A 56,739-nucleotide genomic window follows, 5' to 3' on the forward strand; every position below is an offset into this window, starting at 1 on the left:
TCTAGTCTTTGTAGTTTAGCCATGATCCAACGTTTCAAAATTGAACAGTGATTGTTCACCCAAAACCACCTTAGATGCGTTCACCTAATAAATCTTTAATTTTTTTCCCCCAAAAGTATCATAGCAACATATCGAATACACGCGAAATACGACAACTCGTGAGTATAAGTACCGTAGCGACAGTTTATGCCACGGCGATCCTTGCAATCTTGGTCTATCAGTTTCTGTGCATATATTACATTATACATCTGTTAACTTCTCTGATCTCCTGGACACATTACCTACTGGATACAGACTCCAGTCAGTCCCTTAAGAGATTATAAAGTTGGCTTGTGCTCGATTAAATTGAAACACATCATATTGCCAGGAACACAGATTATCAAACAACTAATTATTCCATGATAATTCATAAGATAGATCAATGACGAAAAACAACTAACTACTACCGTACGAGGTGTCACCAAAGAAAAAGCATAAATGTTCCCACCACTGTCACAATTCCATACTTCAGCTCCTTTAAAGCCAAACAGCCACACAAATCAACAGCAGGATGTATGCTACAGGTCCGTAGTATGCTTTATTGTAATCGTGTGTAATATGTAATTCGTTGATACGCAGAAGATAATGGATTCTTCGTTACAAAACACACACTACTTTCTTCGGAACACCACTGCCTTCTGAATATTTTATTTGTGAGTTTCAATTCAACCGATATTGCCAACGTTACGATAACCGAGGTAAATGCAGTACGAGGTAATGATGGTTGGAAGCCATTTTGTTAGTATATCCAATTTTTTTTCTACGGTTAAAAGAAAATACACCTAGTGACCTACTGAAGCAAAGGCTAGAGTGACTTGTTTCTAGATAGGATAAGAACTTATGAAAATTCATAAAATTTGGGAAACAAAGACTCATTTTGCTCCAAATTGTGTTATTTACTTCGTCCAAAGATTGTAACTGATGATTCGTAAATTGTAAAAGTCTTCATAAATATCAAGCAAAAACTAATATGAAATGGTCAGTTGTTCAGCAGCTCACTGTACAAATAATTCAACTCAAGGTTTCAAATTTTATAGATTTCCAAAAGATCCTATTAATTTAACGAAATGGTTAAACTGTGGTCGATTCAACTGGCTGCCGACGCCAGGTTCGTGTTTATGTGAGGTATGGGAAGGTTTGTAATAACTCGAAGGTACTGCCGTCGATGTGATGGATTGTTTTGGAAGTGTGCGGATTGTAGGTTAAGAGTCCTTCAGTATTAAGGAGTGCTTGAAACGAAGAGAGTTTCATAACTCAGGCTTTGCTACTTCTAATACGATAACTCGGCGCATCATACGTGTTTATTAGGAAATAAAGTGCAGTTTATTTCTACCTTTAATGAGGCCAAAATACCCAGCGATGACATGACGAGACAAGTATTGTTTGACATGCCTTATACCGTAACTACACTTTTAAAGACCTGTAACATGAAAGTCAGCTGGAGCATACAAGAGCGACTCCATACGTAATGGTACCTTAAAATCTCTTTGTTGATGCTATTTATTTTGCGTAGACTTTCATGTAGTTTAGTTATAACAAAGAGTAATTTTCCACGTAAGACCAGGAAAGGAAGTTCTTATTAAATTTATGACCTAGCTCTGCAAGATTGTTTGTGTACAAATCGCAAATTTGTGTTGTGATCCCTGTCGTGTTTTCATTTAACGAAATTATTTTAGGTTCACTTCGATGACAATCAGTTTGAAAACCATCGAGCAGATGGTTACAGGAGACTAAAACCTACTGCTGTGCCCACTTTGTTTACTCTGGAGAGGGGCCCCACATCATATGGCAGACTACAGAGGACAGATAATATTAATAATGTAAGTGCTTTTGGTATCGAAACCTTCAAAGTTATTAATACAACTAAGATTTGTTCCCATCATCTGTACAATGATGCGAAAAAGCATAACCACCTTATGTCACACTTGTATTAAATTTACAGGAGCCATTGTGCTATGAAGATAGCATAACCATCTTTGAGTCAGATGATGATCACGCAGAGATGGTCGAGGTAAAAATAGTATATATTTTTTTTTCTCTCTCTTAACTGGATGTTGATAACAGACCATGAAATGGTACCTTTGTTGCATACAGTGAAGACAGACCTACAATGGAGAATTTAATTGTTTGGTGTTACCATGTTACACTTTGAAATTGTGTGTTCTCCTATGAAATTGCTTAATCTGACTCCTTTCTTTTTATCTCACCAATTAGGAATACATGTTATTTTTCTTGTACAGTGTGTGCAGTATTATGAATGTTTTTGCAGTGGTAATGAAGATATTCGAATTAATGTCCCTGTAAATTTTGTGCTTCCCATTACAAAGTCTTCTCTAACATATGTATAACTGCATTAAAATTCAAAGAACTGAGGGATGTAGTTGTGAACATATTAATTGCAGTTAATGTATAGTTTGATACCACACCATCTTTTTTTAATTTACAGACTGAAGATCTGTGAGAGAGGTGCTCGTTGTGTGATATTATCTGTGTATAACTGTCTTATGTCCTACATAAGTGTCAACTATAGGTAAAAATTATGTACTGGACTCACCTTACATATTTCAATATAGCAAGGATATAAACATTCTTGCCTTTGATAATTCAAATTGTCAAATTTCAGTCTAACATAGACATTGGGCTGTGTTACCAATCAATCTAACACCACAGCCAAGCTTTAAAGGTCGGTCCAGTACTACACTTTAACCCAAACATGTCTAGCCAAATGGTTGTACTTTATTTTAATTAAGTGTTTTAGTCTCCTCACACAAAATAGTATCATTATCAGTTCTTTCTTTCTTCAAAGTCATCACTACATAATCTTTTCAAAAAGAAGATAGGAAAACACTTCGAAATTAAATTATAAATCAAAGTAACTTTAATAAAGAACTAGATATACATGAATTGTCACATAGTAACTTATCAACTGACCAAGTCTGGAGAAGCGCCCACAGTGTACACACAACAGCGCTAAAATTTTTGAAATTGGTGCCCACGGTTAAGAGTGTATCAGTAGCCAACAAAGTCTTAACTGACTGGTTCAAAGTTAGAAATATTCAGAATAGTACGTAAACACTTACCTGTATAACTGGGCGAGCACTAGAAGCAGGATACGTGATCCTTCGTCTGCAGGCGTAATCTCGATTTGCATACTGATAGCTGGCTGTCTCGCAACTGGACACGAGACTGAAACCCTTTAGTGTACACTACCAACTGCTAGCTACTAGTTCGTTACTAAAGGATCCTATGTGTGAGCGAGTATCATGTAACCTGCTTCTAGTGCATGTCTAGCTTAGACTCTCTCTGTTTTATGTTCTAAATATTTTCAAATTTCTGGTTGCTGTTTGTTATGTAGTTAACGGTAGCCTTCAGTTTCAACAATCAGAGTGCAGACATGTTTGCGTTGTGAGTGCCTTTGTGGGCCTGTTCAGTTGACAAGTTGATGTGTGACATATTCAAGTGCATATAGAAGTTAAATTTGTAACTTAGTTTTTAGTATGAGGAGGAAAAATTTTAGGAATGTTTGGGTGGCTGTGAAATTTTTGAGCAGTAAGAGGTTGCACAAGTTGGACAGGATTCATGATGGAAACATTAGACAAGAATTTGATATATTTGCAGTGAATAACAAAATAGAACAACATAAAAAATTGGAGGGAACATCTGGAAGAGATGAAAGCAACAAGGATTCCAAAGATGGCCTTAAAATACAAACCTAAAGGAAAGAGGGGTAGAGAATGGCCAATTAAAAGACAAAACGGAGGCTAGAACAGGTTGATAGGCCTAACCTGTGAAAGGCAGAGGGAGATGAAGTAGTTTACTATCCCCCATTTTTTTCTGTTTAATCATGATGTGAAGACTTTGTAAAAAGTCAGAACCGAGTGTGATCTGTGGCTGAAATACTCATTGCAGATAATAACCGTACTCAATTACCAATGTTGAATGCTTTAACATATTGCAACTTCTCTTAGTACAGTAAAAGATTTAAGTATGTATTGTTTGTGCTTTTAAGCCTTCTTTTTTTCTGAATTTAGCTGGCTGTAAGAGACCCAGTCAGTTTGTGTGTGTGCTTTTTTTTTAAAGCAATTGTGGTGATGATATCGGCACATAGGCTAATTGAATGATAAAGAAACAATTTTTCTTTGTTAACATATTATGTCCTTAGGAACTGTGAGTGTAATAAATATATTTGGTCTGCACTTTCCGTTGACACACTGACCTCTTAGTTGTCAGTCAGTCGAAATTAAAGTACTTGAGACAAACATGTCACATCACCCACCAATTTTTATATTCGGACAAAAATTCATCATTTGACTGACAGCACCACAGTTGTTAACCATTTCTTCTTGCACTTCTGTTCTGTTGTGGCAACAGCTGGTTATCAGGCAACAGTATACATTATTTGGCATATTTATTACTCTACACAGCACTCTGAAGTTTTAAGTGTGTGAAACATTTAACGATTCATTGCCTATATTGTTTTAACTCATTGGTAATATTACCAATAAAGGTAGGTGGAGCTTACTCCCTTCTCATTCTTTCTTTCCTCCACAGCTCCCTATTAGTGGATTTGAGCTTTATTCATTAGATCCTTGAAACACTCTAATTGGTCAGTTAGGTGTGCACACTGTATACATCTTCATTTATTCAGGCTCACAGATGAGTGTTTTTTAATTATTCCTTCTTAAGCTTCTGAAGAGACATTTCAAAAATGTGAAAGTTAAGGAAACTGACATCTCTCTTCACTGCGACTTTGTGTGAAATTTGTAGCCACACCATTTATAACACACAAAATAAGGGAAAGGCAACCACTCACCTATAGCAGATTGGTGCATGGAGCACAGTAACACACAACAAAAGATGGCATTCACACTAGCTTTTGAGCATTAGATCTTTTTCCAGCATTAGTAACACACACTCACACTCCCATTTCCATGGCAAGCCTGACATAGATGATCTGAATTTCTGAGTGCTAGTGCTTAATATAAATTGAAACTCAGGCTCATGTATTAAAGCTGATATGTAATTGTTTCTTTATATCTACAGCAGCAGAGGATGACATTTGTACAAGCTCGTATTGATGAAGTCAGAGACACATTTCGAGGACGCCAGACATCAACACGTGGGCGGAGACGTGGACGGCCGAGGAAACGTCCAAATGATGATCTTGACGAGTGGACTCCTGACAGACCACGTGCTGTGCGGGGCCGCAAACGTGGCAGACCACCTGCCGGAGGTGGAAGGGGAAGGCAGGCAGCGTCAGTGTCCCCAGTTCGAAAGGCTCCACGAGGCCGTGGTAGAGTGGCTAATGAAAGACAACGACCGGGTCCAAAACCCAAGGTAGGTTTCACTAGAACACAGCATTTAAAATGAGCAGTACTCTGTTTACAGAAATTTTATTGTACATTGAAGTCAGAGCTGCAGAATTCATTTCTTGAGACATAGTTGGATCTTAGAAATTGTCAGAAAAACTGTACATACCTCCAGAATGACTCTTTTTCTCTGCAATGGAGTGTGCAACAATTTAAATTTCCTTTAGATTAAAATGTATGCTGGACTGGAACTGGGACCTTTGCCTTATGCCTTTGCAGGTCAAGAGTCGTGCTTGGATAGATTACTCAGTAGAGCACTTGCACCTGAAAGGCAAGGTCCCAGGTTTTAGTTGTTGTCAGATACATAGTTTATATCTGCCAGGAAGTTTCAATATGTGCCTCATTTAAGACCTCTTGGATGACGGTTAATGAATATGTGAATAGACACTGCAAAGGCAATGTCAAGCTTGACAGGATATAAGGGAAAGGGATTGTTTAAGGTGACATACATTATAAGATTTACTATCTGTAACAGGCTGTAATGTTGAATGTAAAATAGTGTTCACTGTGATTTTTTTGTGACAGTTTCACTGTAGCCGCACAAAAAAAAAAGAAACTATTCTACTCCATATAAAGGCTCTCTCTTTTGGATGGAAATGCTCACTACATCCAAAGCATCCAGTTAGCTACCAATTGACTTCTATGTCGTTCTAAATGTCAAGCTCATTGGATTGCTCAGTCTTCAATGTCTGAAATAGTTTGGTGAATCGGGAGTTCCTGAGCTGTGATCCTGCAGTCTTATAAAAGCACAAGTGCTGGGCATACTTCAGTGACCACCATGTAGCATGCTGATGAAAAAAGTTAACTTCTCAAATGATGAGAGGGGTTACAACTGCTATAAAAGTCCCTCAACCAATAAGTCTGTAAATGCTGAGGAGTTAAACAGCTGTTAGGGTAAAAGTCATTAGCAAGCAAAACAGATCTGTGAACACAGGGTTGTCATAGCGAGATTGAATATTGTAACCCCAAATCCTCCAAAAACAAACAAAAAGTATACCTTTCCAAGAAAGCAGATAAAAATTCACTTGACGCTATCCTGAGAGGCAATCTCCAGTCCTTCCAAATTAACAATGTAGGTGCAGACCAAATGTGGCTTGAATTCAAAGAAATAGTATTGGCAGCAATTGAGAGATCTGTACCAAATAAATTGACAAGTGATGGAGCTGATCCTCCTTGTTACACAAAATGGTAAGAACACTGTTGCAGATACAATGAAAAAAATGCCAAATTTAAAAAGATGCAAAATCTCCAAGATTGGCAATCTTTTACAGAAGCTCGAAATTTAGTGTGGACTTCACTGCGAGATGCTTGTAATAGTTTCCACAGTGTAACAATCTCAAAACCTGGCAGAAAAATCCAGAGAGATTCTGGTCATATGTGAAGTATGCTAGCGGCAAGACACAATCAATGCCTCGACCGAAGATCTGTACCCAAAGACTGGAAAGCTGCACAGGTCACACCAATATTCAAGAAAGGTAATAGGAGTAATCCACTAAATTACAGGCCCATATCATTAACATCAATATGCAGCAGGATTTTGGAACATGTGCTACGTTCGAACATTACAAATTACCTTGAAGGAAACATCATGCTTGTGAAACACAACTAGCTTTTTACTCACACAGTGTTGAGTGTTATCGACAAGGGATTTCAAATTGATTCCGTATTTCTGGATTTCTGGAAGACTTTTGACACTGTACCACACAAGTGGCTTGTAGTGAAATTGTGAGCCTATAGAATATGGTCCCAGTTATGTAACTGGATTTGTGGTTTCCTGTCAGAGGGGTCACAGTTCATAGTAATTAATGGAAAGTCATAGGGTAAAACAAGAGACTTCTGGCTTTCCCCAAGGTTGTGTTATAGGCCCTTTGCTGTTCCTTATCTATACAAACAGATTTCGGAGACAATCTGAGCAGCCGTCTTAGATTGTTTGCAGATGATACTGTCATTTATCGACTAGTAAAGTCACCAGAAGATCAAAACAAATTGCAAAATGATTTAGGAAAGATATATGTATGGTTCGAAAATTGGCAATTGACCCTAAATAACGAAAAGTGTGAGGTCATCTGAGCGCTAAAAGGAATCCATTTAACTTCGGGTATATGATAAATCAGTCAAATCTAAAGGCTGTAAATTCGACTAAATATCAAGCAATTACAATTACAAACAACTTAAATTGGAAGGAACACATAGAAAATGTTGTGGGGAAAGCTAACCAAAGACTGTGTTTTATTGGCAGGACACTTTGGAAATGTAACAGATCTACTAAAAAGACTGCCTAAACTTTTTCTCTTACTCTGTACCCCGTGGTAGCTGTTTTTGATGTTTCTGGGTACCACTTTCATTCATTTATACCTGTATCCATTTATTTTACATAATTTTCTGGCTGAAGTAATTTTTGGTCCCCTTTTGGGTTTGACCTACAATTTTTTTTTATTGTGTACTGACTGGAGAATAATGCTACATTGTTGAAGATCGTTTGCGCACAGTAACTGTGTAAACTCGTGCACTTAAAAGCCGACATAGTAGCCAGTCTGACAAGGTGGCGGTTGTTGTTTATTTTTTCAATAGAGCACACCTTACCTCATAATGGCTGAAGGATCACACTTTCAATGCCTGAGCTGCTAGCTCCCCAGACTTGCCACAGAGTAGATGCCCTTCGTCTTAGGACATCAGGATTTCTGGCAATCACTATCATGCTGAATAATGTTTCCTGTGGTTAGCTGATGCCTATGAGGAGAAACCTTGATCCGAATAAGTGGCATCTCCATGGTCATTTGACATATGAAACACATCATTCTAAAGCAATACAATGGCTGTTCTGATCTGGCTATCTCAACAGATGTGTATCAGAATTTCAAAGCAGGTAACAATCCAACTGCCTTCCCTACCCTGGCTACCCTATGGGAAGACAGACAAGCCAGAAGACTGGTAATGAAACAGTTTATTCAATACCTCGAGCTGTGCTAGAAGAGATGGATGTAGATGGCAATACTTTTTCAGTAATGAAACCATTATTTGGAGAAGTAGATGAATTGTAAAAAAAAAAAAAGTGAAATGGGTCGTAATGATTAAAGCCTCCTGTGCTGCACAATCTCAAGTGCTGCAGACATGCCAAATACTGGGCGACATACCAGTGAGTATTACTCCACATAAAACTTTGAGTGAATATGGTACAGGGAGTTACTTTTTAGAAAGATCTTAAACTCCATACAGGAGAGGAGCTATGGGCTAATCTAAAATGGTGAGAAATAAATTTTGTCTGTCTGGTACAGAAAGGTTCAAAAGATAACGGAATAGTTACTGGTGCTTTCGTCTTAGGTTTTGAAGGTAGTGTCATCCCAGTAGAGGTTTTTGATGCTTATGTTTTGGACACACATCATCCCCGACACAGCAGACCCAAAATGTGTAAATTTCATTAGGTCACTACACAGAGGTTGACTTTACGAACAAATTTTTTGTGTAAACTATACGGAATACAATTCCTGACAATATTTCAACTGAACCCCTTTCAGTCACCTTTACGTGAGCCATAGGAGACAGACAAAGATGTCTTCTGTTCCGCAATAGATAGTGTACTGTGGGAATTCCTTGCATGCATCAAAATAAAGTTGACAGCCGCGCTACATTAACCAGTGGCAATGCCCTCACTGGTGTAATATGGAACGTGGAACTTGGCTGTCGTAAGCATAGCTGCTCGCCACAGCCATCTGTGCATTTGTAGTTTCCAGCAAATTGTGGATGTGACAGGATTCCACTCATTACCAGATGGTAGCCACTACCGTGGTTGCCAGATTCGGCGTCGTGCATATTTCCATGGATTCGTTGACAGTAGAGTCCAGAGAGATGTTGCTGTGGACATACTCCATTAAATAGCTGCTTGAGGTGCAAAGTTTGGCAACAGCAGACTTACTTGGCTGCAAAAGGCAAGTGTGGCATTGATGTTCAGTGCAGTGGGCTTCCACATTGGTACCACCACTCTACAAAACATTTAGATTTATTTTAAACACCAAGGGCAAAAGAACATACGTAAAATCAAAGATGAAAGAATGCTGGGAACTACATGTTTCTGCAGTGACAGTACATACCGCAGTTTCACAAGTGTGGTCCAAGTTACTGCAGATTTGTGGATTTCAAACCACTGATAGTATCCAGGGAATACTGAAATTAACACCAGTTCCTCTGACATTGCTGAACTTTTAGCAGTTTTTTTTTCTCAGTCTTCTGACTGGTTTGATGTGGCCTGCCAGGAATTCCTCGCCTGTGCCAGCCGCCTCATCTCAGAGTAGCACTTGCAATCTATCCCCCTAACTATTTGCTGGATTTATTCAAATCTCTGTGTTCCTCTACAGTTTTTGCCTGGTCCATCTCCCTCCAGTAGCATGAATGATGTCTTAACAGATCTACTATCATCCTGTTCCTTCTCCTTGTCAGTGTTTTCCACATAGTCCTTTCTCTCTGATTCTTTGCAGAACCTCCTCGTACTTTACTCTCAGTCCCCCTAATTTTCCTGGTTTTCCCACAGTCCATGTTTCACTACCATACAATGCTGTGCTCCAAACATACATTCTCAGAAATTTCTTCCTCAAATTAAGGCCTATGTTTGATACTAGTAGACTTCTTCTGGCCAGGAATGCCCTTTTTGGCCAGGCATGCCCTTTTTGTCAGTGCTAGTCTGTTTTTGATGTTCTCCTTGCTTCATCTGTCATTGGTTATTTTGCTGTCTAGGTAGCAGAATTCCTTAACTTCGTCTAATTCATGACCGTCAATCCTGATGTCACATTTCTTGTTGTTCTCTTTCTGCTACTTCTTAATTTTTCTGTACTCATTAGACTGTTCATTCCATTCAGCAGATACCGTAATTCTTCTTCACTTTCACTCAAGATAGCAATGTCATCAGCCAGTTGTATCCTAGATACCCATTCACCTTGAATTTTAATTCCTCTCCTGAACCTTTCTTTTATTTCCCTCGTTGCTTCTTTGATGTACAGATTCAACAGTAGGGGTGAAAGACTACATCCCCATCTTACACCCTTTTTAATCCAAGCACTTTGTTCCTGGTCATCCACTCTTATTATTATCTCATGGCTGTTGTACGTATTGTATATTACCTCTCTCTTCCTGTAGCTTACCCCTGTTTTTCTCAGAATTTCGAACATCTTGCACCATAATACATTTTTGAATGCTTTTTCCAGGTTGACAAATCCTATGGACATGTCTTGATTTTTCTTTAGTCGTGCTTCTGTTATCAACTTCAATGTCAGAATTGCCTCTCTGGTGCCTTTACCCTTCCTAAAGCCAAACTGATCATCTAACAATCCTCAATTTTCTTCTGTGTTCTTCTGTATATTATTCTTGTCAGCACCTTGGATGAATTAGCTGTCAAGCTGATTGTGTGATAATCCTCACACCTGTCAGCTCTTACAGTCTTCGGAATTATGTGGGAGATATTTGATGGTATGTCATCTGACTCGTACGTTCTAGACACCTGTGTGAATGGTCATTTTGTTTCCATTTCCCCCAATGACTTCAGAAATTCTGGTGGAATGTTATCCATCCCTTCTGCCTTATTTGTTCTTAAGTCCTCCGTAGCTCTCTTAAATTATCATTCTAATATTCAATCCCCTATCTTCTCTAAATGGTATCCTGTTTCTTCTGCCACGTCAGACAGATCTTCTCCCTCATAGAGGCCTTCAATTTACTGTTTCCATCTATCCGCTCTCTCCTCTGAATTTAACGGTGGCTTTCCCGTTGCACTCTTAAAGTTACCACCCTTGCTTGTAATTTCACAGAAGGTTGTTTCGACTTTCCTATATGCCGAGCCAGTCCTTCAGACAATCATTTCTTTTTCAATATCTTCACATTTTTCATACAGCCATTTCGTCTTAGCTTCCCTGCATTTCCTGTTTTTCATTCCTCAACAAATTGTATTTCTGTGTTCCTGAATTTCCCTGAACATTTTTGTTCTTCCTTTCATTGCTCAGCTGAAGTATTTCTTCTGTTACCCATGGTTTCTTCACAGTTACTTTCTTTGTACGTATGTTTTTCTTTCCAACTTCTGTGATTGCACTTTTCAGAGGTGTCCACTACTCTTCAACAGTGTTGCCTACTGAGCTATTCCTTATTGCTGTATCTATAGCCTTAGAGAACTTAGTGTATCTTGTCATTTCTTATTACTTCCATATCCCATTTCTTAGCATATTGATTCTTCCTGAATAATCTCTTAAACTTGTCTATTCTTCATCACTACTACAATGTGAGCTGAGTCTACATTTGCTCCTGGATACGCCTTACAATCCAGTATCTGATTTTGGAATTTCTGTGTGACCATGATGTAATCTAACTGAAATCTTCCCGTATCACTCAGCCTTTTCCAAGTATACCACCTCCTGTTGTGATTCTTGAAGAGAGTATTCGCTATTACTAGCTGAGATTTATTACAGAACTCATTTAGTCTTTCTTCTCTCTCATTCTGTGTCCCAAACCCATATTCTGCTGTAACCTTTTCTTCTACTCCTTCCCCTATAACTGCATTCCAGTCCCCCATGACTGTTAATTTTTTTTGTCTCCCTTCATGTACAGTGTGACCCTCTCAATATCCTCATAGATTTTCTCTATTTCTTCATCTTCAGCTTGTGACGTCAGCGTGTGTACCTAAACTATTATTGTCAGTGTTAGTTTGCTGTCGATTCTGATGAAAATGACCCTCTCTCTGAACTGTTCACAGTAACACAGTAACTACCCTCCTATTCATAATGAATCCTACTCCTGTTATACCATTTTCCGCTACTGTTGATATTTCCCTGTACCCATCTGACCAAAAATCCTTGTCTTCTGTCCATTTCACCTCACTGACCCCTACTGTATGTAGACTGAGCCTTTGCATTTCCCTTTTCAGATATTCTACCTTTCCTACCACGTTCAAGCTCCTGACATTCCACATCCTGACCCGTAGAACGTTATTCTTCCATTTGTTATTCAGTCTTTTTCTCATGGTCAACTCCCCCTTGGCAGGCCCCTTTTGGAGGTCAGAATGGGGGACTATTCCAGAATCTTTTGCTAGTGGAGAGATAATCATGACAATTTTTTACTTACAGGCCACATGTCCTGTGGATACACATTGTGTCTTTAATGCAGTAGTTTCCATTGCCTTCTGCATCCTCATGCCGTTTATCATTGCTGACTCTCCCGCATTTAGGGGCAGTTCCACACCCCAAGGACAAGAGTTCCCTGAACCTCTGTCCATTCCTCCGTCCTCTTTGACAGTGCTGTTGACAAAATGAGGGCGACTTCTTAGGCTGGAAGTCTTTGGCTGCCAGTGCTGATTATCAATCAAAATACAAGTGGGGGTGGGTGTCGAACCCAGAACTGAGGATGTTTTGATTACTATTCAAAGATGCTACCCCTAGACCACAGGTGTAATGTGCAGAAATGTCGACATCTTAGAATTATCATTGTACTTTTGCCCAGCGTCACCTTTTAATGGTATGTAACGCCATATCTTTCATCTCAATGGACATGGTGACCTACAAAGTGCCATTTACAGCATGGGAACTAAATACTGGTAAATCCCCAGGGCCAGATAGCACCCATAATCAAATGCTTAAATGTCTTGGTGCCAGTAGTAGAAACTGCCTCAAAATTTTTTAACAAGATGTGGCAAGACAGTGAATTTCCATCCCAATGGAGAGAGGATATCACAATAACTATACCAAAACCAGGACAAGACCTAAAAAATAGAAATAGCTGCAGACCGATCAACCAAACAATCACACCAGCATTGTATGTTGATGATATTTGTTTGTTTTTGCATGGGACTGAAATTTATTTTTAATAACACACATTAATAGTATCATCAATACATAGTCTGATGACTGCAAATGAGAACTCGGTAATTTACGTTAGTTTATTCATATATGAAGTAACTTGTGTGCATTGATTATTTCACATCATGTCAATTCTGCAAATCGGTGGACGATAATGCTGCTTTACTCTGTAAGTATTACAATAATGGGATCAAATTAGTTTGATCACATTTTTAGCTTCAAGTAATGCTACCAATATACATTGTCCCCCCTCTTGTCCCCTCAGTGCAGACCATTATCCATCAATTAAAGTTTGTTGACTTCACGAACCCTCTTAGATGTCAATTCCAATTTGGTGGAACAGTGCTGCTGCAAGTGGGTTTGGTACTGGATGCCTCAAAGGTAATTGCAGCATATGCTTCCATCATTGACATTTGTTACAGTGGATCGGTAGAGACCTGGCCAGTGATACCTATTTCAATCTTGAATCTTCTCAAATCCCAAGTGATCAGATGTTGAATTGTCTAGGAAATACTTCATGGCTGCTGGCTGCAGGTGAGCTAGATGACGAGCAACCATTCCTGACCATTGGATGATAGTTGCTCTTATTTAATGTTCCCTTTATTAATTGGAATCTTCCTTTGGTCAGTTCCTCATTCTTCAAGGCTTCTTTGGTTTTAAGCAATGCTGGATCTTCCCAGCTGGTCAGCAGCAGTTTCACTTAATGCAATGATTGAAATTTCGTTCACGCTGTTGTGTTCCGCCAAAGGATTCCTTGATAGGCAGTCAGTATCCTTTTCTTTGCATCTATTTTTGTATTCCATTGTGATGAAATACTGCTGAAGTCTCAGTGCCCATCTTGCCAGCTGAACCAATGAGTCCTAGAGGCTGTTCAACCAGCATAGGGAATGGTGAGCCATCACAGCTGTGAATGGTTTGCCAAACAAATGTGGATGAACTTATCAGCCCAAACAACTCGGACACTCTTTCAGTGCTCCTGTTGAACTTGGAGAGCACTCTGGAATTTGTGCTAGAACTACCTCTATCCCAAAACCATTAGCATCAGTGTGAAGTACTGTGCAGACATTCTTGTCCTCCAATCCTAGACTGGAGATGATGATAGTGTCTCCGTAAGGACAGTGAAAGACTACTTTCATTGCAACTCGTTCCAGAAAATTGGGCATTTCCCTGCAGTAGTTCTTGAAAGTGAATGGTCTTAGTACAGAAGTTCTTTACGAATTGCCAATTGTAGAAGCACATTATGAGAGAACTTCTCACATCACAAATGTGTTGAGCAGTCAGAAAATCTGTGATTGCTCTAATTTTCTCTGGATCAGGACAGACTCCAACACTATTCACTCGATGCCACAAGATTTTTATTTCTTGGGTGACAGAGGCGCTGTTTTGGACTCAGCTGGAGGACCTGCGTTCTGAAATACTTTAACTTGCTTGTCATTGAAAAAACAATAATGTCATCCAGACAGCAAAGAAAAGGCAGACTGTCCATCATACCTTCAAAACGGCTGGAATGTTACATATCCAAAATGGCATAACTTTAAACTTGGAGACTCAGGAGTAATGAAGGCTTTCTTTTTCTCAGTCTGCCTCATCTTTCCAGTAGCCTGCCTGTATGTTCATAGTTGATAAATACTCCTTCCAAGCAGTCCATGATCATCATTGCTCAGCAATGGACAAGACAGCTTTCTTAACGATTTTGTTCAGCCTTTGGCAGTTAATGCAAAAATGGCTTGTCGTGCTTTTTCTTCCGGAGGACTGACAGAGAGGACCATTGACACTCTGAAGTTTCAATCATGTCATCTTGCAACATATTCTCTACTTCCTCCTGGATTATCTGTCATTCAGCCAGCAACACACAATATAAGCACTGCCTAATTTGTGGATGATCCCCAGTGTTGACAAGGCATTTTATCGTGTGCCACTTAGTGTGTCGTTTCTTCACTTCAGATCTGGAAACATTGATGCAGAATGGCTGTTACTCGCTGACATTGTTCCTCAGTCAATCAGGTCCTATTGGCAGTTCTACTGTAGTTTCCTCCTCTACATTGTTTGTTGCGGTAGCAGAGCACAGTTCTTCATTGATGACACTATGCTGTCCTTTCTGGATGGGTACAGATGTCCCTCTGCACATAATTGTAGGGATGAGTGGTTGCTGCTAGTGACAATTAGTGATGAAAAGATTTCCATGACCATCCACAATGCTTATGATCCTAGCTGGTATGTAGATTTCTTTGTGAGCCAGAGTAGCTGTTTTTAACTTGACAGAAGATTCCCAGTTCAACTGTGCATCTTGACTGGCAACTGGAATTCGTCTTGACGACTACTACTACTACTACTACTACTACTACTACTACTTCGGTCAGCAAGTAGATTATGATTGACTGCAGTTGACTGATGTGAATAGGACTGTTGTGATGGTTGCCCTCTTGTGGCATTATAGTCGTCGAGCACTCATAATCTTTCTCTGTGGTAATGTGCAATGTACCCAGGGTGCCCACAATGGAAACAGATTGGCACGATTCCTCCATTTTACTTATTGTTGTTGATTATAACTGCGTTGGTTCTAAGCTGGGTTGGTGTTTGGTGGTGGCAGTGTATATCCTAGTTGACAGTCCATTCTTCATAGCGATTTTGATTGATTGTGGAAACTGGTGCAAAGGATCAATTCACTTCATCTTCAATATTCTCTATTACCTCCTGATGTGTTGGCTGCCACACACAGCTGTCTCTCTTCTCTTATTATCTGGGATGTGAAAAAGGCAAGCTCATGGTGGTCTTCCCCTTCTGCTGTAGGGATCACATTTGACAGTCAATCATACCTCTTTTGTGTGACTCTTTTCTGTTGGAGTTCAATTCGCTGTCACCACTCGATAACTTCCTCTGTCATTGTGATATCATTTACCAGAAGAGTTTGGTACATGTCTTCTCTGACTCCTTTCATCAATTCTGAGATTTTGTTGGGATCTTTCATGTTGGGATTCACAAACATGGCAAAACATTCTGTATGTATGATTGTGACACTTATCCATGACTTTGGGACCTGTTATTATTCAGTAGTTGTTCTGATAAGTGGACTTGCTGTTGATTGTCGCAAAATGTTTTCTTCAGTTCCGCTGGAATTTATCCCAGCTAATGTGCTTTTCTTCATTGTTCTTGATTCATTGCTGGGCTGTGCTATCCAAGTAAAAGTATGCATTTGCCAGACATATCATACCAACTGTGCTCTTCTGTATGGGGTTTGTTGACAGATATTGCCACCTGATTTGAAGCACTGAATGGGGTCTGTGCTCCAGCATAGGTCAGCCACATCACCTTATGCATGTGCCTAGTCACGACTGGTAGTGCAGCCCAGCTAGCAGTGTTTGCCGCAATGGAGGGGAGTGAGCAAGCTCACCCTGCACATCACAGATTTGATGTCCGGCTCTGGCACAGCTTGCTGCATTTTAGCAGGGTACAGCCCTGCTCTGCACTGGCACAGATTGTCATTCAGTTTTACTGGCACTGTTGCCGACAACTCTCGGCACATTGGAGACATGAAATAAAAATATATTGCACCTGAGTGTCTGCTACATATTCATCCACTTATACCTAAATTAGGGAACAAACTCTAAAGTGTTTTTGGGTCCCTATCGTACTACTTTCTTTAAACTCAGTCACTTTTGGCCTAGCATAGCTGCTTACTGAAATATGCTCTAAGAAGAGTATGTGGAATTTTAATATTGTTGTTACAGTGCTTCACTGCCACTTTCATCCTCCACTACTTCATTAGCTCCTCTGGCACAGTATTTCATGATGTTTTCTACATATTGCTTCTCATTCTTTTTTTCTTTTTCCTCTCTTGGCTGATGTGTCTCCTGCTCTTTTTTTCTGTTGCAATATTAAACCCATTAATGCATTGAGTTGATTCTGTAGTTCCAGTTAACAACTAGTAGTTCCTTCCTATTGTTGATCAATAAGCAACCCTGAGCAAGGTGTGCTACTATGTGTAAGGTTTTCTCCCACTCTTCTGGACTTTCTAAAGGTCCTGAATCTTTAGATTCGTCCCCTTGTTCCATTTTGTTGTCACCATGGTGCTTGTTGATCCCACTAAATACTTCTGTTGTTTCTGCCACCATGATAATTTATAATAGTGCAAGGTTAACAATCACCACTCAGCTCGAACAAGGATCATTTCATGCAATGTGGTCTAGAGGTTCCCACATGACCATTATGGATTTTGCTAAAATTTTGTGTGTACGTTTGCACATGTTCCCAGTAAACATTGGTATAGTTTCATGATCACTAATTCAGTACTTCCAGAGAGATAATCAACTGTTTGATCCCAAATCACAAATATCAACAGTGAACCCCTGAGTGTTCAGCAATTTTGAGACATACTATCTCCAGAAACAAAACTGGGTCTTCTGGTACAACTGTTTATGCTCTCTTAAATCAAATAATAATGATGATAATAATAAAAAATTAATCTGAGCAATTATCATATGAATAATTTGAAGCAATGTCAGTTGAAAAAACGTAGGCTTGAAAAAAGTTTGAAGTTTAGCTTTTTGTATATCCAGGAGTAATTGCAGGATAAAACTGGAACTTGACATGTAATAACGTACTTATACAAGGTCTTAGAACATAAAATTTCATCCTCATATGCTTTCCAGTAGTTTAAAAATTGAGGGCAAAGATGATGATTTTTCTGTTGAAGCCATTTTCATTAGAAAGACCATTTAATAAATCACCTAAATACTAGATTCGGTTTTGCAAAGTGAGTACATAAGGCTCTAAAAACAATAAGGTGAAGGTGCATTCAAATTAGGCCCATATTCCACTGGTGCTCAAATCTGACATCTTTTGTTATGAAGTACTTTGGGTTAGTTGGACTTTAACTCGTATGGTACTTTCTGGGAGAGGCAGTATCATAAGTGGGATAAAGTCCAAATAACTCAAAGAACTTCATAAGAGGAGTGTGTTTTTGTCATGACTCATCGTGACATACTTGTCTGTTTTTCTGCTCTAACTACAGAATCAGACTGGTTATGAACTACACAATTTAACTTTCCATTGCCAAGGCAATGGAAACCATGACAGTAAGATTGTTGCATAACAGCTGTAGCACACAACTTATAAGTAACCTTCAGGTTTTACACCATTGTCACATCGTGTAAATTTTGGTGATGTTCATAGCAATCTGCCTGACATCTTTTGGAATTGTTTTCATGTTACAGAGAATTATTAGTGTCTCAATTTATTATGTAATGCTGTTGATGTGCTAGTTTAATTCAGATTTAATGTATAGTGTACTTTGTGTTACGATTTATGTGGAACATTAGTGTACTGATGAAAAATTGTATTAATGTGTTGCTGTGGTCCGTAGTTGCTTAGCTACTGGTGTTTCTTTTTAAAGTGAGAAAACCAGCACCCCCATCATCATAGGGGCCATTCCCAATAGCTGTACAACAGCAGCCATGGGTGAGTTTCTTTACCACAGGTTCCCACACCTCATTCTGGGTTTCTTTACACAGAATCCCATGCTGATGATACATTTATGTATGTGTCGAGCCAAAGCTATAAGAGGTCTCTTTTAGGATCCTAAGCTTATGTTTACTTCAAGCTACTTGAATTTTCATAGGTTTCATTAATTTTCTGTAGAATGTCATGATACTGCCGGCTAGGTGAAGTGACTGATGGGATTGTCTGGGAAGAAATTTTAGTAAGGCAAGACTCAAAAAATTACTCTTTTTCAAATGTGATTACCTCAAATTTTTAGTTGCAAAAAGAGGAAACTATTATTTCTATTGGATTTCTTATTCCAGAACCAAATATAGTTTTTAGGTGGTTTAGAATGTGGTCTTTCAAATGAAAATGGTTTAAGAGTGTTCAGAAGATTCTATTTTGTAAAAGTGAGCCAAAAATAGCCATTTTTGGCATTTTTAGAAAAATCATAAACTTTGCCCTCAATTTGTGAGCAACTGGAAATCAGCCAGAGAATGAAATTTTGTATTAGAAGACTTCATATTGGTAAGTTATTATACGACAGGTTTCGTGTTTATCCCGCGATTATTTCTACAAATATAAAAGGTAAACTTCACATTTTTTCGATAGTTTTTCGGCTGACTATGGTACAATTTATCTATGTGAGAATTGCTCAGAAAATTTATTATTATTTATTCCCGTGGAGGCCTGGGAAAAGAATAGGCCTCAGCTATTATTATTATTATTATTATTTTGCTCAAGAGTGCAAGAAGTTGTAAGAGATGGCCTAGGTTTGTTTCTTTCAAGAAAATATGCAGAAATATTATGTCTCAAAGTTGCCAAAAATTCAGGGGTACACAGTTGATAACTGCACTATGAGGTCAAACAAATGATTATATCTCCAGAAGAATTGAATTAGTGATCATAAAACATTGCTAGTGCTTATTGGGGCATGTGCAAATGTTCACACAATATTTCAGCAAAATCCATGATGATGATGATGATGATGTGGGAACATTGTCCAAAATTAGACCACTCAGCATGGGATGGCCCATAAATATGTATATTAAAATTACATCACAATTAGCTCTAAATCTTAATGTACTATTTCAGACCCAAAAAACATCTGTTACCCCCAAAAATTCTACTGCAACAATGCTAGGCAAAACTGCAGCATTTGCTTCATGCAACATTTACTTTTCACTACATTGATCTGCTGGGGCTGCATGGTGTACTCTATGGCAATGTCAAAAACTGCACCACAGCATCCTTTTGATGGCTGTAGTTGGGAATTTATTTTTTGACTTCATAGTTAATGTTGCTACACTGGTTCCTACTCATTGTCAAATGATGTGAACAGGCCCACCTATTGCTGGCTCCTTTGTTGGCATATAACTTTAGGCTCTTCAACACTATTCACAACTTCAATATTAAGAGTTCAGTTTCTTCTTCCCTTTGTTCATGAAACATTGTCCTGATCACTCATCGTCACTTGTCAGGCATCGATGCGAGAGAGCAGGAGCTGAATTGTCACATGCTAGGTCACTCATTACTACTTGAAAGATTTGAACCATTAAACTTTTACTTAAATCAGAAGTTTTTAGTGCACTGGAATGTATATTACCGATGACAAATGATTAATCACTCTGGCTACTTCTCTCACTTCAGTCGTACTCTTACTCCACTTACCATTCTAACTACAGACCCACTCACCATGATTAAAGTAGCTCCAAAGTCAAAATGCTTTTTAATATAACGTTACACTGTTTTATTGAAGCAGGGGTTTTTCCAAAGTGTATTCCATGAGGATAAAACAAAGATCTACTCCCTTTGATAACTGGCGTAATTACAGAGGTGTGGTGGAATTTCCATTTCTATAATACTGATGCTTAAATTGCACCTTTCCATGTTGGGACCTTATTGTGTATTGTCTGAGGCCCAGAAAACTACATCAGTCAGTGACTAAATCTGGTACTGCAGCTGGTGATATCTTAAAAGGCAGACAAGAGAATTCCTTGTGCATTTTTAATAAAATTTGACTGACTGGAGACTTGCTGGGATTAGGAAGGGAGGAAATCTTGTTCTTCCTACTTGAAATCCTAGGAGGCCCATATATTGCCACCTAGTCATTATAATGTGGAACTCATCAGCTGTGTGTGTTCATTTTCTGACAAGTCTTCCCATTAAACAACTTGCTCCTGTGTGGGTTCGAGTGATGTATTCTTAAACTCAGTCACTATGCTGAAAGTGGCAATAAAACCATCTTTCCTCTGCAGCACCTCATTAAAGTATTCTCCAGTACTGAGAGCCCCTATGAACACTAAGAGGGTCTTTGAATATGTATTGAAAAGACATGTTAGACTCTAGACTAGGGGGATTATTCATTGCAATCGACAAAAATATTGTCTGTTGAGGTTGAAATGGAGTCTACTTTTGAAGTTATCTAGATGCAAGTAACTAGCTCAGGTGAGCTTGTGGAGATAACACAGATAATGTTGTGGTGAAAGCAAACCAAAGACTGTGATTTATTGGCTGAACTCTTAGAAAATGTAACAGCTAAAGAGACTGCTTGCACTACACTTGTCTGCCTTCTTCTGAAGTATTACTGTGCGGTGTAGGTTCCGCATCGGATCGAAGTGATGGAGGATATCAAAGTTCAGATGAGGGCAGCTCGTTTTGTATTATTGTGAAATGAGGGAAACAGAGTCATGGGTATGATACATGAACAGGGGTGGCAGTTATTAAAACAAGGACAGTTTTTCAATGTGGTGGGACCTTCTCATGAAATTTCAATCACCAGCTTTATCCTCAGTGTGTGAAAATATTTGGTTGCTGCCTGTGTACATAGGGAGAAATGACCATCATAATAAGATAAGAGAAATCCGAGCTCACACGGAAAGATTCAGGTGTTCGTTTTCTCGCACGCTGGTAGTGTGGAATGGTAGAGAAGCAGCGTAAAGGTGGTGCGATGAACCTTCTGCTGGGCACTTAATTGTGAATTGCAGAGTAACCTTACAAGAAGCAATCTTGCTGTTGATGCACAGGATTACTCATCAGTAAGTAGGAGGATGGGTAGGGTTGCGATTGGAAAGTTGCAGTCTCTGAAGTCATTAGTTTGGCTATACTTCTCGACCTACCAGACACTGATAGAGATGAAGTGATTTTAACTTGCCTCTAGATGGGACCCCATCCTATGGTGTCTTGGTTCCTTATTCAGCAAGAGAACCCACGTGTGCATAGTTCTTGGAGTTTAAGATATCCATACACCACATTTTAATTGAATATATTTTATATCACGAGTAGAGGGCAACAACCAGTCCACAGGAAAACTATCTTCTATTTTAGGCGGTAATGAAACCAGTGTCTCATAGACTTTGTAAATGCCTTTGATAATATAAACATGGAATAGATTTAAAAGTGGATAATCACCTGAAAGTTGATAGGACTCAAATCTCTTCCAATGCCACAACAGAAGTTTAAGAATCGGTTAAGAGAACCTAGTTCATTTTGCTGCACAGAATTTATTCAACAAAAATGATAGTAAATGCCTGCAACAAAATCTAACAGGACTGTTGATGTTCTCAATAGGCATAAACAGTTTATTAGGTATAGTTGGCAATACTATCAAATTATTCATTTCATTTCTGCAGGAAAGTATCATTGGTGTTTGAACGTAAGAAAACTTGGAACAGCTTGGACTTTGCAAGCTAGTCTAATTGTACAGTATCCAGATTTGTGGGCATTTCAGATGTGACAGCGACTCTGATAGTGGGCCACAAGGGAATATGAGGCCAGGCATGTCATCATCAGGGTTCTGGTAGACCACGTCTGACCACTGCAAGGAAGTATCACCATATTATGCACCTAACCTCTTGGCATCATCCATGAACAATTGTTGCACTCGCTGTAACATTCTGTGTTGTCTTGTACCATTGATTGGAGACTAGCAGCTGCTGGTTTAGACTGTTAAAGACTGGTTAACCTAACAACTAATTTTGGTAAACTATTAGAAAGGTTTGGTAATAGATGGCTTTGTTGGTATTGGGAATCTAGAAATCTCCTTTCCTGATTCCACCATGGATTCCAAAGATCCTGAACTAGAAACTGTCATATGATTAGAGATGCCTTTGTGCACAATCGACATTTGATCGCAGTATTTATTTTATGTACAAAGACCTATGATACAGCAAGATGACATCACATTTTATCAACATTGTGAGATGTGTTTATGAGGAAATTTGCAGTTCTCTGTATAAACTTTGACTTAGGTTGTTTAGAGTAAGGGTGGGCATGACCCTCAGTAGCTTAAATGTGCAGGAAAGTTATGTTTCTTAGGGAACACTCTTTTTTGCAATTGCAATAAACAAGCAGTTGACCCTATAGTCACACCAGCACGATATGTTTGAGATCTTTAAAACTTCCTGGAAGATTAAATCTGTGTGCTGGACTCAGGACCTTTAGTCTCACAGGCAAGTGCTTTACCACCTGAGCTACCCAAGCACAAATCATGACCTGTGCTCATAGCTTTACTTCCAGCAGTACCTCGTCTCTCCTCCTACTTTCCAAGCTCCACAGACGTTCGTGAGGACAGGTCATGAGTCACGCTTGGGTAGCTCAGTTGGTAAAGCACTTGGTCGCAAGAGGCGAAGGTCCTGAGTTTGAGTGTCGGTCCGGCACACAATTTTAATCTGCCAGAAAGTTTCATATCAGCACATACTCCAATGCAAGAATGAAAATTTCATTCTTGATTATCATTACTTATTTTATAGTGACATATCCTTATGCACAGCAGAACACCAACTTCAGGTAGCTATGTGGGAGACACAAAACACTGCTTTTCGTCAATTAGATCACGTGTTATGCACTTGGACATCCAACTGCTGGAACTACTGCACAGTATAGTATTTTTTAATTTCTTTTTGATAATAAATGTTTATACAGGGTGTCCTATTTATCTTGAACACACTAAATAACTGTTTGTCCAGATGCAAATTACAAAATGTTTCAAGCAAATGTTCATTAGCCATCTGGGGGACATCAATCAGCACGATTGCCTTCGTGGTAGCTTTGTAAAAAAACAAAGATACAAACAGCGGTATGACTTTTTTAAATGGTACCCTGTATTTTTTATTTGGTAATTCATTTCCTCTCCTAAAGACCTATTCAAAAATATGTCACAGTGTACCATTCACTGAAACACAAGCTAAAGAACATTTGCTTGAAACAGTTTGTAATTTGCATCTGGATAAACAGTTATTTAGGGTGGTCAAGATAAATGGGACACCTTGTATGTGATGACTCAAGATAACCAGCATGACAAAACATAGCAACACTTTCTGGGAAACAGATTGAACAGTTTTAGCAAAATATTACAAAGCATTAATTTTATTGTATTTGGACTATAGAAGTGTTGTTTACTGGTCAGTTGCATTGTCCAGCCTAGTTGTATTAGATCTCATCCACCACTGCGGAATACATTTGTCAACTGGAGTTAGCTGCACAAACTTTGTCACTAGCCTGAAGTTCCACTGATAACTTGTATGTATGACTGTTTTGCTGCCTCCCTTACCCTTGTGCGGTCCCTTGGCTCACTCGGTCATCCTAACAGCAGCAATGGTGTGTTCCCTGACATGTAGTAAAGATGGAAAAATCATATAGAAAATCCATTGATATCAGCATGCCTGTTGGACCCATGAATTTATTGTAAATAACATTACACCCCTTAATCGGGTGATTAGGGTAGAGAATTTAAGAAGGAAAATGGATGGGTTGAAGTTATAGTACCAGGGTGAACAGGACTTTACAATTAACTTGGTACAACACAAAATCAAATAGGGTTAATTCAAGAGTAGGCATAACAATTAAGAAGAAAGTAGGAATTTGGGTAAGCTATCCAGAATAGTACAGTGAATGCATTATCATAGACCAGACAGTCATGAAGCCAGTAGCTTCCATAATAGTAAAAGTTTATATGCCACCTAGCTTTGCAAATGACGAAGAAATTGGAAGCATGTATGACAAGATAAAGGAAGTTATTCGTGTAGATAAGGAAGATGACAATTTAACTGTGATAGGCGACTGGAATAGGAAAAGGAAGTAAATTTAAAAAGTAAGAGAACATGGACAGGCTGAGGGAAATGTAAGAGGAAGCTGTGTGATAGAATTCTGCACAGTGCTTAATTTAATCGTTGCTGATACTTGGTTTAATAACAGTGGCAGAAGTTCGTATGTGTGGAAGAGTCCTGTGGCACTGCAGGGTCAGATTGATCATATAGTGGTATGACATGTTTCAGAATAACCAAATTTTAAACTGTAAGGCATTTTCTTCCAGGGGCATATGTAGACTTTCGCGACAATAAAATATGAACTGCAGATCAAAAGTGAAGAAATTGCAGCAAAGTGGAAAATTAAGGAGTTACGAACTGCATAAATTGAAGAAACTAGGTGTTGATAGCTTCAGAGGGAGCCAAAGGCAATGTTGAACCGAAATAGGAAAAGCAGACAAAGAAACTGGATGACTTACTTTGAGAGATGAAATGGGGAAGAGCAGCATAGGTTCACAAAGGTAAAAAGGAAAGGGTCTAGTAGAATTCCCTAGAGAACACAGTAGATATTTAATTTGACAAAAGGCGAAAATATAAAAATGTACCACGTGAAGCAGATGAAATGGAATACAAACCTGTAAAAAAAAATTACAGAAAGTGCAAAATTGCTAAGTGGGAATTGCTAGAGAATAAATGTAAACCTGTAGAACCATGTTTAATTAGGGGAAAGATAGATGCTGCCCTTAGGAAAGTTAAAGAGGCATCCAGAGAAACAAGGATCAGCTCTATGAATATAGAGTTCAGATTGCAAGCCAGGACTAAGCAAAGAAGGGAAAAAAGGGGGGGGGGGGGGGCACTGCAGTCTCATGGCAGTTGCCAACTTTTAAAAGTGTAGCAGTATAGTGTGATATTATTAGTACACAAAAACAACTGGAATAACTATTGATGGGGAATGATTGAGTAGAGTGGAGAGTTTGAAGTACCTAGGAAGCTTGATACAGGAAGATGGAAAAAAGGGCAGAGAAATAAACGAGTGGGGGAGAAAAGCAGAAGCATTTCGGAAGAAGTGTCAGAAGCCTGATATAGAGCAACGACGTACCCCAAATCAGTAAAAAGGTTATATACCGGTCGTACTATGACCCTATCCTGACGTATGCATCCAAAACCTGGGTTATGAAAGGAAGAGAGAGAAGCAAAGTACAAGCTAGTGAGATGATATTTGTGAGGAACAGTATTGGAGTGACAAAGGTACAGGTTAAGTAACAAGAGGATCAGAGAGTTAATGAAGATGGAACCATTACAAGAGGAGATGGAGAAGTTAAGGCTGAGATTGTATGGGCATGTTAAGTGAATGGAGGAGAAGAGGATACTCAGGAGGATACACGAGATGAAACCGGAAGGAAAGAGACCAAGAGTAAGACTGAGAGACAGATGGCTGAAAGGAGTGGAGGAATGCATCTAGAAGAAAGGAGAAGACTGGATTGAGGTGAAGAGGGAGAGATGATGGCAAGACAGAAGACGATGGAGAGGCTTATGTTCCAAACAGACCCAGCCAGAGGCTGAAAACTGTCAAAGATAAAGGATGATGATGATGATGATGATGATGATGATGATGATGACCACCACATTTCTCCCCCATAACTCCTTGCCATTGTTGTAAACTGGTCATGCCAGAGATGATGCTTGGGGGGGGGGGGGGGGGGGGGTTGAGGTCTGAGTGCATGTGCCACTGAAGAGGCAAGAGCTGGAACTTCAGCACATGAGAATCTGTTGGCCAGATCATGACATTCATCTTGCAAATGGCTGGAAACATCAGCTGAAAGACCAGCCTTAGGGTTGCACACTATCAGCAGAGGCACAGCAGTAACTGGAGGGTTTAAGGCAGCCCACTGGCAGTGCGAGAGGGACCCAACTCCTGTGACTGGGGTGACTGGCACTGCTGCCGCTTCAGTGTTCATTTTCTCTCTGTGTGCACAGGCAGTTCAGGAGCCAAAGGGATGTTATTGTGCCTGCATCACAACTGGCAAATTACTTAGGTCAGTGACTCAGTTTTGGTACTTCTCGCAGTTAGTTTGCCAGACACGGTGTTTTTATATTAGAAGACACCACCAACAAATAACATTCCTGATATATAACTGCAGTTGTTGTTAAAATTGATTTTTTGTAAATTATTTTTACTTTTGCGAAAGTGCAAGGCTAAGGAGATTCTTGCAATTCCGTTAAGCGGGGATCGAAAAAATTTTTACTGAACTCAGTTTACTCAAATATGATTCAATATTGGAAATATTGATTACTTTTATTGTTTCAATGGAAGAACCACTAATCAAGAGAAATCTCCTACATTTACATTTATTTTTTATTTGTCAAAATTACAGAATATTAAGATATGTACTACAACCCTGGGCCGTTATCATTTAGGATGACGACACTGACCTCAGCACCAATGTTCCCCTATAAAATTTTAATAAAGAAGTTAATTTGACCACTTCATGAATTTAGGAGATGGTACTGATAAACATTGACAACTCTTTTAAGTAATATTTGATTATATTTAGGCTAAGTATTACATGAAACTTGCATGTTTTTGGGCCTTGTCACAAAATGGCTTCTTACACTATGAAGAAACAAAAGGGAAGAGCAAGCGATCTTCTGAAGAAAAAAAAAAAACTGAGATGGCAATTACATTTGCAGATTGTATTAATTTTTGCAGTGTCTTTATTTTCCTGAGATAATGTTCACGATTAGTTAAGATGTCAGCTTTGGTATATTTGCGAAGTTATTCAGTATCATTTTTATCACATTATGTGGTGTACCACCACAGTGTGAAGGGTCTTCCAGTGATTTGCTGTTGCATGGGTTATAACCCTACCACTACTATTGTAATTTAGTATGCTTTTACGTAAATAACAGAAACCCTTCGTCTATGTTGCCACGTATAAACCTCTTACTAAAATTTAGTTTAGTTTCCAAATAAAGTACCCTACAAGATCATAGTCCAGCTTATAGGAAAAGATAGTCAATAGAGTTACCCTTTTTACAGGTTTGGACCGTATGTTGTGTCTAATTGTTAAGTAAATTGGACTATTCAATTCTTTTCCTAAGATCTTACCCAGTGGTTAGATAGAAATGAAGTATGAATAATATTATAGTGAAGCTAGGACAACTCAGTTCAAAGTCCATTTAGCGGTTTAAAACATGTACTAATGGTCGCTAGCTTATCCGGGCAGTGAAACAGTGAGGTATTGGAAAAGCAGAAGTATGAATTTTGCCTATCTTGCTACTGTTTAATTTGGTTCTTCAAATAAATTTTAGTCCATTTAAACAATGTTGGACGACACCCTTATACAATATGTTTTTAAAAGAGGAAAAAGCCCAGTAAATAACTTCAAGGAAGCTAAAAAAATTTGGCCAGGTGGACCTTAGAAAATAACTTTCCATAATCAACAAACTTAAACACTAAAATACTTAGATACTAAAGCGCACACTTTTTATACTGAACATTTCACTTCAAGAAAACCTCTTTGTTGCTGGAATTTACTTTCAAAAGCTATTATTCTTTGAACTAACTCTGTATACTCATTTAACTTGGCTACACTCTGATTGAATTTTACATAAGCAGACTTTTACCATAACACTTTGCAGTAGTTAAGAAAACAAAACAAAAATTAAATGGTGCCTCTTCATATTAAGTTGGCGCTTCATAAATCTGTAAAGCAGGATACTCAGGTTAATCACACACCAGGAAGGAACCCTATAGAGGTGTATGATTAGGATGAAATAACAGGGTGAACCAGTTCCTTTAAAGTTAAAGAATGGTCATTAAAACACAGTTTAAATTAATGGTTCATGCTGTACAAAAGAAAAAACAAAAAAATCTTATCCAGTGGCTGTAGGCTTGGGTATGGCAACCAATTATGACAGCTACACTACCCACAGTATGGCCTGCAAGTATCTTGCAGTATGGGCTCAACTTCTCTTCTTGGGGGTCATTCAATTTTACATACTTTAGCCCAACAACTTGCAGGTATGCCATAGAAGCCATTTGCAGTCTTCATCTGAGGCCATTTTGTGCAAATTTGCAGGCAAAGCTGCTTCTGCTCCACAAAGGTGTGGGCTCAATCACTGCTGCCTACACGCTGTGTGACTTACTTCCAGCACTTGCTCTATGTAGCACACCAGTTCGCCCTTGCCTCCTTTTCCACTCTCCAGAGCCACTTTCATTTCATTTCAAACAAAAGCACACTGGCTTTTACATAATACCTATTTCTTACATTGTTCCTAAGCGTGTCCATTTCTTAAATTGTCTAATTTACATTAACATGAACAATTTATACACACAAATATTTTAAATACAAAAGTCATCAGAAAATTATTTAACATACTAAACAATGTACACAGTATTTTACATACATTACTCACATACAATGCAAAAAACTTCAAACTCCAGTATAGCACACTTTACTTTACATCTACAGAAAATATAGTGCCAAGATGTGGAAATTTTAAAGCAAAAAAGTTATAAAAATTTTAATGTACCATAAACAAATAATTTTATAGGCTGAGAACAGTAGGAAGGTAGAAAGAACTCTAAAGCTTGTTCCGATGTACGGGAGGTGTAGAACTTGGTCATGTGTTACTTGAAAATTCTGCCGAAATGTTCCATTTCACCGTTGGTTTGGGGGTGGAACAATGTACTCACGACATGCTTGATGCTCTTGGCATCACAAAACTGCTGAAATTCTGCCGATCTGAACTGTGGTCCATTCTCCGAAACCAACACTTCTGGTAACCTTAGATGCAAAAGATTGATGTCAGGGTCTTGATGGTGCTAGCTGTCATGGAGGAGTGCATGGCCACCAAGAACAAAAACTTGCCGAAGGCATTTACTACAATAAGCCAATGAGAGTTCCAGCAGGGACCCTCAGAGTCTATATGGAATCATTGCCAAGGGCACAGAGTGTGGGCCAGTTGAAAAATTTTTGCGGTGGAGCAGCCTGATGTTCCGCATATGTTGAACATAGTGAGGTTAATTGTTCTATTTGAGCATCCTTGCTGACTCGTGTGCAGTGCTTAGTGCATACGATTCCCCAATGGTGAAGAATTTCTTTCTAAAGCAAACTTAGCACAACAACGCAGGACTGGTCATTGTTTGTATGTGAGAGGATGATACCCCACTGGGATGATAAGCTGTGCCAAAGCATAAAATAAGTGTATAATTGGATTGCTGATTTGGTTAATTGAGTGTGACCAACCAGTGCAGAGGCACTGCAACCGAATGTTGAGACTGGGTTTCACAGTCCTGGCTGAGGAATCCATCAGTGGTGGATGGGAAAACCATAAAGGGTTCCATTGTCCTGGACAGAAGTGTGAAAACAAGAATCTTCTGTGGTGTTGAAAGCCAAATCAGTGCTAACTGGTAAGAGAAAAAGTGTCAGCATTTGAATGCTTAGCCGTTGGCCTGAACACGGTTTCATACTGGTAGTTGGAGAGAAACAGGGACCAACGCTGCAACATTTGCACCATGTATAGAGGACTAGCTTTGAAGGGCTGAACAATAAGGTAAGAGGCTTGTGATCTCTACCTAAAAGTGTTGGTGGAATTTAGTCATCCTATATGTGACAGCAACAGCTACCTTCTCAGTTTGCAAATAGCTGCATTGTGCTTTAAGAGTTTGCATGTGAAGGCAGTTGGCCTCCAGTGATGACACTCTGTACAAGAGAACAGCACCCATCCTACAAAGAATGCATCAACCGCCAGTACAATTTGCTTGATGGGATCAAAATGAACCATACAGAGATTGCTCAGTCAGGTGTCATTCAGTTTCTGAAATCCAAGTTGATACTCGAAAGACCATTCAAATAGAATGTTCTTTCATCAAAGACAATGCAGTGGAGCTGCAGTGTGCACAGCAGGTGATATGAACTGAATGTAATAAGTGAGTTTACCCAATACAGCCGGCAGTTCACTGACAGAGAAGCTGAGAGGTTCCAGATGGCAGTATAGTAAGTATGACAGCATGTGATGGATACCCTGAATGTTGATAATGTGTCCTAAATTTTCAACCTTCGTCTGGAAGAAGGAACGTTTGTCTTTATTACATTTTCACCCAGCATCTGAATGCGCTTGAAACAATTTCCTGAGATGGGAAAGATGTTTATCACGAGTATGACCCGAAAGTACTTTGTCGTCCAAATAATTTGAAAATAAGGAACTGTAGCAGTCAGCTCTGATAAGTACTGTTGAAAAATTGCAGCTGCAAACACACTATCTAAGGGCAATTGTAAGAACTTAAATAACCCCATGTCAGTGTCAAAAACTCGTTGAGACTTTTTATCTGAGGGAAGCTGGAAATAATCATGTGAAGATAATCTTGGAAAAGAACTGAACTACATCAAACTTGGCCACAAGTTCCTCAGGTAGCGGGAAAGGAAAAGTTGGTCACAGTCTGTGAATTTATCACTGCCTTGAAGACTGCACATAAGCATAAGTTACCTGAAGGTTCTTTATCACCACCAATGGGGATGCCCACTGACTGGCTGCTATAGGGGAAATAGCGCTATTGTCCTGCCAAGATAAGAGTTTCTGTGTTACTCGGTCTCTGGTAGTGAAGGGCAGGCTGTGATCGGCAAAACTGTGATTGTGCCTTGTCCTTCATGGTAATATGAGCCTCAAAATTATTAGCTTTTAGACCATCTTGAAAAAGTCACAAAATTCATCACAAAGTTCAGCTAACCTGTCAGAAGGCACAGAGGAGTTCACAGAGAAAATATTGCCTTGAATGTACAGCCCAAACAGATCAAGAGTCAGTGCCGGTATCACTTTCACATGAGCACAGAATTGGGAACGAGTGTGTTTCACAATACGAAACGTGGCAGGTATGCCGTAAATACCTAGCAAAGAAATGTCTGTTGTAAGCAGAAAGAGTTGTCTGTGACATAGTTAGGGCTTGCCTAACAGTTTGTATGTGCTTCTATTCAGAAGACTCGTGGACACTCATATCCAGTTGCATATAAATTTTGCATTTGACAGTCTGCAAAGTGCAAACAATTTGCTAGCCTGACAGTGGATGGAAGTAGGCTGACTACTTCGCGTTTGTGCAGACAGACAGATTGAATGTGGTCATGCTTGCCACTATAACAACACTTAGTGTCACAGCAGGGGCACATCTGTTGCTTGTGTGCAGTGAAACACTGAGGGCAGGACTTAAATCATCTAGCCTACTACCTAGCACACTGGTTTTGTTTATGATACAGCGCTTGCTGAGACTTTGTGTGCTATGGGGCTTGAGCAAAGGGCACAACCCGTTTACCATTACTCTGAACTGCACCAATAGGAGTGGAATCGGTCTACTGCTGCACTATCATAAGAGTCCCAATTCCACTAATTCCAAAACCTGTTGCCAGCAAGGGTGAGAGTACTTGGTGCCAGCAAGGATGAGGGTACTTATGAATCTGTTCATATATCTATGGATCAGACACATTTCGAGTAGGGCATCCATGATCATAATGTCCACATTCAAACTTGAATTGCAATGACGTGTAAGTCCTTGCAGTTCAGACACCCATTGCATGTGTGCCTGATTAGGTTTACTACACAAATTAAAGAATTTGCAATGCAGCTGCCACATTAATCTGTGCAGTTGCCACATTAGTCTGTTAATCAGAGTACTTGTCTAGTGCAACAATTAGTTCACTGTAAGGAACACTTTGAGAGTGGGTGGTGGGAAGGAAATTTGCAGAGTAACTGGTAAATGGACAATTTGGTTCTACACTCAGTGTGATGTGCCATGAAGAGAGAGTTGAGTTGTGTGCGATAATTGAATCATTCCTCTTGTTGAGAACCAATGCACAGAATCGCAGTCAGGGGCTGCTTGCTGTGGTGGTGCTGGGGGCAGTGTCTCTGTTTGCTTGTGCAGCGAGCAGTCTGGTCATCGTTTCCATGAGTTGTTGTATTTGCTGTGCCTGAACCTGAAAAGTCTAAGTTACTGAAAGTTCTTGCGGGGTCTGGCCATGATCTAAAAAACACACACACACACACACACACACACACACACACACACACACATTATACTTGAAGAGAAATAGTGCAACCTTTAAGCTAAGATGAAAGAAAGTATAAATTAGGGTCACTAGAAATATCAGCTTCTGAAAAGTGCGAAAATACAGTATTGCAGGGTAAATGTTGTGTGTTCAGTGTTGCAGGCGGCTAATGGCCACGATTCTGTAAGAAAACTCGCACAGCTGTTACAGAAACAAAGTAATAAAATGCACATGTAGTGTTGGATAAACTTCCTTATTTGATTTTCAATGCAAGTCCATTGCAATATCCAACGTGAGTCTGTGAGGTAGGAAGAGTATGATATCCACAATAGTAACCGAGGTGAGAGATAACACTTAGACTAGGCAGACAGAGCTGAACTAACGGACTTTTGGGACTTTTGGGACTTTTGGGACTTTTGGGACTTTTGGGACTTTTGGGACTTTTGGGACTTTTGGGACTTTTGGGACTTTTGGGACTTTTGGGACTTTTGGGACTTTTGGGACTTTTGGGACTTTTGGGACTTTTGGGACTTTTGGGACTTTTGGGTACATCAGAGATAAGTTATGATTCCTGAGAACTGTTGGGACAAATGAGGCAATACAGACCCTCCAACGTATCTCAGAAGATATGTTAACAAAAGGCAAACCTGCATTAATAGTATGTGGAGATTTAAAGGATGATTTGACAGTTGTAATGTGTCTACCCTCTTTAAAATTTTGAAGGTATCAGGTATAAAATACAGGCAACAAAAGTTTACTTACAACTTGTGCAAAAACCAGACTGCAGTTATGAGTTGGACATGAAAGGGATGCAGTGGTTGAGAAGAGGAGGAGATAGGGTTGTAGCCTATCTCTAATGTTGTTAAATTTGTACATTGAAGAAGCAATAAAGAATACCAAGCAGAAAATGGCAAAGGGAATTGTAGCCAGAAAGAAGAAATAAAAGCTTTCAGGTTTGCTGAAGATACTGTAGTTCCATCAGATACAGCAAAGGACTTTAAAGAGCAGTTGGCCAGAATGGACATTGTCTTAAGAACGGATTGTAATTTGAACATCAACAAAAGTAGAAGAAGATAAATTTATATCATTGAATTAAATCTGGAGTGCTGAGGGAATTAGGTTAGGAAATGAGGCACTAAAAATATGGGTTTTCCTATTTTGGCCACAATATAACCAATGATTCTTAACCATTGATTCTTAACCAGTGATTCGTCTTCTTCTTCTTCTTCTTCTTCTTCTTCTTCTATACACTTATAAATTGAGTTCCCTCCACAGTTGTGTCTGTATGTTTGTGCTAATCTCTGGAATGATTGTAGGGATCTTGATACAGTTTTCACTACTCAGTGGATTGACTTACCAGGAAGGTTTGTGTATATAAATTATAAATATTTCATATAAATTGAGTGAATTGTAACGAATCAAGTCCCTGCCAGTGTGAGAACAGTGACATTGAGGTCAAGCAGTAAATGGCAACTCTCCTTGGAATCACCCACACATTATTGCATGGCATGGGGTACTTTGTACCAATGCTACACACCAGAGGGCACTCTGCACCAGCATCACTTTGGCAAGTACAAGAAAGCTCACACAGGAGCTTGCAGCTCCCATCATTGCCATGAGATGTCATTCTAAATGCCAATTAAATATGGAATAGGTAACATTTGTGCCTCACAAGAAGTTTCTGAGCATGCACTACCAATATTGTTTGTTATATGAAAGTTATGATATTGTGGTACCTAAGATTGTTCACTGAATTTAAATCATAACCTGATGCAGAGCCCCACAATCAATATTACCATTATGGCAGACAAGTCGCCTTGCCGTAGACGCTTAGTGCTGCACAAATCTGGGGCATGTCACTAATCTGATATAAATTTAAGTGTTAGACACATGTTGGTGTTTTTTTTTTTTTTAAGTGATAGTCTGGAGTGTAGCCTTGTTCGGAAGTGAAACTTGGACAATAGACAAGTCGGACAAGAAGAAGATAGCTTTGAATTTGTAGTGGAAGTAAGGGTGAGAGGGCAAAAAATGTAGATGGAGTCCAAGGCAAGAATACAGTAAGCATGTTCAATGGATGCAGGTTGTGGTACTTGTGCAGAGATGAAGATATTTGCACAGGATTGACTAGTATGGAGAACTTCACCAAACATATCTTCAGAGTTAAGACCATAACAACAATATTAGTGGAGATTCTGTGCACTGAAAGACAGCAAGTGCTACCACGTAAAATCAGTATTATTTACAGTGTTTAGATTGAAACTTCCTGTTCAGATTTTTTTTCTCCTGCCAAGTCTCAAGTATCTCTCGAGCCTCTCTGTACATGTCCCATCCCCCCCCCCCCCCCCCAATCTCTAATCACCCCCATCTCTTTCCTGGGTTCTGATTCTACTCTGTGATAGCCTTGTACTGTCTGACCAAATTTACCCCATCATTAATTGCCCCCCCCCCCTCCCCACACACACACACACACACACACACACACACACACACACACACACAGGGGGTGGGGGGGGACTTAAATTGGTTGCTGCAGGTGACCAACTTGGTGCTAAATTATTTTTCATGTAAAATATTTGTCTACAAGATGAGCCTCGGGTAGTTGAATACTGTCCCATTAAAGGATAAAATCATGACATATTGCTCAAGCAGAAACGTTTGAGGAGACATTGTTGTCTTCCTGGATGCTGAGTTTCACTAAAGTGATTAAAATACAGCAGAATACAAGAGCTTGTTTCAAAGATCACTGTGGCTTTTAATATTTCCTGCTGCAGTGGGTACTTACTGAAAATTATGTAACCTGTCCATGTGTTGCCTTGGCAGGGACGTCTTCTGTCCCATTATCCTGTTTTAATCACTTCATTGAAACTCCACATTTATATTTTGATGGCAAAAAAGGGAGGAACATATGACAACACAGCAATGTCTATTTTGGAAAGTACTCCTATGTACGGGGGTGTCCAATAAGTATGTTTCCTTATTTTATAAGAACATAGACACAGTTGTCATGTTAAAATAATTTTAACATTTTACAATGTTCTGTTAATTTTCTACATAGGTGCCATGTTTTTTCAAACCTTTTCGATAATGCGAGACAAGTTCTGTTCCAACCAGTGTTATACCTGTGCTTGTGTTGAGGAATCTGTGAGGTGTTGTCAAAAGAAGATGACTTCAATTTTTGCCTCGCAAAGTTCTCTTCATTCATCACATTCAGCTTGAATGACCCAGATGGAGCTCAGAAGATTAACACTGGAAAATGTTCCCATATACTCTGTATTCCCCTGACCTTTTCAGTAACATCAATGGTGAACTGGTTACGAGCACAAGACCTGGCCTGGTGCAGTATTGGTTTGGAAAAATGTGTTGGTTTACCAAACCTGCATGGAAAAAACATGGCAGCTAAGTAAAAAAGTAACTGAAGCCATGTGCAATATCAATAAAATTATTTCAACCTGATAAATTGTGTGTAATTAGTCATTGATCTTCAAACACTGATTGTACACAAATTCAAAGTTTCTAAGGTAAGTGATAATGGTGGGTGGTAGAACGGACCCATCTCATTATTTCCAAAACATTTTTATTTGTATTTCGACTTTTGAACAGGGGTACCTCTCAACTTGGTAAACTTTAACTGATCACCTTCCATTTGACAACGAACCTCCATTGCAGTGCATTAAGTAAATGACATCTTGGTGTCGTTCGACCAAGTGAGTATTTATTCCGTATGTCTGCCTTCACAACGCCAAATACAATCCTACTCTCAACTTCACAGATGGCTGCTGTGCATGTATATTGTTGGCAAATGACAGTGACTAGATTATGTGGGCTAGTGTTCCTCTACTCCGATATTGACATAAACAACTTTCGTATTAGCTGTTTTCCTAATTTATTGCTGTTTGTGATTCCCTGTGGTTTCTAAAAGTCTATCCTTTTGGATGGCCCATTTAATTGGCATTCACAGATATTAGTTTGGTAGCTTGACTCAATAGAAACTCAAGATGATTGTACAATTTGGTTCTAGTTGCTCCTTTTAGAGTATGCAGTATTGTGGTCTAGTGTAACATAAATTAATTTTGCAAAACATTTACCACAGATATCAATTTGCTTGTTCTCGCAGTTAGAAGGACCTGGGCCACCGCCAGCAGTTATCACACCCGGGGGAAAATGCTTTGTGTGCAGCAAAGCCGCTGGATCAACAGGATCGCCCCTCACAGCAGTTACAAACACTACAAAAATCCAACTCCACCAAAAACTTGGTAGAGTTGTAGGAGCAGAGCTGGATCTCATTGTTGATGAAGATGGAGTACTTTGCCACGGCTGCTGTCGTCTGCTGAACTACATGGATCGAATTGAAGTGGAGCATAGTATGCTCACAAAATCAATTCTGAATTGTATGCGACGGACGTTTGGTTTTGGTTACGTGCAAGGTGATAACCGTATGCCAGAAGCTGTTCTCGCCAGTATAGAAGATCGCAGCAAAAACTCCATAAGTGAGTCACAGTATTTGGTTTTTTTGTGTATATGGTCAGTTTGTTTAATATTGGTTGCTAACAGGAAGTGTTGAAACTAATTTTCAAGGATTTCAGCATAAAATGGCGAAAAGGGGTAGAACCATGCAATTATTCTAGTTGAGTGAGTTGTTTATGGCAACTGTGTTGAGGATTCTGATATGGTGATTGTGATGAACCTTTTATGTTCTTATAGTAGAGAGAATGTTGTAATGATACCATCTATTTTATATTTTATTTGTTTATGTTAATATTCTTGACAGCAGTGTGTGGATAGTTTCCCATTTTTCTTCTGTTTGTATTGTTTTGTTATTGTGGAAGAAAACTCTGAAGTACATTACCAATAACACATGAAAATTTAATGTAAAGCTTTAATCTTTCATTTCTGAATAAATTCATAATTTAATAGAGGGAAACATTCCACGTGGGAAAAATATATCTAAAAAGAAAGATGATGAAACTTACCAAACAAAAGCGCTGGCAGGTCGATAGACACACAAACAAACACAAACATACACACAAAATTCTAGCTTTCGCAACCTATGGTTGCCTCGTCAGGAAAGAGGGAAGGAGAAGGAAAGACAAAAGGATATGGGTTTTAAGGGAGAGGGTAAGGAGTCATTCCAATCCCGGGAGCGGAAAGACTTACCTTAGGGGGAAAAAAGGACAGGTATACACTCGCACACACCACATATCCATCCACACATACACAGACACAAGCAGACATGTGTCTGTGTATGTGTGGATGGATATGTGGTGTGTGCGAGTGTATACCTGTCCTTCTTTCCCCCTAAGGTAAGTCTTTCCGCTCCCGGGATTGGAATGACTCCTTACCCTCTCCCTTAAAACCCATATCCTTTTGTCTTTCCTTCTCCTTCCCTCTTTCCTGACGAGGCAACCATAGGTTGCGAAAGCTAGAATTTTGTGTGTATGTTTGTGTTTGTTTGTGTGTCTATCGACCTGCCAGCGCTTTTGTTTGGTAAGTTTCATCATCTTTCTTTTTACATAAATTCATAATTTATTTGAAATGATAGAGTACAGCAGTCACCCTTTTCTTTCAGGTTTTGTTTGGCGAATCTAGATTCCAGCTAGTGCCTAGGCACTGTCAGTGCTCTGTTTCATAGACTGTCTTGAATGAACTGTGACAGAAGTCTGAACAACAGGGGACTATTGTACTAAAACGTGAAATAAAGTACTGATAGTGGCTAGGCACTAGGTGAAATCTAGATTTGCTCAATAAAACCTGAAAGAAAAGGGTGCCATTGCTGTGCTGTGAAAGTCGTATCACTGTCCTTGATTGCACCCACATTCCTAATGAAAGGTAACTTCCTATTATATGTTATATAAACATTACAAAATATGGAAAGGACTGTTGCTAATCACATAGATAGTGTTGAGCCACAGAAAAGCACAATGAAATGAATACTAGAAATATTTAACCTTTTGGACAAAGTCCTTCCTCAGAAGCACAGTAACACAACTTGCGCACGCACACACATGGCTCCTGTCTCCAGGAGCTAAGGCCTGACTGCGGCTGTATCAGATGTGAGCAGCAACCTGCTGGGTTGGGTGTGGACGGCGACATGCCTCCACCCAGATTGGTGCCCACATCAGACCCAGTCGGGCCTTCGTAAGTGCTCCACAGTGGTGAGTAGCAATCTATCCTTTCCATATTGTTGTTATTACAACCTGAACTTTCTATTGCTTTTATACACTGCGCAACAAAATTAAAGGATCACTTTTTTGCACCCTGCCATTTTTGACCATAGCAACACAGAAATTCTAAATTTGGCTCAGGGACACCTACAACCTTCCTCTGCAATGGTGTAGAAGAGTGGCCCCCTGGACATCACCCTCAGGCTTAGCGACGCTTAAAGAGCCATGGTATTGACATGTTAAAAAAAAGAAAAAAAGCCTAGACCTCATAAGTTCATGTGAGATGGGAGATGTGACATGTAAGGTGGGTTAATTGACATATTGGCACCACATTTCACCAAAATTCTGCCCAGTGTATCCGTAGGCATGTAACACTATGGGAAGTTCATCACACAACCCTTTACCTACATTCCATCCATTCCCTTGATGCCTGTGCAATGGAGATCGGAACCACGGCACGCAGTGTTGAAATCTCGTGAATTTTCTAATGGGTGGCCGACGAAAACATTTTGTAGACATTGCTGTTCAGAATTAACACAAAAGGGCCTCAGGAGGTGTCATAAAGGGTGTGACTGACATTACCCCCTTCCCTAAGGATGTTAATTTTCACACATTTCACAAAGGGAAATGACAGTTTGTAACATAATGTGCAACAGGATTATGTTCTTGAGAAACTTTCGACACTCCTGGCACTCCCTGGATGATTCATTCCTCCTCTAAGGACAGTGTGGAGACTACAACCCCATTTAACATGACCCCATCCCTTTGGAATGAGGTGTGACTGTACTTTTTGCTCTGGTGTATAGATTGGAACCACTAGGGACCATTCAACAAAATTTGAACATGATTGGAAGGAGGAAAGTGTATCTGTTTCTTCACCCCTCCTTTTTTTACACCCTCTTGAACCATGTGCACAGGAGGGTGCGATATTGACATGCAGGTGAATAAAATGGCAAAATAGCAAGAGGTCCCTGTAAGACCCCTTCCCCTTCAGTAACACTCTGGGTACCACCTGCACACCTTCGCTGGGCACTTCAAAAATGCAAACTGTCATTTTTGGTCACGAAATATGTGAAAATGAATGAGCCAGGAGACTGGATGGTTTCAGTCACACTCTTGTGACACTTCTTAAGGTCTTGTTTAGATTCTGAGCAACAGTATTTCTGAAGTGTTTCCCTCATCCACCCATAAGAAAACCTCCGGATTTTGAGTCTGGGCATCACGGTTCTGACCTTCATCACAGATGCATCAAGGGGTAGGGGGTGGGGGGGAGGGGGAGTGATGGCCTTCCCCCTGTGTGATGTGTCCACATTTACCTCTGTTGCAGAGGCATCATTGGGTAAGGGGAGGTGCAATGACCTTCCCATGGTGTGGCACGTCCAAGTTGACATCGATCGCAGTGGTGTTGAGAGGGGTAAGAGGAAGTGCGAAAGCCTTACTGTGGTGTGACATTTGTGGGAGCATTTAGCAAAATTGTGTTGCCAGTGTGGCATCATTAACCCACCTCAAGTGTCACAGGCAAACTATCCTCCAAAAATTGCTACTGCCACATTGCCATTCACTGAGCTTCTGTACCATTACAGAGGAAGGTGGCAGGCACCATCGAGCTAAGTTTCAGATTTCAGTTACAATGGGAGAAAATGACGGGTTTCAAATAAGTGACCCTTTAACTAGATTCTGTAGTGTATAAAATTATGATTAAACCATTACTCGCATCTGTAGTTCATAGAATCAGGCTTAACAAGTCTTGCTGATTGTGTGTTGAATTCGGTAGCTACAACAAAAAATACCTGAGCATAAATTTCTTTAAATTGTGTGTATTTTCGGAAAACTGAGACAGTTTCTTGAAATTTTCTTCTTTCTTCCTGCAGTTCCTGTAGAGAAGCATGATCCTGCTATAGATGTGCCTGAAAAGGTAAGAACACCATCATCATAAGTAGTTTGTATCAAAAGCTATTACAATTAGGATTTATATTCTTAATTGTATCAAAAGGAAAATTCACTTGAAAAAACTATACAACTATTAGCCAGAATTGCTGGCCAGTTATTACCTTCAAGAGAGGAAATACCAGTTCTGCTGATAGGCACAGCAGTGTTTTTATTATATCTTTACTCTTTTATCAGAGATGTGTATTAAAAATACAGAGGTATTTGTTTGAAAACAGTAAGACTTTAAATGAGCTCATATTGGTATAAGATGAAATTTGTAGTATTATACACTCCTGGAAATTGAAATAAGAACACCGTGAATTCATTGTCCCAGGAAGGGGAAACTTTATTGACGCATTCCTGGGGTCAGATACATCACATGATCACACTGACAGAACCACAGGCACATAGACACAGGCAACAGAGTATGCACAATGTCGGCACTAGTACAGTGTATATCCACCTTTCGCAGCAATGCAGGCTGCTATTCTCCCATGGAGACGGTCGTAGAGATGCTGGATGTAGTCCTGTGGAACGGCTTGCCATGCCATTTCCACCTGGCGCCTCAGTTGGACCAGCGTTCGTGCTGGACGTGCAGACCGCGTGAGACGACGCTTCATCCAGTCCCAAACATGCTCAATGGGGGACAGATCCGCAGATCTTGCTGGCCAGGGTAGTTGACTTACACCTTCTAGAGCACATTGGGTGGCACGGGATACATGCTGACGTGCATTGTCCTGTTGGAACAGCAAGTTCCCTTGCCGGTCTAGGAATGGTAGAACGATGGGTTCGATGACGGTTTGGATGTACCGTGCACTATTCAGTGTCCCCTCGACGATCACCAGTGGTGTACGGCCAGTGTAGGAGATCGCTCCCCACACCATGATGCCGGGTGTTGGCCCTGTGTGCCTCGGTCGTATGCAGTCCTGATTGTGGCGCTCACCTGCACGGCGCCAAACACGGCATACGACCATCATTGGCACCAAGGCAGAAGCGACTCTCATCGCTGAAGACGACACGTCTCCATTCGTCCCTCCATTCACGCCTGTCGCGACACCACTGGAGGCGGGCTGCACGATGTTGGGGCGTGAGCGGAAGACGGCCTAACGGTGTGCGGGACCGTAGCCCAGCTTCATGGAGACGGTTGCGAATGGTCCTCGCCGATACCCCAGGAGCAACAGTGTCCCTAATTTGCTGGGAAGTGGCGGTGCGGTCCCCTACGGCACTGCGTAGGATCCTACGGTCTTGGCGTGCATCCGTGCGTTGCTGCGATCCGGTCCCAGGTCGACGGGCACTTGCACCTTCCGCCGACCACTGGCGACAACATCGATGTACTGTGGAGACCTCACGCCCCACGTGTTGAGCAATTCGGCGGTACGTCCACCCGGCCTCCCGTATGCCCACTATACGTCCTCACTCAAACTCCGTCAACTGCACATACGGTTCACGTCCACGCTGTCGCAGCATGCTACCAGTGTTAAAGACTGCGATGGAGCTCCGTATGCCACGGCAAACTGGCTGACACTGACGGCGGCGGTGCACAAATGCTGCACAGCTAGCGCCATTCGACGGCCAACACCGCGGTTCCTGGTGTGTCCGCTGTGCCGTGCGTGTGATCGTTGCTTGTACAGCCCTCTCGCAGTGTCCGGAGCAAGTATGGTAGGTCTGACACACCGGTGTCAATGTGTTCTTTTTTCCATTTCCAGGAGTGTATTTTGTATGTCCATTAAATAACCTACATTTCATCTTGGAATAAAAACTGCCACCTAAATTTTGCTTTGCAGTAGTATGGAGGTAATTCTCAAGATTATTGACAATGTGAGATATTGGGAAAGAATGGTTTGAAATCGTGAATTGAAACACTGAGAACCATAAGGACCTAGGGCACACCATTGTCAGATCTATATGAAGTGAATGTAGAGAAATTGGTAAGAGCTTTTCTTGGATGTTCATGTGTACGATATGGCCCTACACCACAGATAAAACTGGCTCATCAGATCAATAGATGTCAGGAGCATGCATACATGCTACAATATCAAAATCACCAATGATGTGCTTTAGGCTCGAATGGTTCTCTGGGTCTCAGTTAAATTTTATGTGCTGTCCCTGAGTTACTTCAGATGATGGTTACTTTAAAACTTTGACTGTTGGACATGTAAATCTTGCTATTTCTTAGAATGCCAGTCATTTTTATTACTGTTTTAGAAACAATATGGCCATTGCAACAGAACAAAAAAAAAAGGATAGAGCCCTTCAATATACGTGATTGTGTGTATAAAAGCAGAAATTGTACCCTGTCAAATGACAGGATCAGCTGTCTACCAGCACTTTTACATCCCGTGACGTTGACAGGATTGGCAGTACAAGTGTTGAAGAAGAAGAAAAGCTAATTTTGTACCCCATCTTTCTTTCTGGTCTAGAAGTCTGCCTCGGTTGATCACAAGGTCAGCAGAGTGATTGAACTCCGTATTGTTGCAAAGTGTGACATAATGACATTGAAGTATACAGTGACCCATTGTTTAAAAACTTGTGGAACCCTAAGCAGTCTGATCACAAACTTTTGTAGATTGTACAAACTCCAAAACCTCCTATTAGAAAAGTGAAGAGAGTAAAAGTTGTAGAGATTGAAACTAAGTGAACATACCCAAAAGTAGCAACCAGCACTTTTATCAGCGTTTGTTCATCCCTCTCACTTGTTGTAAATGGATTTTGAGGAAACGTTGCTCTTTGTTTGTGTCTCAATCTCCCTTACCTTTTTCTTATGGTCCTTCAGTGGGATTTATAGCAGAGGTGGTTCTCAGCCTGTCTCAAATATTTGTTCTTTAACCTTACCAAATAACGTTCTTTTGACCACCAGCTGTAAAAGTTGTCTGTATCCAAACGTAATGAAGCCTCCACTGATCAACTCACTAACCCAGTTCCACACACGGTCACAAGGGCATAACTCAAATAATGACTCCAAAGTCATTTTCATAAAAACATAAATTTATTTAGAAAAATATATTACAAAGTGCAGGAACAATGATAATATTAATGTTTTCTTCCCGACATCTCTTTCCTGGTACTGTCTTCCATATTTCAGGAGAAAACTTTCATTCAGTAATTACTTTCAAAACTGACCCAAGGTGAAAGTCTGAAGTTTTTAATCTGACAGGAGATTCATTTGCTTTCGTAATTGAAAATAGCGGCTCATGGCGATAAGTACTTCCAAACATGGGAATAGTTTCATATACTCAGCTACGATGACAGGCTCAGGATGGTGATCCGTCTGGAAAACCTGGAATTTTCAGAGAATTAAGTTTTACCTTGGAAAATTGAGGATTTAATTGGGATTTAATTTTATTGAGCTTCATAAATTACAAATTTTAAAATACTTAATATTTGAAAGCATGTTAATTATTTGAACATTAGTCCATATAAATTATTGATGTTTAAAAATGTGGCCCAAAGAGAGAAGCTGATCCTACCCTTCTCCAAGACCTGTTTCTTTCAATCCTTCATGATTATTCTATAAGGACGGATAAGTGAACAAGATGATTGGTAACAGTTTTGCACATTCAAGGGGACATGAGAAGCACTCCCTGCCAAGTGCCACCAGTGTATACACTACAGAGTTGGTTGCCGTATCTCTGGCTTTGCAGTACATCAAATCCCAGGCAACGATGGACTTTCTAATCTGTAGCAATTCTGTGAGTTGCTTAAAAGGCATAACCCCGTGTTATCCCAAAAATCTTATGGTCGCCAACATCCAGGACCTACTGGTTGACCTCTACAGCTCTGGAAAGACAGTGACCTTCATCTGGACACCAAACCACATAGGCATTCCAGGAATTCCGATCATCTTGCTAAATATCCGACTACAGGAGATCAGCTTGATTTCAGGATACCAGACATAGACATAAGATTACAAATTCAACACAATATTTTGAGACTCTGGGAATTAGAATGGCAGGCTTCTACGGCCCAAAACAAGTTGAGAGCGATTAAAGGGTCCACTGGGCTGTGGCATACATCTTTCGAGGCCCCTCAGAAAGATGCAGTTCTGTTGCGCTGACTATGCATTAGTCACTCGAGACTCACCCACGAGTTCCTTCTGCTTCGGAGGGAGCCTACTCACTGCAGCTGCAGCAGTCTATTGATGATAATGTGTGCTGTTGTTGAATGTGCCCTGCTGGCCAATCTGAAGCATTCTGTTTGCCTACCTTACTACCTCAGATGCTTGCAGATGACGAGACAGCCATTGCCGAAGTTTTGCGTTTCCTGAGGGAGAGCGGATTTACGCTCCAAAAGTAGATTCTCAGAAATTTCTCCGTCAAATTAAGGTCTGTGTTTGATACTAGTAGACTTCTCTTGGCCAGGAATGCCCTTTTTGCCAGTGCTAGTCTGTTTTTTATGTCCTCCTTGATCTCCATCCATCCATCCATCGTGGATTATGTTCCTACTTAGGTAGCAGAATTTCTTCACTTCATCTGCTTCATGATCACCTGTTCCGATGTTGTTTCTCACTGTTCTCATTTTGCTACTTCTCATTACTTGCATCTTTCTTCAATATACTCTCAATCCATATTTTGTACTCATTAGACTGTTCTTTACTTTTACTTTCACTGAGGTTAGCAGTGTCATCAGTGAATCTTATGACGATATTCTTTCACTTTGAATTTTAATTCCCCTCTTGAACCTTTCTTTTATTTCCATCATTGCTTATTCGATGTATAGATTGAACGGTAGGAGCGAAAGACTACATCCCTGTCTTACACCCTTTTTAATCAGAACACTTTGACTTAGTCTCCCTCTCTTGAATCTTGTACATATTGTATATTACTTATCCTGCCCTATAGCTTACCCCTATTTTTCTCAGAATTTCAAACATTTTGCGCCATTTTACATTGTAAAGTGCTTATTCCATGTCTACTGATTTTTCTTTAGATTTGTCTGCATGTTCCTTGACTCTATAACCCCGGGTTCAGACTATTTTCGAATCATCCAAAATTAGGTAGACCAGCTGGGATACAATTCGAAGCTCTTTGCAACAACTGCCTCCTTGTCTGTGTACAAATAGTTGCCCCCTCCCCCCCCCCCCCCCCCCCCCCCACACACACACACACACACACACACACACACACACACACACACACACACACCACGCCACTCCTTTGCACCCTTCCTCTGTGCTATATACCCAGTCCTACGATTTGGATAGACCTCTTTTGTAGCCCTAAGGAAAATGCTAATCCATGCATTTGACTAAGTCCATTCCAATCAGTACTCGAAACTACCCAATGTGGCAAGTATCTACACAAATGGGTCAAAAGTCAGTGACAGGGTTGGTTATCCTTTCCTGCTCACAAAGGCACCCAAGAAGTGTTCTCTGCAGAGTGCGTGCAGTATATACACTGCAGAATTGGTTGTCATATCACAGGCTCTGCAGCACATTAAAACTCCCACTGCAAAGGACTTACTGGTTTGTAGTGACTCCATGAGCTGCTTACAAGGCATTTCTCAGTACTACCACAAAAACATTTTGGTTACCAACATCCCAGACCTATTAGTTGACCTCCACTGCTCTGGAACGACTGTCTGAATTCGTGTGGACACTAAGCCATGTGGGCACTCCACAAAATGAGTTCACTGACAAAAGAAGTAACCACAAGAGACAAAACTTGAACTCTGAGTACAGGGCACAGACCTACATTCACAACTGTTGACATCAAATTTTCAAAATCTAGGATATAGAACAGCAAGCTGCCACATCCCTCAACAAGCTGAGAATACCAAGGCATGGATACTTCCCTCCAGGTGCCATGGAAGGATGCCATCATACCATTCTACCTGTGTATTGGCCACACCAGACTTACCTGTTAGCTGCTGCTGCTGCTGCTTCTTCTTCTTCTTCTTCTTCTTCTTCTCTGACTAATTTCTGCCCTGTAGTGTCATGTTTTTAAACTTTTTATGTACGTCTAACAGTTTCAGCTGATTGTCTCAGGACCATGCAGTTCTCATTTTTTCACCCCATTTCTGTGATTACCCTTCTTGGTGTATAGATTTGAGTTTTTAGCTGCCTTGGTGATATCTTGCTTTTAATCATCTGACTTGAGCTATTGTCATGCAAATTGACAGCTGTGACAACCGTCACAAACTCTGGCGCTGTCAGTTCTCCTTATGTGAATTTCCAGTGCAATGAGGGACTGGTAACAAAGATTTTTTGTCCCTTTAAATTCATAATGATCATCACCAAACTGTGTAACACTGTGTCTTCCAGAATCCAGTAATAAGATATTTGATGTATTTACTAGTGCCTGAAGTAGCTACTTTATTTGCAGATGTTTCCATTATGCTGATAAGTTATGAGTATCATTGTTAAAACTGAGGTACTAAGTGTCATAAGTTTTCCTCAAGGTGTCTTGTCTCCAATCACCAACCCTTACCCTACATTTGGAACTGGTACTGGCTACGTTTATCTAGTACTAAATCTGCTAAATCCATACTTTAGCTGCTGCAGGTGAAATTGGCAGGTATTTGTTATAACTAAGGATGTGGTGGGTGAACTCTACAGTGGCAAGAGGCAATGGGTGGTTGTCAGAATTATGACCAATGGTGGGATAAAGGAGCAGTGTTGGCAACAGCTCCACCAAGGCACTGACCACAGCAGTGGCAGCAGTTCACAGTGCAGATGAGTGACAGCCTTGCTGTCCAGGACATAGTTCGCCAAGGTACCGATGTCCCAACATGGGGGAGATGACTTTCATCTCAAATGCCTACACATTCAAGTGGAACCAAGCAGCTTTGGTAGTTGCTTGCGCAGGCAAAATGAGTGAGCAGCTGCACTGTCCCAGGCTTGAACTGTAAGCCTACTGTAGGTAGGAGGCCCGCAGTGTCTGATGGTTGGCCTGCAGGAGGCCCACTGGTCACAAGGCACTAAGTTGCCCGCATGGACTTTGCACAGTTGGCAGGCCTGCTGCAAGTAGTAGTACATCTACATCTACATCCATACTCCGCAAGCCACCTGACGGTGTGTGGCGGAGGGTACCCTGAGTACCTCTATCGGTCCTCCATTCTATTCCAGTCTCGAATTGTTTGTGGAAAGGATTGTCGGTATGCTTCTGTGTGGGCTCTAATCTCTCTGATTTTATCCTCATGGTCTCTTCGCGATATATACGTAGGAGGGAGCAATATACTGCTTGACTCTTCAGTGAAGGTATGTTCTCGAAACTTCAACGAAAGACCGTACCGAGCTACTGAGTGAGCGTCTCTCCTGCAGAGTCTTCCACTGGAGTTTATCTGTCTTCTCCGTAACGCTTTCGCGATTCCTAAATGATCCTGTAAAGAAGCGCGCTGCTCTCCGTTGGATCTTCTCTATCAACCCTATCTGGTACGGATCCCACACTGCTGAGCACTATTCAAGCAGTGGGCGAACAAGCGTACTGTAACCTACTTCCTTTGTCTTCGGATTGCATTTCCTTAGGATTCTTCCAATGAATCTCAGTCTGGCATCTGCTTTACCGATGATCAACTTTATATGATCATTCCATTTTAAATCACTCCTAATGCGTACTCCCAGATAATTTATGGAATTAACTGCTTCCAGTTGCTGACCTGCTATTTTGTAGCTAAATGATAAGGGATCTATCTTTCTATGTATTCGTAGCACATTACACTTGTCTACATTGAGATTAAATTGCCATTCCCTGCACCATGCGTCAATTCGCTGCAGATCCTCCTGCATTTCAGTACAATTTTCCATTGTTACAACCTCTCCATACACCACAGCATCATCTGCAAAAAGCCTCAGTGAACTTCCGATGTCATCCACCAGGTCATTTATGTATATTGTGAATAGCAACGGTCCTATGACACTCCCCTGCGGCACACCTGAAATCGCTCTTACTTTGGAATATTTCTCTCCATTGAGAATGACATGCTGCGTTCTGTTATCTAGGATTTCCTCAATCCAATCACACAATTGGTCTGATAGTCCATATGCTCTTACTTTGTTCATTAAAGGACTGTGGGGAACTATATCGAACACCTTGCGGAAATCAAGAAACACGGCATCTACCTGTGAACCCGTGTCTATGGCCCTCTGAGTCTCGTGGACGAATAGCGCGAGCTGGGTTTCACACGACCGTCTTTTTCAAAACCCATGCTGATTCCTACAGAGTAGATTTCTAGTCTCCAGAAAAGTCATTATACTCGCACATAATATGTGTTCAAAAATTCTACAACTGATTGACATTAGAGATATAGGTCTATAGTTCTGCACGTCTGTTAGACATCCCTTCTTGAAAACCGGGATGACCTGTGCCCTTTTCCAATCCTTTGGAATGCTACGCTCTTCTAGAGACCTACGGTACACCGCTGCAAGAAGGGGGGCAAGTTCCTTTGCGTACTCTGTGTAAATGGTTAGTAGAGCCTGGCGGTGGCAGCTTGCAGACTTGATCGACCCATAGGTTGTTGTAGCTTTCCTTTTAGATGGTAGCTGCCAGTATATATATATATATATATATATATATATATATATATATATATATATATATATATATATATATATAAAAAAAAGAAAGATGATGAAACTTACCAAACAAAAGCGCTGGCAGGTCGATACACACACAAACATACACACAAAATTCTAGCTTTCGCAACCAATGGTTGCCTCGTCAGGAAAGAGGGAAGGAGAAGGAAAGACAAAAGGATATGGGTTTTAAGGGAGAGGGTAAGGAGTCATTCCAATCCCGGGAGCGGAAAGACTTACCTTAGGGGGAAAAAAGGACAGGTATACACTCGCACACACACACATATCCATCCACACATACACAGACACAAGCAGACAAGCAGGCCTTTACAAATGTCTGCTTGTGTCTGTGTATGTGTGGATGGATATGTGTGTGTGTGCGAGTGTATACCTGTCCTTTTTTCCCCCTAAGGTAAGTCTTTCCGCTCCCGGGATTGGAATGACTCCTTACCCTCTCCCTTAAAACCCATATCCTTTTGTCTTTCCTTCTCCTTCCCTCTTTCCTGACGAGGCAACCATTGGTTGCGAAAGCTAGAATTTTGTGTGTATGTTTGTGTTTGTTTGTGTGTCTATCGACCTGCCAGCGCTTTTGTTTGGTAAGTTTCATCATCTTTCTTTTTAGATATATTTTTCCCACGTGGAATGTTTCCCTCTATTATATATATATATATATATATATATATATATATATATATATATATATATATATATATAAAATAACAAAGATGTAGTGACTTACCAAATGAAAGTGCTGGCAGGTCGACAGACACACAAACAAACACAAACATACACACAAAATTCAAGCTTTCGCAACAAACTGTTGCCTCATCAGGAAAGAGGGAAGGAGAGGGAAAGACGAAAGGATGTGGGTTTTAAGGGAGAGGGTAAGGAGTCATTCCAATCCCGGGAGCGGAAAGACTTACCTTAGGGTGAAACAAGGACGGGTATACACTCGCGCGCGCACACACACACACACATATATCCATCCACACATATATGTGTGGAATGTTTCCCTCTATTATAACTATATATATATATATATATATATATATATATATATATATATATATATATATATATAAAAAATAGAGGGAAACATTCCACGTGGGAAAAATATATCTAAAAAGAAAGATGATGAAACTTACCAAACAAAAGCGCTGGCAGGTCGATAGACACACAAACAAACACAAACATACACACACAATTCTAGCTTTCGCAACCAATGGTTGCCTCGTCAGGAAAGAGGGAAGGAGAAGGTGCCCTGATTACCACATGACCAAGCCAGTGTACTGTTTTGAGTTTTGACAAATCAACACTTTGGCACAACAACAAATATATATATATATATATTTGTTGTTGTGCCAAAGTGTTGATTTGTCAAAACTCAAAACAGTACACTGGCTTGGTCATGTGGTAATCAGGGCACCGATGCTAAGAGACCTTGTCTTCTACTGTGCTTGACCATATTACGCCTCTGGTCTGAGGTAACTTCGGTTCTGTGGCACTGGTTGTTACTGCGTCAACAGGTTAGACCTGTTGTAGTTGCATATTGAGATTTATTGTCATAATGGAAGGAGTACAGGTAACAACTCAGTGCACTATACAGTTGAGGTATTGAGCAGTTGTCAGGTGCATGAACAACACTGAAGATATTGATGACGTTTTGGACAATATCCTCCATCAGAACTAATGCACATGCACATGCACATGCAGCTGCACTCCCCCCCCCCCCCCCCCCCCACCTCTCCCGTGCGCGTTAGAAGAGTAAGAAAACGTGTAGGGGAAGCTAGGCTGACTGTAGCACAGTGGCTCTTATGGGCAAGTTGTGTGTAGCACATGAAGTGGAGGAATGGGTTAGTGGGGGGGGGGGGGGGGGGGGGTTGTAACAATGGAAGAAGACCATGAAAAGAAAGGAGAGAGTTTTGATTAATGGATTAAAGAGGAAGACATACCAAATAGTTGTTGAGATGGGTGTGGGTGTCAAGCATAGATCAAGGCGAGGAAAATCATAGGGAAAAATCAAAGAATCTGTTGTTAAGACAATTTCCATCTACGTAATTCACAGAAACTTGTTTTGAGGGATGGGGTGAGGAGGATCAAGCTGGCTCGGGTTGTTGAAGCAACTATTTTAGTCAAACCACATTGTGCCTGCATTGGATTCTTCAATTAGTGGTCAAACTTGCTCTTGGGCCCATGTTTGGTCTATGGAGAATGATACACATCAAATCTCTGGTATGGCCAATGGCACACTCATAGCACTGTCAATGTCAACCTTTCTGTGGACAATCTAGAAGAATCGTTCAAAGCCACCCAATATCTTTAACACCTTTGTATGGTTCAGTTCTATTCATGAGTCCTTCCCAGTTGTTCCAAGAAGCATCTGTCAGTATCAAGCACTCCAACCATAACCAATACTATGAAGTATTTGGCAGCCAAACCTTTCACAATATTCTGTCTCTTCCGTACTCTTTGGCCACCCACGGATGGTGTATGTGCAGTAATGAGCAATTGTGAACCCATTATCCTGAAAATCGTTAAGTCAGCCACAGTTCATCATAGTTCACAAACAGCTTTCCCGCTTACACACGTGTTTCCAGAATTTTCCAACTCCTATATAAACCAGTTGCAAAGGAATTAACCCTCATCTCTATCACAAATGTCACCACTGAGTGGAAAATTTTAATGACATTCCCTCCCAGGGATTTGGCTATCTTTCATCATGTCCTAAAATGGGCAACATTTTTCCCAAAATTCTTCCCACTCTTCTCAAAATGGTTTCCCTCAGCCCACCTAATGAGGAAACTATGTTCCTCCATACTTACGCCAGAGCTACTCCTGGTCTTTTGCCACATTAAAGACCTTTCATATGAACTTGCACAACACATCCTGTTAAAGAACAATTCCAAGTATATCATACCCTATCATAGACACCTGGGAAAGCAGTCATTTCATGTTGAACTTTAGGCAGCACAGAACTGAGTCCATTGGTGCTTCCAGGTTACTTCCTGCACCTACTGCCTGTTCTGCCTCAACTCTTCCTTTCTTTCTGTATCTTTGTATCGTGTTCTTTCTCCTTTTTTAAAGTATACATTATTTTCTAGCCTTCATTAATAATAATAATAATTGTACTGGCTAGTATCCTCCATTGTTTTAATAGCAGTTGTTTTATAGTTGGGGACACCAGCTATGAAAAAAATGTGAATATTTCTAATACCAATATTTTCTGTTACAGGATACATCAGGTGATGCTGCGTTACAGAATAAGACGGTGGCTCCAAGTGATTCAGATGATAAAAAGAAAAATGAAACGCTACTTGTAGACAGAGTACCTGAGAAAAAGACTGATGCTGAGCAGGATAAGAAAAATTATCACTGCAAAATCTGCAACTTTGAAAGTAAACATAAGTCAGTGTTCCTCTTCCATTTGCAGAGACATATTCAAAGTAGTTATAGGTGTGATTTCTGCAATGCATTACTGCCCAAAGGATTTAAAATACTGGATAGCAAGAATGCAGAAACAAGCAATGGAGAAATAGCTAATAAAAATGAGGTCATTCCACACACTGAAGCACCAGAAGTTCAAGCTACAAAAGAAGTGAAGGATTATGTGGAAACAATGATTGAAGAATTACATACCACAGGTATCGTTACCACAATGAAACCAGTAACCCCAGAAAAATTTAAATCCTCTTCAGAAATACAGATTGATAATGTACATAATAAAGAAACTGTTGTGGCGAGTACCCTAAGTGAAACTAAAGATACAAGTGCTATTTATGAACAGCAGAGTGGGACTAGTGTTGAGCAAGGGACACTTAATATCCTTCTGACTTTCCCAAATGAAAGAAGACAAAGTATATCAGTTCATCACGATGTCCCAATAGAAAATAATTTCAGTAACGATGTAGTGGCAAGGCAGCTGAGAGATATATTTGGAAACTTTAATGATGAGCCAATGGATGTAGAAGACAAAACTGATACGTCTGAGGAAAAGAATGTAGGAAGTTTGAATACAGCTTTTGTGAAAACTTTAGCTGATGTTCCATTGCTGGAAAATAGTCCATTAATGGTTGTCAGTAATAATGAAAGTCATAAACAAGAACAGAATGAAGCAGGTTTAAAGAAATTGACCACAGAAAATCCAGATTCTGAAATATGTGCAGAGGAGATGGATGTTGAGCCTGAAACTAGTTCCTGTAATGAAGACACAGAAGAAAAATATCAAAAACAGTTGGCTTTACTGGATGAAATGGGTTTGATAATGTTACCCAAAAGGATTCGGCCATCTGCATCCAAGCAGAGTGCTGAAACCGTTGTGAAAGGAAGTGACGATATGGTAGAGGATAGTAGAGATCGACATTGGGGTGACCCATGTCACACAGAAAACACTGTAGAGCCAAGTCAAGAACATGAGGATCAAAGCACTCAAGAAAATGAATTACAAGTCTTGAAGGAGCAGTCTCAATGGCTGCCAGAATCTCTTAATCCTGTAGAAACAATTTCAACCACTACAGAAAGTGTTACAGTGCTAATGGAAAATGATGCACAACTGCAGCCTGTTCAGACAACTGAAAATGGAAATGAGTGGTTGAAATCAAATGTCACACTTGTAAATGAGAATCCCCTTTGGCTCCATCAAGCTGACAATACATCCACTACCACCGATGGTAGTAGTGAAATGACAGTGTGGACAAATACTGCTAGTCACTCTGATCCACCAGAAACACTTACAGTGGCAGAGACAGAAAGAAATTGGCTGCTACCAGAAAATCAGATTTCTGAACCAGTTTGTACCAATGTAAAGGAAACTGAAATAGAAGGTGTCGATACTATTAGAGACACACATGTTTGGGACCCAGCACAGAATGGTAACACAGACAGTGGTGGTGACATTTCCAGGAAAAGCGATGAGTTGGGTGGTAATATGAACAGTGATAGTCCTGCCAGCAACAACGGAGAAGGTGTTACCAGCACAACTACTGTACCTGAAAGTGAAGTTACCAACAGTAATATGTTACTCATTGAAGTAGAAAATGAAGAAAGGGCAGAGAATTCGCTCAGTAACAAGCAATGTGTCAAGGTTGATAAGGAAGACTTAAAGGACAATGTAAAAAGTTTACATTCAGATCCAGCTGAGCAAAATACTGTTGAAGAGCCTTCTTCCCCTATGCAAGATGTTGTTGACGAAGTGATTACACATAGTGTGGAAACAGTGATTGTAGGCAGCACTCATCAGACTGAACTGAGTGCACAGGAACATCTAAGTACGGTGTTTGTAACTGACAATGTACATCTTGAGACAGCTACATCAGGACAAGCTGTTAGCCCCAATAAACAGGAAGATACTGATGATACTGCCTCAGCCGACAGTTGTGACGTGAAACAATTTGACTTTCGAACATCAGAGAGAGACCTGTGTAATGAAGGAGGAAACAGTGTTGAGACTGAAGAAGTCATGTCCAGTATTAGTATCAAGGAAGATGATGATCATTCCTCACAGGTAAAAGAGTTGGAGGACACAGGCAGTATCAGTAGTGTAGTGCCACAGTCTGAACTTAAAGTGTATAGTGACAAAAGTGATATCATCATGACATTGGTTGAAGGACAGAGTGATGTTAATGAAAGTAGTACTGAATCTAATTTTGAGAGTGTAAAAAGATAGAACTGCAATGTTAGAAAGTATCCATTGTTAATGTACAAAGAATTTTTGTGTCAAAAACATATTTTACAAATGAATTGTATTCATTGTTATATTAAGTATCTGCCACTGGCTATATTTGTTTATATGTGTATATAATCTGTAAATAATGAGTGTTGAAATTAAAAGCATAAAATTTTCACAAGAATAAAATTAATTTGTATACTGTTTCTGCATTTTAATTTAATATATGGAGAAATTTTTGAGGTTTTTGATATTTTACTTGCATCTTGTTACTCTACAAAAAGCGTGTGCCTGTGTGCTAAATGTTAGAGAATCTAAATCAAATGTTTTGGTGCATTCAGTAGTTGTTTTACTGTGTCCCTGAAGAACATTTATATTTTGTAAAGCAGTAGACAGTGGTTAAATACAATTGCGAAGAGTAAGCATTTTCCCTACTTAACTAATAGCAGTACCATTTCATTATATTATATGAATTTAAATCCAGTTGGGTTCATTTTTTGTTTATTTAGTGTACACCATTGTACATCACATACAAATAGTCTACAATACACACATTAAGTATGCACATAAAACATGTGGGTCATATAAATAAAGATATAAAACCAAAAAATATATGGGAACACAACTGCAGCTGGATATCCATATTGATGGTATATTCTACTATCTTTCCAGCAGCATGGAGTGGTCACAAGTGAAGTCTGTCAGTAGTCGATCTTCAAATGTTATGTTTGACGGTTTGCGTAGCAGCTCCACAGTCACATTTGGGAGAAATTTGTATTCTGCAAGGGTTATCTGTTTTAAAATAAAACAGTTACAATATGGACAAACCAAATTTTATTACATACACATTAAAGGCACTCTTCAGCTACTTTTTTACATAATTGCCACTGAAACTGAGGCATTTATCATACTGTGGTAAGTTTTTCAGTATCGTCTCTGTAAAAATTTGCCACGTGTTTGCAGCCACTGGATTATACCAGCGTGCATTTCAGCATCAGTATCAAAGCATTGTGTGGTAAGCTGTATCTTCGTTGCTGTGAAGAAGGGGGTAATCGCTCAGTATGGTGAATGATCAAACACTCCCATCCAAAACCTCACAGGAGCTCTTGCATATAATTGACCATCTGTGGATGTGCATTGTCCTGAAAAACGTTTACAAAAAGTTTTCCCCAACGCACATTTGTATCGCCCCTTAATTTCAGCGTTTGAAAAATTTCACTTGGCTTGCTGTTTTTTGCCAACAAAAATTTAAACACAGAATGCACCTCACAAGTTGAAGGATTTTCTATTGCAGTGTATGCATTTTAACACACCACAGAAAGTGAAGTAGCAGAGACACAGATCACATGCTATCACCGCTGGAAGCATACTAAATGTAGGAAAGTAATACGACCAAGATGGTGGCTGTAGCCCTGCCCACTGCCACGATAGCCAAAAACTTCTGTTACTTTCTGGATGGCCCTCGTATTTAGGGTTGGCCAGGTTTTGTGAGGCTTGTCAAATCGATGTGATGTGGTGGTGAGGCAAGGCTTATTATGAAAAGTAGGTGGTATGTGTTAGGTTCACTCCACTTCCCAGCAATCCACGATGAATCCATTTTCATCCAGAACTGTAGCACTCGTAAAGGGTGGATATCTAGAGCACATCCAGTTCTCTCTCTGTCAGGGATGTCTTGATGGATTTGTACAGGAGGGTTATTCT

General features: G+C 40.1%; 1 protein-coding gene across 6 annotated transcripts; it reads left to right on the forward strand.

The window, feature by feature from the left end:
• Window positions 1-757: 757 nt before the first annotated feature.
• On the forward strand, window positions 758-55,220 carry LOC124796742. Of its 6 annotated transcripts, none has more exons than XM_047260719.1 (7): window positions 758-777; window positions 1,716-1,859; window positions 1,982-2,050; window positions 5,083-5,376; window positions 36,892-37,264; window positions 40,810-40,853; window positions 52,609-55,220. In XM_047260719.1, the coding sequence occupies exons 1-7, from the start codon at window positions 760-762 to the stop codon at window positions 55,036-55,038; spliced, it is 3,372 nt and encodes a 1,123-aa protein (XP_047116675.1). In that variant the 5' UTR covers window positions 758-759; the 3' UTR covers window positions 55,039-55,220. The 6 variants fall into 6 exon arrangements, with proteins under 6 accessions (XP_047116675.1, XP_047116676.1, XP_047116679.1 ...); XM_047260720.1 differs by having other exon boundaries at window positions 5,086-5,376; XM_047260722.1 differs by lacking the exon at window positions 758-777 and adding an exon at window positions 841-1,017.
• Window positions 55,221-56,739: the final 1,519 nt, after the last annotated feature.

Source organism: Schistocerca piceifrons, chromosome 1 (assembly GCF_021461385.2).
Source record: "Schistocerca piceifrons isolate TAMUIC-IGC-003096 chromosome 1, iqSchPice1.1, whole genome shotgun sequence".
Taxonomy (NCBI): Eukaryota; Metazoa; Arthropoda; class Insecta; order Orthoptera; family Acrididae; genus Schistocerca; species Schistocerca piceifrons.

Coding starts and splice junctions, on each gene's coding strand:
- LOC124796742 (XM_047260719.1), top strand. Junction 1,860..1,981: donor GGACAGATAATATTAATAAT/GTAAGTGCTTTT, acceptor TTAAATTTACAG/GAGCCATTGTGCTATGAAGA. Junction 37,265..40,809: donor TCGCAGCAAAAACTCCATAA/GTGAGTCACAGT, acceptor TTCTTCCTGCAG/TTCCTGTAGAGAAGCATGAT.